The sequence below is a fragment of the Chionomys nivalis genome, chromosome 23, assembly GCF_950005125.1.
Source record: "Chionomys nivalis chromosome 23, mChiNiv1.1, whole genome shotgun sequence".
NCBI lineage: Eukaryota > Metazoa > Chordata > Mammalia > Rodentia > Cricetidae > Chionomys > Chionomys nivalis.
Genome location: NC_080108.1, coordinates 45,692,033 through 45,764,121, shown reverse-complemented (window position 1 = coordinate 45,764,121; position 72,089 = coordinate 45,692,033). Strand labels below are relative to the sequence as shown.

General features: G+C 41.3%; 1 protein-coding gene and 2 pseudogenes across 1 annotated transcript; 1 reads left to right on the top strand and 2 right to left on the bottom strand.

The window, feature by feature from the left end:
* Positions 1-17,164: 17,164 nt before the first annotated feature.
* Positions 17,165-26,661, top strand: LOC130865169 (proteinase-activated receptor 1-like; annotated as a pseudogene).
* A 9,784-nt stretch (positions 26,662-36,445) lies between these two features.
* On the bottom strand, positions 36,446-38,777 carry LOC130865451 (chondroitin sulfate synthase 1-like; annotated as a pseudogene).
* Positions 38,778-51,144: 12,367 nt separating this feature from the next.
* LOC130865356 (ethanolaminephosphotransferase 1-like) lies at positions 51,145-52,659 on the bottom strand. Its single transcript, XM_057756373.1, has one exon. The coding sequence runs from the start codon at positions 52,561-52,563 to the stop codon at positions 51,367-51,369; it is 1,197 nt and encodes a 398-aa protein (XP_057612356.1). The 5' UTR covers positions 52,564-52,659; the 3' UTR covers positions 51,145-51,366.
* Between the last annotated feature and the right edge of the window lie 19,430 nt (positions 52,660-72,089).

Below are 72,089 nucleotides of genomic sequence, written 5' to 3'. Positions count from 1 at the left end.
GACCTAAACCAACACACAGTAGCAAAGATGTCCAAACCTTAGTTGCATAATTGAGGAAAACATTATTCTCTAAGTCAGAAGTTCTCCTACATTTCAAGACATTTATGGGGCAGATGTACCATTTCCCAATAGAAAAATTTGATTAAGAGTTATGATAAAAATGGAATTGTCCAGGAATTTAAAACTAGTTTCTGAGGGAGTTTTTGTCAAGTCTTCTGTGGGGCAAAGATTAGCACTGGTAGAAGTTGTTGAAGAGACGTAAATCTTAGAGCATTGCAATGGCATGGAATTTGCTGAGGACACAGAGGAAGCTCTCTTGATTCTCCATTGAAGAAGGGCCCAGGGTAACAATGTCAGCCTCTTGATCAGAATAGGTTACCAATATAACAAACTCAAAATGAGCAAGACCTCAAACAATGTTTGACTGTTCACTTGAAATGGACTCTCTCTTTTTAAAAGTAGAAAACTGTCTTAGCATTTAGAAAATCTAATATGTCATTTACAAAATGTTTTTATTTAAATTATTTGTTGGATTAATTTCCTACATAAGATACAGTCTAACCCCTCACTCCTTCAACTCTCCCATGTGACCCAATTCCCTCTCAAATTCAGGACATCTTCGTTACTGTCACACACATACATGTCAATGAAAAAATTTTTGTTGGTAATCTACCTGTCTATTTCTATATGTACTTGTCTCTCTCTGTGTTTTCATGTATCTGTGTGTATGTGTGTGTCTATTTGTGTGTGTGTGTGTGTGTGTGTGTATTGCTGGCAATTGTGGTTGGATAACCTACTGGGGAGTTTAGAATTTAACCCTGAAGAAAACTGAATTCTTCTTTCATCCCTCATTGATAATAGACAACTCTTCATTTAGCAGAGTTTTGAAGTGTCCCCCATTAGTGTTTGCATGTCAAATGGTGTTTACATTGCACAGATCTTGTTTAAACATCCATATTACTGAGATTTCATAGATTCAATATCTGTTTCGTGTCAGAAGGCACTATTTTGCAAAATCATCCTGGCCACTAGATCTGATAGTTATTTAGAGCCTTCTTTCTTAATGGCACCTGAACCTTAACTGTGGATGTTACATTCTAGATGAACCTCTTATGGTTATGCACCCATGGGGCTTTGTTTTCTGTTTCTTCTCCTGTTGTAGATTTCTGCTATATTCTGTTCTTGCCAAATTTCAATCAGCATTGCACCTAAGTCCAAGCTACTGAGTGTACCGTACAATAGCTAGTGCATAGAGATCAATATAATTAAGGTTTTAGTAATAAGCAAGGCATTGCTTTATTCCTGGGTTATATTTTTCTTAGAAAACAACTTTAAATTAAAATGGACAATAATGTAAAAGTATTTCAATGTTAGATGATTCAGAAATGAAGGCACAATTGCAGTTCCATCAAAAAATGAAGGATTTAAAGAGAATCATGACTTCTATGTAAGTCTTGGATACATACTGAGACCATAGCTAAAAAATAATAATTTTGGTTATCTATCATGGTTTTAGGATTATCATTATCTGTGAAATTAAAACAATATACTATAGTTTACAAAGAGTTTGACACAGGGGGTGTGAAAGCCTTCCACAACTCCACAATTAACAAAGTACCTAGAGCAAGAAAAGGAAAAACTTCCTTTGTATTATTGGGAGTTCCAGAGATTCCTTAAACAATGTAAGGTATTAACACTGCCTTTGGTTTCTCCCAAGCACATAAATGTAAGATCTTATTGCTAAATACAACAAATACTTTGTAGAAAGGATTGGAAAGAGTAAAACTGGAACCAACCCAAGAATTCTTACTAAAGACGAGCTCCCAAAGCATCAGAGGGTGTACTAAAAACTGTGGAGGGAGAAAAAGGATCTTCAGAAATCCTAAATTTCTATCAAAAGCACTAAGAATCAAGACTATTAGATGAAGAGATCCATGGGAGTACACATCACCCCAACAGATGGGTGGTTTCCTGTTGGGGAGCCTCACCTGGAGAGGCCATGGGGTCACTGGCTGTCTGTAATTTTCCTCATGAGCCACTTCATTTCTTCCATAAAAACAGTTTTTTGCATTTTCTCACTGCTTGTGTGTTTCTCATGAAAACAGTCTATCTTTTGGGCACAGATATAGCTGTGTATGGATAGCAATATGATTTCTGCCAAAGCTGAAATTTTGATGAATAGAAATAGGATACTAAGATATTTTGCATTACTCAGATTGACATAAGATTCTCAGGCACGAAGACAGCCTTTTACATAGACAGCTAATTTTAGACTCTCAAACAAATTCAAAACAGGCTGGTTGCCTGTGGAGAAGAATGTCTGGTTTCCTATAGAGATAAATACATAAAGTAATTTTCCCAGGTATTATTTGTTGGTGATTCAAGGGAAGAGTCTGAAGCCACTTTAGTCTGCATAATGCACTTCTTACCACTCAAAATCCAGATAACTAACTGTTATTGTTAAGTCTTGAATTCCAATGTCATTTTCTGTCTGGGAACCATGACCATTTGAGCTATGGCATGTCCAGGCATTACTCACTGGCTGGACATATTGACATCCCAGCCTAAGAGAAGCTAAATGACTTATCCTGTGTTATAAGAATGGGTCAGGCCCTGAAAATGTAACTTCTATTGTCCAGAGTTTGGCTGGGAGAGGAGCAGCGGCACTGTAGAGGAGTGGTGTGTAGAGCTATGAAGGGAGTGACTGTGGAGAGAGAGAAGTGTAAGAGAGGAGTGTGAGAGAGTGAGTGAGAGAGGGAGTGGGTGAGAGAGTGAGTGAGTGAGACAGAGAGAGATAGTGTGAGAGAGCTGCTGCTATGTGGAGGAGCTGTGCCTAGGAACTGTGTAAAGTGCTGTATGGTGAGAGAGCTATGTAAATGAGATGTATAGCTATGGCTCTGGGGAGATTTGTAACTCTGTGGAAGCAAGAAAGAAGAACCTGTATCAAAAAGAGATGTAGAAAAAGAATGTGTGTAAAAGAAAGATGTATAGCCATGTGAAAGAGATGTAGTATCTGAATATAGAAATATTTAACTGTGCAGGAGATAGTGTCTGTATAAAAATAGAAATATGTAGTTGTATATAAAGAGACAGAACTCTGTAGAGAGATTGTCAAGAGAGATTCAGGTGAAGTAAAAGAAAAGCTTACCATCAGAAAGTGTGTGTTTTGTTATTTTTCTCCTCAAATAGAAAAAGCCTAAAACTCAGATAAGAATTGTTCAAGAAACGGTTATGAAAGTAACCTTCAGATCATGTGAGCCTGTTTTTTTTCCTAAAGGCCTTTTGAGGTAGGTAAGAATTTTTCTAAGTTCTTGCTACTCTGAGGTTTTCTTTTTACTACCTGAAGCAGATCTGGGGACTGGTCTCCAGAGTCTGTGTCAGGTACACTGAAACACTTGTCTAGGCAAAGCAGGGGAAATGGGAAATACTGCTCCTGTTTTTTAGTAAATAGAAAGCACTTGGATGCTGGGTCATGAAAGTGCCTCCTACAGGGAACAGTTCCATCAGAGGGGCTCAATAGAGAAAGGATTTGATTACTTAGAGTCAGGATGAAGCCAGGGATTTTAAATTCTCCTGGAGATTTTGTACACACTGGATCTGTGAAAGAAACTTAGGGTATGAATGCTGCAGGAAGGTGAATAGCTAGCAACTACCCCCATACTCCATTATCCGATCTCTCCATCATCACTTTATGTGTTGCTTTCATTGGTTGAGTAAAGAAACTGCCTTGGCCTTTTGATAGGGCAGAATTTAGGTAGGAGGAGTAGACAGTACTGAATGTTGGAAAGAAAGGCAGACAGAGTCACCATGGAGCTTCCAGGTCAGACATGCTGAATCTTTCCCAGTAAGTCATGACCTCGTGGTGACATACAGATTAATAGAAATGGGTTAAATTAAGATGTAAGAATTAGCCAATAAGAAACTAGAGCTAATGGACCAGGCAGTGTTTAAATGAATACAGTTTCTGTGTGATTATTTTGGGTGTAAGCTAGCCGGGCAGCCGAAACAAAGGGACCTACTCCCTTCAACATATGAATGGACTGTGCTTTTCCATGAGCCTTTGGTTTATTCATTAAAAGTCAGCCTTTGTTGCATGCTTACCAAGGGATGTGTGTAAATCAAGTGCTGGTAGGGGATCTACCATGCTTTAGTTGCAAAGCTTCAGCCCATGATAGCAGTCATGATAGCACTTTGAAGGTGAAATATCACCCACCGTCTCAAGCCATTTATATCTTCGAACAACTAGTAACAATTTTTGGTAGTTGTTCAACCTGTGAACATAGATCCTTGCTGGGTGAGATACTGGTATGTAGGCAGTTTGGGGGTACACCTATTCTGAGTTTTTCAAGAGGCCATTGATTCTCACTCTGTGAAGAGATAAAGAGGGTTACAAGTTCCTGATACCATGGACAAAGCTATATCCAGCTGCTGTGTTTCACAGCCAAGAAAAGACTCTATCCTCTGAACCAGAGCAAATCCTTTCTGACTTATGCTACTTCTACATTCCTATTTTAACATTAATGAGAAAAGTGACTACCATGATTTCCCAAATGTAATAATGCCACCATGGTGATTATTTTTAATAGCCAGAGAAAGCAACCAGTGTGACCTAGAAAGAGATTTTCTATTGAAGAATTGTCTACCTCAGTTTAATCCATGGACATGCCTGTGAGAAGTTACCTTGCTGACTAAGTGATGAACAGAGCCCAGGACCTGGTGGGTGGCACCATAGCTGGTTTGGGAAGATGACTGTAAGGTTTTAGGAAGATGGCTGAGTACTAAGCAAACAGGCAGCCTAGGCTCATACATGTCTCCCTCTCTTGAGGACAGACGATGTGGGAACAGCTGTCTCAAGATCCTGCACCTGTGCTTTTCCCAGCAATGTAAAGTACCCTGGAATTGTAAGTCAAATAAACCTTTCAGTCTCTTAGGTATGTTTACAAATATTTCCCATGACTCCATAAAAGAAAGCTAATTTCTCTAATGCTTCTTTCAATAAGTCAACATTTGTTTTTCTTCCCATGTGAAATCATTTTTGAGAGCTCCATTTAGTATTATTGGAACATGCTTTCCTGCTTCTCTCAACTACTTTTCAAATGTACTCCAGTTCTGTACCCCACATCTCCCTTCCTTGTTCCTATAACCCTCCTCTCAGGTCTCTGGGGTCACTCTAGAAGACCAGGGTAAAGTCTGTAAGAGTCTGGAAAACTGCATGACAAAAAAGAAACAGTGTTTCCTGGGTACAAGAGAGTAGACGTTCATATGATGTCATAGTTACTGTGAAAGCATTCACAGGACCTATGGAAGTTCAAGTGACACAAGATTTTATTATGCAAACAGAAATTTATCATGAAGTTCCTCTCTTAGCTGAGGTCTTAGTGGCAATGATAAGTGCAGGGAGGGGATGGTCATTTTCATTTAAAGGTGTGGCCTGAGTGAACAAAACAAGTTCCCCTGGATCATCATACACCCAAGAGAATAGGGGCAGCATAAATATGTCTGAAAGGGTTAAAAAGCAAATAAACAATAACAAACTATCAACATTTAAGTGAACACCACTCAAGTTACTTCAAACCATCAGTCAAGGAGTACTTGACCTCTAAACATGGAAACTGTCCCTGGACACGACACCATGAAAGCACAGTTTTCAGATACTTGGGAATTCACTTTGAAAACTCTTTACCTCTGTAGTTTCCTCAATATTTCCCCCAAATTCAAGAAGACTGCTGACAGTTTCTATGCTGTCTCCATATACTGCGAGATGTATTGCAGTTTGTCCATTGCAGTTCTTAATATTGGGATCTGCTCCGTTATCAAGCAGGACATAAACAATCTCTGTCTCCAAGCTCTGCACAGCCTGTGGATGTTATAACAAGGAAAACATTGTAAATTCAGAATTCAACATAAACTTCCCCCTTCACCATGATTTACATTTAAGAGATATTAAATTTACTCTCATTCTAACTACTTATATGAACTTAGTTTCTGAAACTGAATCTTTGAACTACCTTCATTAGAGGTGTGGAGTTTTCGTCATCCAGGACATTTATTTCACACTCATTGAATAAGAGGAAATAAACCAGATCCAGATGGCCGTAGAAGCAGGCAAAGTGTAGCGCAGTTCTGTGAGAATGAGAGGTGTTTTTAATGAAAACTCTAGGGCACTATGTCAACATACACAGTCTCGCATGTAATTATAAATAGCATGTAACATTTAAGTCCACTGACCCACAATCAAATATTTAACTTCATTCTAAACTTATATTTTTCTTATAATTTGCTATATTAAAAAATGTACTATACAGAACTATTATTGCAGCTTGAATAAAACCCACAGTCATTGCAGCCTCAATAAATGCTCCGTCACTGAGCTATGTAGTCAAGAGCAGACTATTTGAACAAAAGGAATATGACTGTTGGGTTGTACTCCCTTTGATTTTGTATCCTATTCTAGACGCCACTACACCTACTTCTCAGTCTTACTGTGTTGTGATTTCTTGTCCATAAAATGAGTGTGAAGACTACTTTTATTAAATTAAGATACATCAGTTAAAACACTTTGCAATTATTCAGAAAATATTCTGGAACAACAGCTGAACATCTTTTAGAAATTTGTTATTAACAGTAACATTAAAAGAAATGCATTTCAAGTCAATGTTATATCTATTTTATAATTATATTATGGAGTATGTATGTCACAAATTTTAAGACAATCTTTAAAACTTAAGACATATTCTGCTTTAAATTTAAGCTCCTGCTGTCTCAGTGTCCAAGTAGCCTGGATTGTATATATGACACATTACTAAGATTGAGATTTTATGTTACTCACATTTTAATTTACCTAAAATTAAAATGTCATTTGCAATTCATAATGTACAAAAAATATTGCCAACACTTTGAAACACTTCTTGGTACATAAAGTCATCATGCCATCCATGGTATCTATTCTACCATGTGAAATGTGAAAGACATATACATATAAATACACATTCTCAGTCTTTGTACTATATATATATATATAGGATATATATATCCTAGTCTTTTAGTGTGTTTTAAAGATGGTTATGTAAAGTACTATTGCTTAAAATTGAAAAGTATCAACAGCAAAATCTAAATGCCTAGCAAAATTTGCTTTGATTTTTAAGAAACTTCAAGTCAAAAGAACTAAGTATGGAGCTTCAAGTCAAATAAGTAAGTATGGTCCATTTTTTACAATAGTTAAATTCATTGAATGTCTAGAAATTCAATGTTTCTCTGCCTAATGTCAGTATCTAATATGAATTTCACAAGGGAGATTTAGGACACTGTGGTCTACCTAGTTAAGCGAAAACTGGGAAAGCAAGATAGTTTGTTGATTTGTAAATCATGCAATTCTCAGCAAGCTCTAGTCACCTCTATCAGAAATATGTAAAGATGTCAGAAGTAACTCTCTGAGAACTTGGAGCTCATCATCACATTGTGTTATAAAAAAAAAAAGGTGACTGATCAGAATAAAGCTGAATAAGCCTTCAGGAAAACATGAAGTGAAGAGGGAAGAAACTTAAGAGAAATCTGGAAATTCTAGTGAGATGAGAGAGAGAGATTCCCTAGGTAACTAGTGAAAAAAAAATAAAAATAAAAAACAAGAACATGAGCGAGGAGAAGGGGAAGGGAGAGCATATAGCCAACTTTCAAATTTTGAAGTTTTTTTATTCTTCAGTAAGGGATATAAACGTTAGTGCACACTGATAAAAAATACATATCGAATGCTTTTTGGATAATTTTAGGTGGAAGAAAAATTATGAGGAAGATTACTTGAGTTCTGCACTTTCTACCGTTTATCTAAAATTGTGTTATGTATTTAGAAATTAAATCCCATTTCTTTGTTATTTTATTCTATTCCATATTAAATGTTCCTTAAGAAAATGCCCGATGGAGCAGTTATGGGTAGACAATAAACCTGCTGAAGCTTTGGTCTTACATTCCTCCTGCTCCAGAAGAAGATCCGGACACTGGACATGTGTGTGAGCACTGGTGCCAAGGAGCCTGGAGCACAGAAAGCATAGCTGGGCTCGCCCCACCCGTGTTGGCCACAGAGCTAGGAAAGCTAGGGTTCTCCCTTCACCCGATTTCATCAGGCCCCTCCTCCTTAGCCCATGTGTTCTCACCGTTTCCTTGCGTCCTCATCATTTATACGAAAACCCTCCTTCGCAAGGAGATGCAGCGCCTCTTTGAGATGTCCTAAGCACACTGCTTTGTGAAATTCATTCTCTGCCTCATACGGCTGTTGGTATGAAATAGTTCTACATTTACAGCAGAACAAGGTCTTTCTTTCTCTACTTGGGCCATCACAAAACCCCAAGGGGGTTTTCGGCTCCTTATTAAAGCAGAAGAGCTTCCTCAAGGTGGAGAACATTGCTGTGACCACCCTTCTGTCATCTCAACACAAAATAATTTTTACAAAATGAACTTTTAACCACCGACCGCCTATCAACCAGAGTCAAACTCCACGACTCTCCCAACTGCAAGGCTCTGGTTTCACCGGTCAAAGAGAAGCATTCAGTTATGGAACGGCCGTTGCTAAGTAACATTGGTAAACAAAAGCATGCTCGTTCTTCCTCAGGCATAACTGAAGATTCATTGAGCAAATCACTCTCACTGCGCACGTGTACGATAAGTGTTGTGGTCTTCCTTAGCTTTATTATAAGCATATCCTGCAAGGTCTCCATTGATCCCTCAAGGTTGGTAGATTTTTGTTTTTCAACACAATATCTTGCTTGATGCTTCTTTGGGATGGAGGGGTGCAATTATTCATTATAAAATCTTTTCTCTTGAGTTTGTTGCTGTTGTTTATTTTTGCTTCTTTGTTTTTGTTTTCGTTTTTACGAAGAGGTCATTGGTGAGGATTCCACAGTATGGAAAAGAACTTCTCTCTTGAAGTTTCTCTCTGGTGTTTTGGCTCTGTGCTCTTGGAATTTTCAATGTAGTGAAACTTTTCTGAGCTCATGAGTGATGGTACACACTTTTAATCCCAGAGCATGCCAGGAGGCAGAGACATATATGGATTTCTGTAAGCTTGAGATAAGCCTGGTCTACTGAGCCAGAGCTGCATAGTGAGAACGTCCTCAAAAATAGATATAAAAAATTAAATTTAACATTATTACAACTCTATGTGGAGAAATTATTGTCCAGCCGTGGCTGCTGTGATTCTAAATATTTTCTATATAGCTAAATTTATATATTTCTCTAGATATGGGGAGATTTTTGCTATTATTTCAAAGAACATTCTTCCTATGCCCTGAGTATCTCCACACTCTCTGCAACACAGATATTTATATTTGGTATCTGAGGTGTTTTTAATGAGAATTTCCGCCATAGGTTCTGATATTTGAACACTTGGTTTTAGGTTGTGGTGCTATTTGAGAAGATTGTGGAAGGAACATCTGGGAAATGGAGCTTTGAAAAAATGACATCTATCCATGCAAGCAGGTCTTGAATGTTCACAGTCTCTGCCCACTGTTTGCTCTCTGCTTCCTGACTGTGGCTGAGATGGAGTCTCTCAGTTTTCTTTCCCTGGCTCCGTGTACGCCATTTGTTGCTAGGTCTCCCCAACATGGCAGACTCTTGTGTTTCTAGAATTGGAAGCCCAAATACACTTTCTTCTACAAGTTGCTTCTGGTAATTATGTTTTATCACAGAAACAGAAAATTGACAAATACAATCTTTGAATACCAGCATCCCAGAGATCTTGAAAGATGCAGTTATTACTTTTAAGTTATTAGTGTCTTCATGTAATAAACATGTACCTTAGTATCCAATCCTGTCTACTGGATTCTCTTTACTGCTGATACTTTTGACAGAATTTCTATGTTTTGTATATAGAGAAAAGATTTCCATATTAAAAACTGCAAAAATCAAACTCCCAATGGTCTACCACTTGAACAAGTACATAAGAACACAAATTATCCTTGGTGTATTCGGAGGGTTGGCACAAGTGTGGGAGGGTGAACCTAGGAGCTGTGGGAAGTTAGTGTGTTTGGGATGCATTGTGTGAGATTACCAAATTATCTATAAAAATATTATATTGGAAAAATTACAGCAAGTTTTCACATTAGTTCTCCTGCATTTTACATCCAAATTCTGGGTCCTTTTCCTTACATATTCAGCTTTTTTGTGTGTCTTCATTGAAGTAACGCATGTTTCATTTATAATTATTTTAAATTTTATTTTTATAACAGTTATTCTGAAAAATTTAAATTTCTCTCAGTGTGTGTGTTTCTATATGTTAGGGTCTAAAGGTGCTTGGGGTGACTAGAACAAGGGGTTGTGTTCCCTGGAGTTGGAATAATAGGCAGCTCTGACTCACTTAAACTGCATTCTAAGAACTAAACTTTAGTTCTAATCAAGAGTAACACTTTAACCATAGCAAAATATCCCCAGTTCTCAAAATACCGATTTTTAAAATTCTGTTTTATATTTTAATTAACATATAAATTACATCACTTTACCCATTTCTTTCTTTACTTGATCTCGTTCAGTGTTTCCACCATCACAATTGTGCCTTTCCATTATCTCTTAAAGTGATAGCTTCTTTTTGAAAGTGTTACTGTTATGTGCAGAGAGGAGAAAGAGAGAGAGAGAGAGAGAGAGAGAGAGAGAGAGAGAGAGAGAGAGAAAGAGAGGGAGATTAATGAAACCTGTGGTGGCGCAAGGGTATAGATTTTAAGGTCAATTTTGTTATATGTATATGTATTTCTGATCTTGATTAAGGTATTGTGATTGTGTAGTTCATTTAAAAATGTAATGTATAATTAGAAAATATAGGTTGCTAATGGATAATCATAAATAATAGTCAAGCTTGTAGTCATATTAGTTAGATTTTCTAGATATGCATAGATATATTTCAGATAGGCATTCTTCATATCTTTCAAAGGCTACAAAATATGGCATTTAATGTTTTAATAACTTAGGGCTTTTCATGACAATGAGACACTCTGCTCCTGGCAGCACCAGCTACTTCAAGAGGAAGATGGGCATCGAAGAGGCTCCTTATGGAGTTTGAGAGACATTTGGGCAAGAAACTGTTCTTGCCTGGACTGTTGCATAAACTGGACACAAAGAACCCTCAGAGAGAGGACTGCTGAACTTGCCTAAAGGTGAGATGGTCTTTTGGGGTTCCTGACTCATGAAAGAGTCTGTGAGACATTCTGCAGGACACAGCAAAAAGTGACTGAACTGTCTTTGGAATTTCCTGCTTGATGAAAATGTCTGCTGGATACTATGGGCCTGAAGGCCAAAGATGGATGCCCCAACGGTACAAAAGAACTTTGGATGACTGTCCAGGCAATGAGATGTCTCTGTCATTTCTAGAGTTTTGGATCTCTTGTTTACTTAGGTAATATTATATCCTTCTGGAGTCTTTGATGGAGTTAAAAAATGGATAGATAGTTATAGTTTTCCTTAGTTATGATAAAATAGATATAAATATTATAACTGTAATTCTTGCTTGATAACTGTTATATGTAATTTTACTATGTCAAAATGAACGCCTTTCTTTTTTGTTTAAACAGAAAAAGGGAAAATGATGGAGGTGGGTCATCTTTCTATCTGTTGTTTCATTGGTTAAGTAATAAAAAAACTGCCTTGGCCCCTTTAATAGGACAGAAAATTAGGTAGGCGGAGTAGACAGAACAGAATGCTGGGAGAAAGAAGCCGAGTCAGGAGTCGCCATGATTCTCCCACTCCAGACAGACTCAGGTTAAGATCTTTCCTGGTAAGCCAACTCATGGTACTACACAAAATATTAAAAATGGGTTAGATCAATACATAAGAGCTAGCCAATAAGAGGCCGGAACTTATGGGCCAGGCAATGATTAAAAGAATACAGTTTCAGTGTAATTATTTCGGGGCATAAGCTAGCCATGTGGGCGGCTGGCTGCCGGGGACGCAGCCCCGCCGCTCCTATTACAACAGAAACCTACTAAGGTCATTTCATATTGCATTTCTCTGTATGTACCACAGTTTCATCATCCATTCATCAGTTGAACTACATTACGGTTGCTTCCATTTTCTAGCTATTGTGAGAAGAGTAGGAATGAACATGATTGAGAAAGCGTGGATGAGGGAAGGTATGCAAGGGAAAGTCACTGGAAACTGAATGAGCAAGAGCCTTCAGAAGGAGGAGGGATGTCTGTGTGTGCCGAAAGTGTGATTACTTTGTGTTGCACAACCAAATGGGGGACTTATCCCTGGAACAAACTAATTTTTTCTCTTTCAATAGTTGTTAGCTGTCTATCGTTCCTTTAAAAACTACTTTATTTTTCAATGTTTAAAATATTTGTTTCTTCAGAATCATATTATTTTTGTTAATGATTACAATAGTATTGTTTTTCAAAGTTTCATGCAAGATATTTTGATCATGCTTTCCCACCCCCCAACTCATTCCAGATCCTCTCTTCCATGTTATGCATCCAAGTTTAGATTTTATCTTTGCTTTCTGTTTTTCTCAAAAATACCATAAAAACAAATAAGAAAGCATGAAAAAATACAAAATTGTTTCTGACACATCATAAAAAAGCCTTGAATTCATTTTATGTTAGCCAGCTACTCATAAACATTGGATTTTGTATACATAGATTCACTCCATTACAGGAAACAGGTTTTCCCTTTCTGGTAGGTATAAATTACAGATACTGTCTTTGTTTGGGATGGGAACCCATGTCCATTTGCCGAACATTCCTGGAACCTCATGTAGCTTAGACCTGTGTAAGGTTTTTGTAGTCTGGCACATTCTCTGTGAATTCACTTGTGCATCAGTCTCATTGTGACTGGAAGATATCCATTACCATGGTGTGCTTTTATTTTTTTATTTCCAGACAAATCTTTTTATGTTTGACTTAACCATAAATTAATATATTCTCTTTTTGTGCCAAAATGCTTTACTCTCATTTTAGGATGCACAATTCATGAACAAGAAGGATTGTCTATGTGGATTTTCACTCTGTAGAGAAATAGATACCACATTGGATATATGATATAATTACATGATAGAAGAAAAATGAAACACTGTTCTTTTCCAAGACAGAAATTTATGAATGATGCATTCTTCACTATACTGAAGAAATTGTGGTGAAAAGCACACACTTACTATCACATCTTTAAATATAATGACACCATGGAAGCATGTTAGAAATTTTTGAAATTGGGTATGTAAAAGGTTGGAAGACATACCATTTCCATCCAGTAATTAATAATTGAAATGTAGTCTGTGAGACATGATTCACATTGGATGAGTAAATTGTATTTTGTAAGAACATCTTTACTACCATACAATATTAACTTACTTGCAAAGTTATGCAAGATGCATAGAAAACTTTTAAATTATATATCTGGATGAGAAGGTGGCTAACTTTTGAACTTACAATGAAAGTTTTGTGTTATGAATATTTCTTCTACATCATACAAATTCTATCTTATAAACTCATGTTTCCTCTGGATGATTATATGTATGTAAGTGTAATGGACAAGATATTTGGTCCATTTCTGTTATTCCAATATACAGAAGGAAGAAAATAAGAACTATCTGTTTGGTTGAACATATATATATATATATATATATATATATATATATATATATATATATATCAAGAAACTAGACACCAAGAATATCAAAGAATCCATTGAAAAATGAGGTGCATATCTAAACAGAGAATTCTCAACAGAAAAAAATTAAATTTCCAAAAGACATTTAAAGAATTGTTCAACATCCAATCCATTGCCACCAGGGAAATGCAAACAAAAATGACTCTGATATGCCATCTAACACCTGTCAGAATGATTAAGATCAAGAACACTAATGACAGCTTATGCTAGAAAGGATATAGAGTAAAGGGAACACTCATCCAATTGCTGGTGGGTGTGCTAAGTTGTACAGTCACTTTGGAAATTAGTATGGTGGTTTCTCAGAAAACTGGGAATAAATCTACTGCAAGACCTAGTAATACCATTCTTGGGAATATGCCTAAAGGATGTACAACCATACCACAAAGACATTTGCTCAACTATGTTCATAGGCAGCATTATTCATAATAGCCAGAACCTGGAACAACCTAGATGCCCCTCAACCAGAGAATGGAAAAGGAAAATGTAGAACATTTAAACAATGAAATATTATTCAGCAGTAAAAAAAAACAACAACAGTGGCATCTTTAAATTTGCAGGGAAATGGATGGAACTAGAATAAAAACATCCTGAATGAGGTAACTGTTGGCAAAGACTGCTAGTTCATTTCCTGGTTGCGCAGACCCAAATAATCACTCAGAAATTATATTAATTACAACACTGCTTAGCCTATTAGCTTATGAGTGTTTCTAGATAGCTCTATATCTTAAATTAACCCGTTGCTATTAATCTGTGCATTACCACAAGGTCATGGCCTATCAGCATGTTTCCAGCATCTGTCTCCTCTGCCAACTATATGGCCTCTCAGTGACTCTGACTACTTTCTCCTGTATCTCGGCTTGGAATTCCTGCCTTATTCTATTCTTCCTTGTGATAGGTAAAAAGCAGTTTATTAACCAATGGTGTTCACAGAATACAGAAGGGAATTCTACAGCAGGTAACCCTGACCCAGAAAGACACATATGTACTCATCAGTAAGTGGATATTAGATGTACAGCACAGGTTAACCAAGCTACAAACCACAACCCCAGAGAAGCTAGGTTTAAAAGGGGACCCAAAGAGGACATACATGGAGTGACCCAGGAAGGAAAGTAGTTACGATCTTCTGTGTAAACAGGGAGGCAGTAGAAGGGAGTAAATGGGGGATGGGAACATAAGGGATCAAGAAGACTGAGTTGGGGGAGGGGTGAAAGAAAGGTAGAGCAGTAAAAGACGTATCTTGATAGAGGGATCCATTATGGGGTTAGAGAGAATTCTGGTGCTAGCGAAATTCTCAGGAAACCACAAAAATCACACCAGCTAAGACTCCTAGCAACAGTGGAAAGTGTTTTTGAAGGCCAATACCCTTTAAATCAGATTGTGACTACTCTAATTGTCATCATAGAGCCTATATCCAGACACTGATGGAAGCAGATGAAGTGACCCACAGTCAAGCACTGGGAAGAACTCCTCGAGTTCAGCTGAAGAGAGAAAGGAGGGATCATATGGTCAATGAGGAAAACAACAGAGACAACTGACCTGCAGTTGTGGAAGCTCATGGACTATGGAGTGACAGCTGGGGAGCCTACTTTGGACTGAACTAGATGCTCCAAATATGGCTGACAGCTATGTGGCAGCAGGGGGTGGGGGCTGACAGTAGCACCAAGACCTATCCCAGAAACTGTCTTTTTGAATTACCAGGAATGGACCATCACTCTTTCTGCAAGTTTCTCCTTGGTGTCTGAGGGCTCAGCAAAGGATGCCCAGTCCTTAGGTATTCTCAGCCTTACCTTATACATAGTTGATCAAGACTTTTTTAACATTGTGATGGCTGGATAGAATCCTGCTGAAACTTTTGGCAAATTTTCATAATTACCTATGTGACTTATCATTGTTCTGACAGGAGACCTACATTTTTCTGACATCCCCCTATCATCCCATACACTGTTTAATCCTCATGGATCTTCCCTGATATCCTTGTTCACTTCATAGAACAGGTCTTCCTTCCCCATCATCCTGAACTAATTTCTTAGAATTCTTTATTTCTCATCTTATTGATTAGCCACCTTAAGGATGGGAAGAGCTATTCTTGGGTAGTGTTTGGAAAGTAAGTCTTGACTTTCACACAGGATGAACTAGTGAGTTAGACTGAACTCGATTCTAATGAATCATGGAAACCTCTGGATTGAAAGGAAAAGGTGTTGAAGGGCTTCCCCTGTGTCTCACGGAAGGCTCCTGGAAAGGTTGGCTTATGGTGATTTAGGGAAGAACAAGCTATCAGATAGGTGATGATCCTAAAAGCTTCTTGTCTGGACATTCTATTGTACCCTGGAGATCCCTTGGCATCTTCTGTGAGATAACCAGTGTTGTGGCAATGCCAACTGCCCTTGTGGATTTGCCTGACTCAGAGTTATCAGGTGATATAAGTGCTAAGGCCAGGTAGTCCCACTCAGAGCATCACTGCACTCATCTTTTGTGCTCACCTTGGTGACTCTCTGGGATTCCCTGGGGGAGATGAGAAAGCCATCCTGATGTGCTGTCTCCTCCATGGAAATCCTGACTATGAATTCTGAGAATCCTTGGGATAATACGAACACAGAATAAACAATTCCTGTTCTGAAGACAGGAACGATGTCATCACAGATTTTAGGTGGGCCCAGAGCTGTGGCACAGACTCCTGGGATCTTTTTTTTTTTTTTGATTATTTTTATTCTTTTTTATCTTCTTAGAGATCTAGTCTGTCCCTCCGGGCCTACTGAGGGAGATAATCAGAAGGAGATGTCAGATCTGAAGAAATTCCCCAAGGAAAGGAGCTAACTAAGAAGACCAATTTATACCAGTGAGTGTCTGAATGAATGGGACCCCAGAACTTGGGAAGGACAGCTTCTGACCTTTGCCTTTGAACTAAAGTAGTAGCTGTGATTCTAGCCTGTTTATCTCTGAGCATGAAGCCTGTCTTATACTCTTGTGCTTGTGCTTCCCAGACTGATTTCTTCTAAGTGCAAGGAGTCTGAGAGCCCCTCCCAACCTTGTCCTCCTGTCAGCCTCCAGAGCTTCTGGATAGAAAACATGGTTTGCACTAGAAATGGTTTCTGGGACTCTGGCAGGGGCTTACAGACCCTGTTTCTGTGGGACACATAAACGGAATGTATTCCTGTTGTGTTCTCTGTCCACCCTCAGAGCATGTCTGTCCTATATCTGATGATGTTCTTCCAATACCATGAACAGTGAAGCACTTATCTGTGTGTGTTTGGAGCAAAGGTTGTTTTCAGAGGTATATGGATCCATTTTGGTGTCAGGGTCTTCAGAAGTAGTTTGACGTTTTCTGGAATTTGATTGTTCTCTGACTTTGGCCTGCACCTGGGGGATGTTTGTGTAGCTAATTTGGGATCTAGCCTGGGGTTGTCAGAGGACTTGGGACCTTGCAGGAATGGTTGTGTAGTAGGTAGGAGTGGCAGGTAGAGGTTGACTGAAGCTCATCATTTTTGTGATGGTTAAGAACCCTCCAGAGTCAGCTTCTGCGTGAATGGACACAGTTGGAGGAAAAGTAGGCCTGTTAAAAGAGGACAACAGAAAGCTGCAGGAGGAGCAGATTTTCCTGCAAGAGTCCTGTGAGAAGGTGAAGACACTCTCTGAGGAGGCCCAGGAGTGGATCTACGACCTCTGGACAAAGCAGCAGCAGGTAGGCTGAGGCAGGAGGAGCAAGCTGCCCACCTATCTAACCATGCACATACATATATACACAGTCATGTAACCATCCATTCACTTGCCCAGCTGACCACCTACATCCCATCCAATAGTTAATTTCTGTGATCCTTCGCAAGTCCTTCTGTGAAGTTAACCTCTTGGAAGACACAACATGATTGTATCATGCTCTGGTAGAAGCTGCAGTCCATTGAGGGAGATAGGTAAATCCCATACAGTATACCTACATTTCAGTACTGTAGGAAGGGCGCTATGCTGGGAGCCACATAGGGGGTATCACAGAGCTTTGAGTGAGTAAGCTCAAGGGCCTGTTGTTTATTTCCTTGGTAGAACAGAAAATTTCTGTTCTGACCAAGCTGGCTAGCCCAACTCTTGGGATCTCCTTTCTCCTCAGAGGTGGAGCCTTCTGTCTTTTCTGTCTTATCTAATTTCTAAAGGGTTCATTTGGTCAGAAAGAGAAAGGACTTGGTGATTGCTCTTATTTTTTATACATTTTCACTCCTTTGAATTAATATTTTTTGTAATAACAAAAAATCAAACACCAGAGCTATTTTAAAAATAAAAAGTAGACTTCTTCTCTTTCACCAAACAGAGGTAAATTCCTATGAAAGGTCTGGTCTATCTCATTGGCTTCACAACACAGAACCTGGCAGAACATTTCTTTGTTGACATTTTGATGCTCATTCTATCATGTACATGACTATGTCTTAGTACAGACTCCCCTTCATAGTTGTATAGAGTGACCCCTTTCAGAAAAGCACTGTGGGTGACCTCACTAGGCTCCCACTGAGTGATCTGGGCTATTTTCATATTGCTTGCACTCTATTATGGTAGAAAGTTGTTGGGTGATGACCATGGGTCAGTTTCATTCTCTGATTCTGTCAAGGTCCTCTGTGAAGAAGTCTGGGTATGTTTACTTAGGAGACTGTGATGTGTCAACTTGGAATTATCGGGAGGCTTCGTGTCTAGCCCTCTTCCTTTGGATCTTGGTCTTTTGTGCGCAAGCTCAGTTGTGCAGTGGTTGTCACTTACCTGTATGATCAGTGGATTTTGAGATGAAAAACTTCCCGAAGAGCAAAGAAGTGCAGGCCAGGACAGAGTAGCCTGGCTGAATCTAAGGGCCTTGGAGACAGACAGAGGACCCACTACCTCCCCCCTTGCAGCAGAAAAAGTGCTGCAACACTTTAGTCCTCTCCCTTGCCTTCTGGGTTCAGGAAAAGTATGTTGTTGTTGTGGTGGTGGTGTGTGTGCTGTTGTTGTTGCTTTTATGTCTATTTTTGTGGGTTTGAGCCTCTATATGTGTGTTCACGCACTCACGGAACAATGGAACATCTTTAAGGATGATGGAGACCAATGTTAATGAGAAAGAACTGTGCCTGTTCTGGTTAAGATCAATTTGCATCAGTCCTGGAGCACATGGAGCTTCCCATCTTTCTTCATGTCTACACAGCTAACTAGAACAAAGGACCACAAAACTGATGGAAGCCAATTGCTTTCCAGGTGTTTGTGGAGGCATAAATATTCATCTGCAGAGAAATCTTTGGAGAAAACCAAAGTAATCTGGAGCATGAAGGTGAGAAAGAGTCTGCTGAGGCAAACCACGGTGCCTGGGAGGTAGGAAAGGCTGGCTCTGAGGATGTGCGTCCTTCTCTGCTCTGGGTGAATGATGACTGCCCACTGATGACTCCCCCGTGTCCTGTTTTGTTCTTCTTATCATTGACTGTTGCCATTTTTCTTTCACCTTTGTCTAACCTTGGCTCAGGTAAACCTGTCCTTGAATCATGGCAGGCCTGGATTTTATTCTCTGAGAAATTCTGAACCACTAAGGTGCTTGTGGCTGCATCTCAGCCCAGCAGAAATCCCACAGCCACGCTGATGTGTGAGAACAGACTGTGTTACTGCATCCCACTTAGGTTCATCACGGTCTATGACACTCACTCCATGTTGTGTCTGCAACACTCAGAAACTGCTTTTATTCTAAACTTCTTAATAATGAGTTATAATTGGCCTGATGGAGGGTTTAGAGAAATGAGGACCCTCAGATATTGATAGGGGTGTTAAATGGTATAGACCTGTGAGAAACTATATATAATTTTACAAAAAGTTGAATTGCAGTCCCCAGGTGATGCAGTGATCCAAGAATGAGAAGTAAGTGTCCACAGAGAATCTAGGGGACACCAGGATTATACCAGCATCCTTAGAGTGTTCCCAAACCGGAAACTATTCAAATGTCCATCATTGATTAATAAAAACATACAATTGATGTGAGATTTTTCCTCTGTGTGCTCTGATTATCATTAATGAATACAGAAACTGCTTTGGACCTATAGCAGGGCAGAACTTAGGTAAGCAGGGAAGACAGAACTGAATGCTGGAAGAAAGAAGGACCGAATGTAAGAGAAGTCATGGAGCCGCCAGAGACAGACACTGGGAATTTTACCTGGTAAGTCACAGCCTCGTGGAGATACACAGATTAACAGAAATGGGTTAAATTAATATGTAATAGTTAGCCAATAAGAAGCTAGAGCTAATGGGACAAGCAGTGATTTAATAATTCAGTTTCTGTGTGATTATTTCAGGTCTAAGCTAGCCTGGTGACTAGGAACTAACAAGCAGCTCCCTCCTTCAACATACAATGTGGTCAAGCCCTTCCATGCAACATTTTTAAGCATGAAGTAGTGCATGAATTCATTTGGCTGTGAGTTAGTTGGCCTTCTGTTACTTAGAGAAATCCCTGAGATAATAATTCTACTTGAAAGAAAGGTTTATTTTGACTCCTGTTTGTAGAGACTTTAAAGTTTTCTGAGACTTTTGCTTCAGTTCATTGGGCCTAAACTGAGGTAAATTGTGGTCTAGAGAACTCCTTTTGGAGGAAGCTGTCTGCCTTGGAACCAGTGGGAAGCATTAACTGAGAGCAAGGGGCTGGTCCACCATCGTACAGTGGTCCTGTGCTGGGAAGCTATGCCTTTAATGCACAGACTGGAAAACTTGCTATGCAAGCTTGGATAACTGGTCAAGGAAACATTTTGTGTACTGGGTTTACAGGGCAAGCACTACATTGACTGATCTGCCCACTGATTCTTCTCCCAGGTTACCAGGCATATGTGTGGTGCACAGACACACAGGCAGGCAAAACACCTGCACATATAAAGTAGAAATAAAATAAAAATATCAAAACAGAGCAAAAGTACACAATCCTCACCATATCACCACATCCCTGTGCTCAGAGCATCTTGTGTTTTCCTGTCGCTGGGTTGGAATATGGGTAGAGAGGCATGGGCTAATGATAGTTAACTCTCTTCTCTATAATATCGCAGGTAATCTCTTCTTACATTAATGTTAGCTAGAAACTAAACATGTGGATGTAATGCAGTATGCTTGTATGTGTGCATCCATGTACTTGTGTGTGTTCAGGAGTGTGTGTGTTTTTGTGTGTGTGTGCACACACATGCACACATATCTACATTGCTGCATGCAACCCTGTCCTAAAATACAATCTTCTAATGAATAAGAACATCAAAGCCTACAGGAATATCTTCAGTCCCCACTGAAGCAGAAGGAGCTGATTACCCAGCAAAAAGACTTGGCAGTAAAGTTGCGCCATCACTTCACTGTGTCCCAGATGAGGTTGGAGCCCCGGCTGGCAGAAGCAGGTGGAGTCTAGTGGGTCCCCGTACCTGAATCTCTATCCTCTTTGGGATTCTGCTCATTTTTCCAGGCTCACAGCCACAGCAGGGAAAGAATACCTGAGAATATCCATCTGGCTAATCAGGAGCTTCTGCCCAGAAAACATTATGCTTGATCTTTAGTCTTATGGGGATTATGTCCCCTTCTTCTGTTCTGATATCTCTAGTATTGTCTGAGTATCTTATCCCTTAGGTTAGGCCTCCCCACAAATATTGTCATGGAATCCCCAAACCTAGAAGGAGGAGTGTCAATTGTGAAGGGCAGTGTGTCCTCCACCAATTTATTTATTTATTTTTTTAGGAAAATCACCTTTAGAGATAAGTTTCTACTCTTCAGCAGATTTGAATGCAGCACACTCCTGCTGATTACAGGCTCTCTGTAGGGTTCATCAGTTTACTGTGAGAAGATTTACTCTGGCCATAAACAGATTAGAAGTTGACAAATTAACCCAACGCAGAGTCTGAGCTGTAGGATAATCAGAGCCTTTTCTGCAGTGTCATGTGGGCTCCACTAGAGGGCAGACATAGAGATTTACAGGATGTTCATATTCACCTGGTATCTAATCAAAGCCATGAATATCTTCCCTGAACTGTGACTCGGATAGTGACATTTCTCCAAAATAATGTTTTTGGACTGTTGGAAAAATATGCTAGCTTTTTTTTAGTTCAGCACAGTGTATATTTTCCAGTTAGCTTCTACCAGTTTTCAAAAGTTGAGAAAAAAAAATACAACCCAGATTCTCTCTAACCCTTTCCCTTGAGGAAGTAAGTAATGTGTTCAGCTGAAAGGTAATTCTGGATTGTCCAGACGAATAGAGCTGGTGAGGGTTCAAATGCTGGCATGGCAGATCCCTACCAGGCTAGTGTCTCAGCTGCCTTCCTTCTCCAGGTTTGAACATCTCCAGCATGCACTGGAACAGACCACAGCCCAGGAGGAGAGCCTCCTCTGATAGAGCTGCTGCAGCAGGAGCGCTACATGCCAGGCAAGTGAGCCACCACTGAGCCCCATTCCCACCAACCAGGGGATTCATGGTGTGGGTTTTCTTCCTTACGTTTTGTTTACTAGGGGTGAATAGGCCCTGATCTTTTCTTGCCAGTGGACCTGAGAGACTGTTACTAGGTCTGATTTCCATTCCTTCCATGACAGAACCTCTTAAGAGAACTGAGAGAGCTGGAGGAAGCCAGAGACATCTTGAAGGCATGAAATTCTACTCTCCAGGATCAAGGCCCATTCAGAAAAAGCCATATCCTTGCACCTGAGTGACTTGGGCTCCTTACCAGCTAACTCTTACATATAAATCAGCCCATTTCTAATAATCTGTGTTTTGCCATGTACCCTATGACTTACCGGTAAGGCACTGGTATCTTAATCCTCTGGTGTTTTCCTACTCCTTCTTTCTCCCTATATCTCTGTTTGGATTCCTTGTCTATCTATATTCTGTCCTGCCATACACCAAAGCAGCTTCTTTATTAATCAATGGTATTAAAACATTCACAGAATGTAGGGCTGGAGAGATGGCTCAGTGGTGAAGAGCATTGCCTGCTCTTCCAAAGGTCCTGAGTTCAGTTCCCGGCAACCACATGGTGGCTCACAACCATCTGTAGTGGGGTCAGGTGCCCTCTTCTGGCCTGCAGACATACACACAGACAAAATATTGTACACATAATAAATAAATAAATATTAAAAAAAATTCACAGAATGCAGAGGAACATCCCACATAAGAGAAGATTACAGAAAACAAAGCCAAAGCTGGAAGTAAGGTAAGAAGCTTATTTAGCTTATAGTAGTCTAAGGATAAAAAATATGGGGCTGGCATCTGCTTGGTTCTCCTAGGTGTCTTCTGCCTGTATGACAGCATTGCAGATGGAATCATGGTGTGAATGTGTGAGGAGAGGTTACCAGATACTACAGGAAGCTCTGTTCTTGTGGGAGTGAACTGTAGTTCTGTGAGAACTGTGTTCATCTCCACCATTTTTTTATAATTAAAATTTTTCATTTTCGGTTCTTTGAGACAGGGTTTCTCTGTGCAGTTTTGGAGCCTATTCTGGAACTCACTCTGTAGGCTGGTCTCAAACTCAGAGATCCTCCTGATTCTGTCTCCCGACTGCTAAGGTTAAAGGCATAGGACACCACTACCACCACCTGGTGAAACATGTTTTTCATACATTATACTTTGATCATGTTTTTCTGCTCTCTCAATTGTTCCCATATCCCCTCTACTTCTTTTTTTTCTCTTTTTTATTACTTTAAAAATAGTACCAATCAAAATTCCCACTTCCTCCCCTCCTCCCACTTTCCTCTCAGTGCCCCACATACCCTCCCCTACCCCCTTCAGTCCTAAGAGAGGGCAAGGCCCCCTGCCCTGTGGGAAGTCCAAGGCCCTCCCCTCTACATCCAGGCTTTGGAAAGTACGCATCCAAAGAGAATAGGATCCCAAAAAGCCAGTACATGCAGTAGAGACAAATCCCAGGGCCATTTTTATTGACCCCTCAGTCTGCCCCAACTATCAACCACATTTAGAGGGGCCAGTTTGACCCCATGCTCGTTCATTCCCAGTCCAGCTGGAGCTGGTGAGCTCCCATTAGCTCAGGCACACTGTCTCAGTGGGTGGACCCATCATGGTCCTGCCTTCCTTGCCCCTATTCTCCCCCTTCCAATCTTCAACCGGACCTTGGGAGCTCAGTCAAGTTCTCCAATGTGGGTCTCTGTCTCCATCTCCATTCGTCGCTGGACAAAGGTTCTATGGTGATATTCAAGATAGTCATCAGTCTGACTACGGGTCAAGGCCAGTTCAAGCACACTCTCTTCCACTGGCCAGGGTCCTAGCTGGGGTCATCCCCATGGATTCCTGGGAACCCCTCCATAGCCAAGACTCTTGCCAACCCCAAAATGGTTCCCTCAATTAAGATATCTCCTTCCTTGCTTTCATATCCATTCTTTCTCCATCTCAACCATCCCACTCCCTCAAGCTCTCCCCAACCCTCCCACTCTCCCCTTCCTTCTACTCCCTGCCTCCATGCTCCCAACTTTTGCCAGGCAATCTTGTCTGCTTCCAATTTCTAGATGGATGTATGTATGTTTTTCTTTGGGTTCACCTTATTACTTAGCTTCTCTAGGATCGTGAACTATAGGCCCAATGTCTTTTGTTCATGGCTAGAATCCACTAATGGATGAGTATATACCATATTCATATTTTTGGGTCTGGGTTATCTCACTCAGGATAATTTGCATATAAAATTCAAGATGTAATTGTTTTTTACCACTGAGTAGTACTCTAATGTGTAGATGTTCCACACTTTCTTTATCCATTCTTCCATTGAGAAGCATCTAGGTTGTTTCCAGGTTCTGGCTATTACAAATAATGCTGCTATGAACATAGTTGAACAACTGCTTTTGTAGTATGCTTGGGAATCTTTTGGGCAAATTCCCAAGAGTGGTATTGCTGTATCCAGAGGTAGGCTGACTCCGAGTCTTATGAGAAATCAACATACTGATTTCCAAAGTGGTTGCTAAAGTTTTCATTCCCATCAGCAATGGTTGAGTGTTCTCCTTATTCCATATCCTCTCCAGCATAAGCTACCATTGGTGTTTTTTATTTTAGCCATTCTGACAGGTTAAGATGGTATCTCAAAGTTGTTTTGATTTGCATTTACCTGATAGATAAGGAAGTTGAACATGTCCTTAAGTATCTTTTGTTCTCCTGCTGAGAATTCTCTGTTTAGTTCAGTACCCTATTTTTTAATTGGGTTATTCAGAATTTTAATGTCTAGTTTCTTGAGTTCTTTATATATTTTGGAGATCAGTCCTTTGTCTGATGTGGAGTTCTTGAAGATAGTTTCCAAATCAGTAGGTTGCCTTTTTGTCTTATTGACTGTGTCCTTTGCTTTACAGAAGTTTCTCAGTTTCAGGAGATCCCATTTATTCATTGTTGCTCTTATTGTCTGTGCTACTGGGGTTATACGAAGAAGTGGTCTCCTGTGCCCATGCATTGCAAGATACTTCCCACTTTCTCTTCTATCAGGTTCAGTGTGGTTGGGTTTATATTAAGATCTTTAATCCATTTGGACTTGAGTTTTGTGCACGGTGATAGATATGGATGAATTTTATTCTTCTACAGGTTGTCATCCAGTTATGTCAGCACCATTTGTTAAAGATGCTTTCTTTCGGCCTCTGGTCGCCTGTGAGGTCCAAACGCAGTGCTCCGAAGGAAGCCGTTGACCGCGGGCGCCCAGCCGCGCGGGCAGCCTCGGGACAATGGGCTGCGGCGCTTGCTGCTCATTGCCGCTGGCCTCAGCCTGTGCGGTCCCTTGCTGTCTTCCCTCATCCCAGTGAGCCAGCCAGAACCTGAGACGACAGATGTCACTTTGAACCCCCCAGCTCATTTTTTCTCAGGAATCCCAGTGAAAATGCTTTTGAACTGGTCCCCCTGGGGGACGAGGAGGAGAAAAATGAAAGTGCCTCGCCCGAGGGCAGGGCAAACTACCTGAATAAAAGCCGCTCTCCTCCCACAGCACCTGCTCCCTTCATCTCGGACGATGCCTCAGGATATCTGACCAGCCCCTGGCTGACTCTCTTCATCCCCTCGGTTTACACGTTTGTGTTCGTCGTCAGCCTGCCTCTGAACATCCTGGCCATCGCAGTGTTCGTCCTGAAGATGCAGGTCAAGAAGCCGGCCGTGGTATACATGCTGCACCTGGCCATGGCTGATGTGCTGTTCATGTCCGTGCTCCCCTTGAAGATCAGCTACTACTTTTCCGGCAGCGATTGGCAGTTCGGGTCGGGCATGTGTCGCTTCGCCACCGCAGCGTTCTACTGTAACATGTATGCCTCCATCATGCTCATGACGGTCATAAGCATTGACCGCTTCCTAGCGGTCGTGTACCCCATCCAGTCCCTGTCCTGGCTCACCCTGGGCCAAGCTAACTTCACTTGCCTGGTCATCTGGGTGATGGCCATCATGGGGGTGGTGCCTCTCCTCCTCAAGGAGCAGACCACCAAGGTTCCAACATCACCACCTGCCATGACGTCCTCAATGAGACGCTGCTGCAAGGCTTTTACTCCTACTACTTCTCAGCCTTCTCCGCTGTTTTCTTTCTCATGCCACTGATCATTTCCACGGTCTGCTACATGTCCATCATCCAGTGTCTCAGCTCCTCTGCCGTGGCCACTCGGAGCAAGAAGTCGCGGGCTTTGTTCCTGTCCGCCGCTGTGTTCTGCATCTTCATCGTCTGCTTTGGGCCCACCAATATCCTCCTGATCGTGCACTACATGTTCCTCTCTGACAGCCCTGCCACGGAGACGGCCTACTTCGCTTACCTCCTCTGTGTCTGTGTGAGCAGCATGAGCTGCTGCCTCGATCCCTTGATTTACTACTACGCCTCCTCCGAGTGCCAGAGGCACCTCTATGGCATCTTGTGCTGCAAAGACAGCTCCGATGCCAACAGCTACAACAGCACTGGCCAGCTGATGCCAAGCAAAATGGATACCTGCTCTAGCCACCTGAACAACAGCATATACAAAAAACTGCTAGCTTAGGGGAGAAAGAGTGCTGGAAGGTTACACAGAAAGGGCTGGAAAAGTGGACAGCCCGGGGATCCTGTTAGTCTCTGGCAAGCACTGTATTTACTTTACCACCTAGAACAACCATGTCTGATCTGCATGCCTACTTCCTGCAAGTGCTATCAAGCATAGTTACCAGAAAGGTAATGGGGACAAAAGATGTCCAGCCAACTGTCCCTTCTCATATATCTAGGTGACCTGAATATATAGGCGGTATGCACATGCGTATTTGCAATGCAGCATGGAATCGGCGCTTTGACACGTTTCTCGTTTATTTCCTATCAGTTACTATGGAAATAATCTGATTCTCTGACTTACTAAACAAAGTCTGGTTTGGTGGATATTAGCACTGAACAGCTAAAGGTGTCCAGTGATAGGGAAGGAGTTCCTAGTTCAGACTTAATACAGCTTTTACATATATATATATTTCCAATTATTTGATGGTAATGTTTAAGCAATAGAAGGATGAAACAGTATTATCTGTGTAGGGGAAGATCTAGTGCTTCTCATCTTGAATACACCATAGTCAAAGAATTACCAAAGCAGTTGGAAAGTCCATTTTGATATGGGTAGCAATTTACATACTGAATACATGGACCAGGATTGAGCATGAGACCCACCAGGATTATAAGAAACCTTTCAGAGCAGCCAACCCCAGGAACTAGGCACAGCCATCTCCATGAGATCCTCTGGACAGCTGATACCCATTCAGCTGTACCTCCCAGCGAGCAGAGATGGGGACCACAGATGGGGACCACCAGGCCCACTCCTTGCTCAAGGCTTCCCATCAGCTGTGAACTGACTGTATCTGAGCAGCTAGGATAAGACATCGTAGGAGGGAGATAACCACGAGAGTCGCCTGCACATCCGAGGAGCAGAGAAAGGTGTGTTTCTATCCAGTAGCTGTCGTGCAAGGCTGGCTCTTGCACAAACACACCCACGTGCCCTGGGCACTCTGATGGGAACTGGGGCTGCAGATTGACTGACAGCCAGGCGTTATCTGAGTTCTGCCTTTGCTCAAGCAAAGCTTATAGCTGACGTGTGGTCAACGTGATGTAAGCACTGCAGATACACCATTGTACAGAGAAGTGTGTTCAGCCAGACACCACCAAGTGTTTTTCACAAAAGCAAGGCCTAACAGCTAAACAGCTTTGAAGACCTGAGTTTCCGCTTCCAGTAGCTATAGATTAGGGTACAATCACAGCTTACGATGTATATTTTTAAGAAATAAGCCCTTAGCCGGGCGGTGGTGGCGCACGCCTTTAATCCCAGCACTCGGGAGGCAGAGGCAGGCGGATCTCTGTGAGTTCGAGGCCAGCCTGGTCTAGAAGAGCTAGTTCCAGGACAGGAACCAAAAAAAGCTACAGAGACCCACACTGGAGCACCGGACTGAGCTCCCAAGGTTATAATGAGGAGCAGAAGGAGAGAGAACATGAACAAGGAAGTCAGGACCATGAGGGGTGCACCCAACCACTGAGACAGGGGGGCCGATCTATTGGGAGCTCACCAAGGCCAGCTGGACTGCTACTGAAAAAAACATGGGATAAAACGGGACTCTCTTAATGTGGTGGACAATGAGAGCTGACGAGAGGCCAAGGAGAATGGCACAGGAACTTTCATCTGGCGATGGATCGAGAGAGAGACAGAGACCCAATTTGGATCAACCATCTGAGCTCTTAAGGTCCAAATGAGGAGCAGAAGGAGGGAGAACATGAGCAAGGAAATCAGGACCACGAGGGGTGCACCCACCCACTGTGACAGTGGAACTGATCTATTGGGAGCTCTCCAAGGCCAGCTGGACTGGGACTGAATAAGCATGGGTTGAAACTGGACTCTCTGAACAAGGCGGACAATGAAGGCTGATGAGAAGCCAAGGACAATGGCACTAGGTTTCGATCCTAATACATGAACTGGCTTTGTGGGAGCGTAGCCTGTTTGGAAGCTCACCTTCCTGGACCTAGATAGAAGTGGGAGGACCTTGGTCTTCATGTAGAGCAGGGAATTTGGACTGCTCTTCAGTATTGAGAGGGAGGGGGAGTGGACTAGGGGGAGGAGAAGTGGAGTTGGGATAGGGGGAGGGGAGCGGGGGGAGGGGGCAATATGTGGGAGGACGGGGAGGGAAATGGGAAACGGGGAGCAGTTGGAAATTTTAAGTAAAAAAGAATAAAAAAAAAAAAGAAAAAAGAAAAAAAATGTAAAAAGGTAGAATTTGTGCAAAGTTAACAGTCACAACAGAGCATTTACCAGAGTTACAGTGTGTTTGCCACAATAATACTTCTTAGGAATGTTTACGGTTTCTGCCATAGGACTACGGAGGAGGGAGGGGTTGTCTGGAAAAGAAATGTATAAAACCAAAAACTCATTATGAAAGTTTTGTTCACCAGGTATGTTTCAAGTCAGAATTAAGCAGGTGTTACATCATGTTCAACAAGATATGTTCAAAGGCAAACATTGATCACATTTTTATTCAAAAAGCTTAATCTTAAAGGAATCCTGTGTAAGAAAATCACATGGAAAATATATCCTTGTACGGGCTTCAAAAAACTCACCATACAAAAAAAAATTTTTGAAAATTAAATTAGGGTCTTCACTCCCCGGTCATTCCGCAGGGGTTGCTCCCATCCTCTAAGGCCTCTCTCTCCCTAACCAATCCCAGCTTGCACCCAGGAACCTTCTCCCTTCTTCCTCCCTTCCACAGGGCCACAAGATCTGCCAGCTCAGCCTGTTTGGGTGCTGGGACAAGGTGCTGTAGGGCATCGGGGTGGGCGGGAGTTCCTTTGCTTCAATAGCCGGCCTGCAGCAAGGTAGTCCTTTTGTCAGAGAGGTCCCTAGCCAGCAAGGGAACCTGATCCTGTTCCATAAGATCCATAGTTCTAGGCCAGCCTGGTCTACAAGAGCTAGTGCCAGGACAGGCTCCAAAGCTACAGAGAAACCCTGTCTCGAAAAAAAAAAAGAAATCCATCGAATAGTATTTGAAGGAAGAGATGGGCAGGCGCCAAGGCAAGAATTCCCCCACCAATCTGAAAAACAACATGAAAACACCAGAACCCAGTGATCTTACAACAGAACGTCTTGAACACCCTAATCCAGAAGAAGTGGGAAAAAATGGCATTATAAAAGCAATAGAGTCCATTAAACAGCACATAAAAAATGCCCTTATAGAAATGGATGAGAAGTATAACAAAAAGTTTGAAGAAATGAATAAATACATAAATGATACCATGGGAAACCAAGAAAAAAACAATCAAACAGGTAATGGAAACAGTTGAAGAATTGAACACTGCAATGGAGGCAAGGAATAAAACACAAACCGAGGGCCAGCTGGATATGGAAAATCTAGATCAACGAACAGAGACTACAGAAACAAGCATAACCAATAGAACACAAGATAGAAGAATCTCAGATTCTGAAGACACCATAGAAAAAATAAACGCACTGATCAAAGAAAACACCAAAGCAAACAAATTCTAATCACAAAACATTCAGGAAATATGGGACAAAATAAAAAGACCAAACCTAAAAATAATAGGGGTAGAAGAAGGAGAAGAATTACAGCTCAAAGGCCCAGAAAACATATTTAACAAAATTATGGAAGAAAACTTTCCCAACATAAAGAAAGATATTCCTATGAATATTCAAGAAGCATACAGAACACCAAATTGACTGGATCAAAAAAAAATACATCCCCTCACCATATAATAATCAAAACACAAAACATGCAGATTAAAGAAAGAATATTAAGAGCTGAAAAGGAAAAAGGTTAAATAACTTATAAAGGTAAACCTATCAGACTTACACCTGACTTCTCTATAGAAACCATGAAAGCCAGAAGGTCCTGGATAGATGTACTGCAGAAACTAAGAGACCATGGATGCAAGCCCAGACTATTATACCCAGCCAAGCTATCATTCACGATCAATGGAGAAAACAAAATATTCCAGGATAAGAACAAATTTAAACAATACGTAGCCACAAATCTAGCCTTACAAAAAGTGATGGAAGGAAAATCACAACACAAGGAATCCAACATTGCCAACGCTGCCTACAGTAACTCAGACATCTAGCGACCCCTTACCAGCACAACTCAAAGAAAGGAAACACACAAACTCTACCACCAAAAAAATAATAATAACCGGATTCAACAACCACTTGTCATTAATATCACCTAATATCAATGGACTCAATTCACCTATAAAAAGGCACAGCCTAAGAGATTGAATATGAAAACAGGATCCAACATTCTGCTGTTTACAAGAAACACACCTCAACCACAAAGAAAAACATCTACTCAGAGAAAAGGATTGAGAAAAGGTTTTTCAAGCAAATGGACCTAAGAAACAAGCAGGTATGGCCATACTAATTTCAAACAAATCTGACATCAAACTAAAATCAATCAGAAGAGTCGATGGCCATTTTATACTTATAACAGGAACAATTCATCAGGATGAAGTCTCAATCCTGAATATCTATGCCCCTAATATAAAAGCACCCACTTATGTAAAAGACACATTACTAGAACTCAAGGCAGACATCAAACCACACACACTAATGGTAGGAGATTACAACACACCTCTCTCACCAATGGACAGGTCAATCAGACAGAAACCTAATAGAGAAATAAGAGAATAAATGGAGGTAATGAATCAAATGGACTTAACAGACATCTATAGAGCATTCCACCCAAATAGGAAAGAATATACCTTCTTCTCTGCAGCTCATAAAACCTTCTCGAAAATTGACCACATACTTGGTAACAAAGCAAACCTACACAGATACAAAAAAATTTTAGTGACCACCTGAGTCTTATCAGATCACCATGGATTAAAGTTAGAATTCAACAACATTGCTACCCCCAGAAAGCTGAAAAACTCATGGAAACTGAACAGTCAACTACTGAAACACACCTGGGTCAAGGAAGTAATTAAGAAAGAAATTAAAGTCTTCCTTGAATTTAATGAAAATAAAGACACAATATACTCAAACCTATGGGACACGATGAAAGCAGTGCTAAGAGGAAAGTTCATAGCACTAACTGCCCACTTAAAGAAAACAGAGAAAGCACACATTGGAGACTTAACAGCACACCTGAAAGCTCTAGAAAAAAAAAGAAGCAGACTCACCCACGAGGAGTAGAAGACTGGAAATAATCAAGCTGAGGGCTGAAATCAACAAATTAGAAACACAGAAAACAATCGAAAGAATCAATGAAACAAAAAGTTGCTTCTTGGAAAAAATCAACAAGATCAACAAACCCATATCCAAACTAATCAAATGACAGAGAGAGAACACGCAAATTAATAAGATCAGAAATGAAAAGGGGGACATAACCATAGACACAGAGGAAATTCAGAGAATCATTAGATCTTACTATAATATCTTGTATGCCACAAAACTGGAAAATATAAAAGAAATGGACATATTTTTTTAGATAAGTACCATATACCAAAGTTAAACCAAGACCAGGTGAACAATCTAAATAGACCTGTTAGTTGCGAAGAATTAGAAACTATTATCAAAAACCTCCCTTCCAAAAAAAGTCCAGGACCAGATGGTTTCAATGCAGAATTCTACCAGAACTTCCAAGAAGACCTAATACCTATATTCCTTAATGTATTTCACAATATAGAAACAGAAGAGTCATTGCCAAATTCCTTTTATGAAGCTACAGTTACCCTGATAACAAAACCACACAAAGACCCAACCAAGAAAGAGAATTACAGGCCGATCTCACTCATGAACATCAATGCAAAAATTCTCAATAAAATACTGACAAACAAAATCTAAGAACACATTAGAAAAATTATCCATTATGATCAAGTAGGCTTCATCCCAGAGATGCAAGGCTGGTTCAACATACAAAAATCTATCAATACAATCCATCATATAAATAAACTGAAGAAAAAAACCATATGATCATTTCATTAGACGCTAAAAAAAGCATTTGACAAAATTCAACATCCCTTTATGATAAAGGACTTGCAGAGATTAGGGATACAAGAGTCATACCTAAATATAATAAAAGCTATTTACAGCAAGTCGACAGCTAACATCCAATTAAACAGAGAGAAACTCAAAGCCATCCCACTAAAATCAGGAACATGACAAGGCTGTCCACTCTCTCCATACCTCTTCAATATGGTGCTTGAAGTTTTAGCAATAGCAATAAGACAACATGAGGTGATTAAGATTATTTGAATTGGAAAAGAAGAACATAAACTTTCATTATTTGCAGATGATATGATAATATACATAACCGACCCCATAAACTCTATCAAAGAACTCCTACAGCTGATAAATTCCTTTAGTAATGTGGCAGGATACAAGATCAACTCCAAAAAATCAGTTGCCCTCCTATACACTAAGGATAAGGAAGCAGAGAGGGAAATCAGAGAAGCATCACCTTTCACGATAGCCACAAATAGCATAAAATATCTTGGGGTAACTCTGACAAAGGAAGTGAAAGATCTATTTGACAAGAACTTTAAGTCTATGAAGAAAGAAATTGAAGAGGACACCAGAAAATGGAAGGATCTCCCTTGCTCTTGGATTGGATCAACATAGTAAAAGTAAAAATGGCCATTCTCCCGAAAGCAAGCTATAGATTCAATGCAATCCCCATTAAAATCCCATCAAAATTTTTCACAGACCTTGCGAGGACAATAATCAACTCTATATGGAAAAAAAACAGAATAGCCACAATTTTATACAATAAAGGAACTTCTGGAGGCATTACCATCCCTGACCTCAAACTCTACTACAGAGCTACAATATTAAACAGCTTGGTATTGGTATAAAAACAGAGAAGTCAACCAATGCAATCGAATAGAAGACCCGGACTTTAACCCACAAACCTATGAACACCTGATTTTCGATAAAGGAGCTAAAAGTATACAATGGAAGAAAGAAAGCATCTTCAACAAATGGTGCTGGCAGAACTGGATGTCAACCTGTAGAAGAATGAAAATAGATCCATATCCATCACCATTCACAAAACTCAAGTCCAAATGAATCAAAGACCTCAATATCAGTCTGAACACACTGAACCTGATAGAAGAGAAAGTGGGAAGTCCTCTACAATATATGGGCACAGGAGACCACTTCCTAAATATAACCCCAGCCGCACAGACATTAAGGGCAACATTGAATAAATGGGACCTCCTGAAACTGAGAAGCTTCTGTAAAGCAAAGGACACTGTCACTAAGACAAAAAGGTAACCCACTGACTGGGAGAAGATCTTCACCAACCCCGCAACAGACAAAGGTCTGATCTCCAAAATATATAAAGAACTCAAGAAACTAGACTTTAAAATGATAATTAACCCAATTAAAAATGGGGCACTGAACTGAACAGAAAATTCTCAACAGAAGAAGTTCAAATGGCCAAAAGACACTTAAGGTCATGCTCAACCTCCTTAGCAATCAGGGGAAATGCAAATCAAAACAACTCTGAGATACCATCTTACACCTGTCAGAATGGCTAAAATCATAAACACCAATGACAGCCTTTGCTGGAGAGGTTGTGTATAAGAGGTACACTCATCCATTGCTGGTGGGAATGCAAACTTGTGCAACCACTTTGGAAATCAGTGTGGCAGTTTCTCTGCAAATTCGGGATCAACCTACCCCAGGACCCAGTAATACCACTCTTGGGAATATACCCAAGAGATGCCCTCTCATATTACAAAAGCATTTGTTCACCTATGCTCATAGCAGCATTGTTTGTAATAGCCAGAACCTGGAAACAACCTAGATGCCCTTCAATGGAAGATTGGATGAAGAAAATGTGAAATATATACATATTAGAATACTACTCAGCGGTAAAAAACAATGACATCTTGAATTTTGTATGCAAATGGATGGAAATAGAAAACACTGTCCTGAGTGAGGTAACCCAGACCCAAAAAGATGAACACGGGATGTACTCATTCATAATTGGTTTCTAGCCATAAATAAAGGACATTGAGCCTATAATTCGTGATCCTAGAGAAGCTAAATAAGAAGGTGAACCCAAAGAAAAACATATAGTTATCCTCCTGGATATTGGAAGTAGACAAGATTGCTGGGCAAAAATTGGGAACTGGGGTGTGGGATGGGATGGGGGAAAGGGGAGATGGGGAGAGAAAAGTGAGAACAGGAGGATTGGGAGAGCTTGGGGGAATGGGATGGTTGGGATAAAGGAAGGATGGATATGGGAGCAGGGAAGTATATATCTTAATTAAGGGAGCCATTTTAGGGTTGGCAAGAGTCTTGACTCTAGAGGGGTTCCCAGGGGTCCCAGAGAGATGTCCCCAGCTAGTTCCTTGGGCAGCTGAGGAGAGGGAGCCTGAAATGGCCCGATCCTATAGCCATACTCCATAGAACTTTCATCTGGCGATGGATGGAGATAGAGACAGAGACCCACATTGGAGAACTGGACTGAGCTCCCAAGGTCCAAATGAGGAGCAGAAGGAGGGAGAACACGAGCAAGGAAGTCAGGACCACGAGGGGTGTACCCACCCACTGAGACCGTGGGGCTGATCTATTGGGAGCTCACCAAGGCCAGCTGGACTGAGACTGAAAAAGCATGGGATAAAACCGGACTCTCTGAACATGGCGGACAATGAGGTCTGCTGAGAAGCCAAGGACTGTGTTTCGATCCTACTGCATGTACTGGCTTGGTGGGAGGCTAGCCAGTTTGGATGCTCACCTTGGGGCAGGGAACCCTGACTGCTCTTTGGACTGGAGAGGGAAGGGGAGGGGAGGGAGGGTGGGGAGTGGGGGAGGGGAGGGAAAAGGGAGACAGGGAGGAGGCAGAAATTTTTAATTTAAAAAAAAGATTAGGGATCCTTTGAATGTTGAGAATTCTAAACAAATGGTTCTTGGATTTGTCTCAGTAAAAGAGTGAGAGGCTATAAAGGAGAGCATAGGAAGAAAAGAGTTTGTAGTATGAATGTAGCCTTGACTCAGAGTAGAGACAGGCATGGTTAAGGCGGCCTCTACCCACATCCAGACCCATAAACAGCTGCTTGGGAAAGGTTCTTTGAAAGACCCAGGAAAAGGTCTCTGACCCATGGCCCTTGAGGGAGGGTTCAAGAAACTTACCTGAGCATGGACATTCCGAAGGACTGGATAGTTGGCTGCAGCTTCCTGCAGAAACTGCCTCAGTTGTTTCTCTCCCTAGTATGCCCTCTACTGGCCAACTTTGCTCGGTAGAACTTTTTTAGCCGTTTATGTTGGGCCCTGACAGTTTACAATTTTGTCTTAGAGTTGGACTCTGTACTAGAATGCGTCTATCAGATAAATTCAACCGCTGTTAACCTATAGACTTGAATGAAGTATGGAGATGACCAGATAAATACAATGGTTATTACCTGTAGACTTGAATGAGGCATATGGACGGTCCATGTTTGTTTGGGGATAGAGATATTTGCCCTTGTATTAGAGATAAAAGGACCATCCCTCCGGTCTGATGAGGCAGGATGGAAAGTTTCTTGCGTGGGAGCTGAGCATCCCACTGCTGACTGCTAAGAATAGTGTCTTTGCTGGAACACAAAGTAGAGTGACTGGATCTACATGCTGATCTGCTTCAACCATTCACCACGGTAGCTGCTAGGACAGGAGCTTAGCCCCCTCTACTAACCATATGTATCCAAGAAAACATTTGTGGAACTAGATCGCAAGACTTGCTATTCTGAAGAACTTCTAGTTATGTTCTCAACTAATTAAGTTTTCTTTATCTTATTTGAAAATAAGATATTTGTTTATAACTTTACAGAACTGCTTTTCATGAATTACATTGTGTCTCATCTTAGTAGAATACCAATAAACTCATAAATACTTTTAAGAAAAAAAAGAAAAAGAAATTAGGCAATTAAAAACGTCCTTTCCAGTGGGGCTGGAATCAGGCTGTCCTGGCAGAGCCGTTACTACCGCTTTTGCTGTAGCTGGGGTCATTCTTTTCCAGCCACATCTGGGCCAGCTGCTGTGTGGACCCATACGTCGATGCTTTCGACCCCAAGCACATTTTATACTGATTGGGATCCAGACTGGGGTCACAGAGGACAGGGTGGTGGATGTGGACGATGCCAACCTCCTGGCTCCGGATATCTTCAACCCAGCCTGGACAGCCTTGTTAAAGAGGTCCACATCCTCCAGACCCCAGCCTTGGATGGATACGTCAAAGCCTCCCACTCTCACAAGATCTCCCTTATAGATACAAGTAATGCCAAACCCATAGTTTCTCCAGAAGCCAGTTTTCTGAATAAGGGCAAAATGGTTGTCACTGGGAACCTTCCCACTATAAACAATCTTTGGATCGTACTGGCTAAAAATGATTGGGAAATAGATCTGCTGACCCAGCACTGTGTTTGCGCGACACCGTTGTAGGAATTCCACAGTAAATACCAGGTCAACATCACAGAAGAAGATCCTACTTCTAGGGCCAGCGCTCTTGAAAACCCTCCAGACACAGGTAAAACCTGCATGTCAGCTTTAGGGTACTTGACTCGATAATCTCTCATCAGTTCAACCTGTTTGGCCTTGTCAGGGTTGGGGTCAGAATTGAAGAGCAGAACGACGAGCTTGACGTTATGATTTGGAATGAGACATGTCTTCTCAAAGTTTCCTATGAACCTTGCAAACATGTCAAAGCGTCCAGACAAAGGGATCAGAATGTTTATCTTCTTTTCTTTGGGCTCTTTGTGCTCAATCTTGGACCCAGGTAGCTGGAAGGGAACGAGCTTCTTCAGGGAATTGGACAGGAAGGACAGGGACCCGGAGTCCTGGTTGATTCTGACGGCCAGCTCCTGAGCATCCAGCTCCTCGTGCTCCACAAACTGGATCTTACTGAAGGTCTGCTGCAGGTACGCATGCCTCCTCACAGGGGCTGTCATCTTCTTCCCTTTGTGTTTCTTATACAGGAGCAGCAGGTCCAGGATGTACTCGGCCCCGTACATGGGGTTCACGCGCCGGTAGCCGTACTGGATCTCCTTGAAGTCGATGATGCATCCTCGGGTCTTGGCGTTGGCGTTAATCATCTCTATCACCTGCATGACGATGTCGTCCAAGGCCTCCTTCTGTGCCGAGTCCATCCCTCTCCGGGGAGGCTGGCCGTCAGTGGCTGAATATAAGTATTTTCCAGTCAGAAACTCCCACTCCAGGATCTCCTCTCACTGGCGGGCTTGAAAGCGCATAAAGGAGGGGGGGATGCCCAGCTGGAGGTCTTCCTTGTGGACCTCTGTGCTGCTGTACTTGCTCATCAGGACGATTTCCTGGTGCAGCTGGATTGTGCGATGGCGCAGCTCGGCGATCTTGCGGCTGAGCGTGTAATTCTGTAGCCTGTATTGGTAAGGTGGGTTTTTGTTGGGGTGTAAGGTGATTGCTCGGTGAATTTTACTGATATGGAGATCTCTAATGTACCCTTTCTTGTTCTGTTCATAATTCTCGTAAAACGGCTGCTGCATCTCATATGACCAAACACACTGCACGCCTGCAAACCTCCGGACACATCTTCCCACCTCTACATCCTCATGGGTGGTGTACATTTCCCGGAGACACTTGCCAATGTGTGGTGTCCTTCTCCGAAGCACCTCCCGGCTCAGAATCACACCAGGCCCTCCCATGCAGAAGTTCTCTCCGGGCTCAAGGGCCAGCTTCCCCATCTCTTCTGTGGTGCCCAGTCCCGTTTGCCCGAGAAAGAGGGGCTATTCAGACTCCTCAGAAAACTCTCCAGACGATCTCCTTTGATGTAAACGTCATCATCTGCTCTCATAAACCATTCGTATTTGTCCAAGTAGTGGCTATGCATGAACTTGAGCATCATGAAAGACTTCTGGGGCTGATAGGAGTCATCCACACCCCGCAGGGGCACTATCGGAATAGGTATAGTTGTATCTGAGCCCTCGCTAGAGAAGAACTGAACTTTCCCAGGAATTGTCTTGGACCATGTTCTGTAGGCGGCCACTGCGCGGGTCTGCAGGTATCTCTTCCCACGAAGAGAAAGTTCCTGTCACGCGGGACGCCCTCCGCGGCCGAGCTATGCTGCCAGAGCTGCGCCCCGCGCGCATCCTGCGGCGCCGACTGCTCTGGACAGCATCCCTCGGGACTGGGCGTCGCCGCGGGCCCACACACTTCAGCTCCTAGGCGCAGGGCAGGGCGAGCCGCGAGGCCAGCACGAAGCCCAGCACGAGCCCGAGCAGCATGCTGAGCCAGGCGCGCCCACTGCCATGGCCGTGTCCTTCTGCCTGCCCGGCCGCTGTCCCCGCCGCAGGCTCCACGCGTCCTCTGTCCGCCGCCCCCGCCCGCGGACGCCAGCCCGCCCTAGCGCCACCAGGCCCGGCCCGGGCAGCGCCGAGGCAGCGGCGCCCATCGCGGCTCCCCAGCCGCCCGCAGGCCCGGCGCCGGCTCTTTGTTCCAAGCGCCCGCCCGCACCGCTGCGGCCTGCGCCTTTAAGAGGGCTCCTCTGGCTCGCGTCCCCCGGCTGGCTGGGCTCAGCTCGCGCTGCGCCCGCCCTCTCGGTGCCCTGCGCAGCCACTGCAGCTGCACATCCTCCTACTTAGCGCGCCATTACAAAGGAGCCCCTCAACGTCACGCACCGCGCGTTATGAAGCACTAATCAAACTCTTTAGATAATCTTTGGTAAAGAAGTAAAACACTTAGTCATAAAGATATAAATGCATTACACTTATGATTATATTAATATATCATATACATTAATTGAGTTAGATGGAATCCAGTGGAAAACATTCAATGCTAGCTTCTTCCCCTCATTCTAATTATAATTTAACATTTATATTCAAAGACTTTAAAATGTTTGTTTTACTGATTTTATTTTTTTTTTTTTTTTTTTTTTCGAGACAGGGTTTCTCTGTGGTTTTGGAGCCTGTCCTGGAACTAGCTCTGTAGACCAGGCTGGTCTCGAACTCACAGAGATCCACCTGCCTCTGCCTCCCAAGTGCTGGGATTAAAGGCGTGCGCCACCACCGCCCGGCCTTTACTGATTTTATTGAGCTATGCATTTTTCTCTACTCTCCTCCCTTCCTCTCCCCTCCCCATCAACCATCTCCCACGATCCCCATGCTCTCAAGTTACTCAGGAGATCAGCATTGTTTGTCCTATCCAGAACCTGGAAACAACCTAAATGCCCCTCGACGAAAGAATGGGTAAAGAAAATGTGGTACATTTTCACAATGGGGTACTACACAGCAGAAAAAAAGATAATGACATCTTGAAATTTGCAGGCAAATGTATGTATCTAGAAAACATTATATTGAGTGAAATAACTCAGACCCAGAAAAACAAATGCCATATATATTCACTCATAAGTGGCTTTTAGACATAAAGCAAAGAAAACCAGCCTGCAACTCACAATCCCAGAGAACCTAGACAACAATGAGTACCCTACGAGAGACATACATGGATCTAATCTACATGAGAAGTAGAAAAATACTTTAAAATCTTACCCTGATAAAATGATGTACTCAGGCTCATTGCCTAAGACTGAATCAATAGTAAAATGTTATTTCAGTAAATTAGCCTATAAATATAATATTTATACATACAGAAACAATGATACTGGAATATACCAAATACATCAGGAACTATTCATCTCTTTTGGAATCATTGATTAAAGAATAAAGGAAATTATCAGCATTTGATGCCGCAAAGTATGTGACATGTACAGGGACCACGCTCCAATTAACGGAGAAAAGGGCCACTGCCCGAATCACTGCCTATCGTGAAGAAATAAGTAGCAAAGAGACTGATTTTTCTGGAATAATGTTATTATGATCAATTTGAAGACAAAATAAATATTTTGTTATGATGCAACAAGTCTTCCCCAGATAAAAGGGTGCAATTCTTCAAGTAGGGATGAAAAATGTGTCCGAGGGAGCACGAGTCAATGATCATTGTACCTTTAATCTTTCCTAAAATAATGGAAACCTATTGGGACAATGTTTCTCCTAAAGACTTGCACGGTATCAGAAAAGAGAGGTCAGGTGAAATCAGTTCTGCATGTCCTCCCTGATCTCCTCCGGGGTTAGATTGTGAGAAGCTTTTTTAGATCTGGCTATATTTCTCATTCTTACTTACAATACAATGAGGTAAAAATATCAATTGCTATTGTTGTCACCCTTGGACATAGCCACTGGTAGAATCACCTCCTGAAGAACATATCCACTCAGCACATAGCTCATATGCAGAAGTTTAAAAGTATGTACTTGAATGGCTAGAACAAAGACAGTCACTGTGGATGTTGGTTTGTTATAAAACTATAAATGCATATGCAAGCATGCACATAGATATCACCAAATAACTCACTTAAGGTCTTTCTACTGAAATAGAAAACTACTTCTTCATTTCTGAAAGCATCACAATCCCTGAATTCAAACTCTACCAAAGAGCTAGAGTAATGAAAACAGTCTGGTATTAGCATAAAAACAGACAGGAGGACCAATGGAATCAAATCTCAAACCTGGGTATTAATCTACATACCTATGAACACCTGGATTTGACAAAGAAGCTAAAAATATAAAATCGAAAAATGAAAGCATATTCAACTAATGGTGCTGGCATAAGTGGACATCAACATGTAGAAGAATGCAACTAGAACCATATCTATCACCATGCACAAAACTCAAGTCCAAATGAATCAAAGACCTCTACACAAAACCACACTGAACCTCATAGAAGAGAAAGTGGAAAGTTCACTTGAATCCATTGGCACAGGAGTCCACTTCCTGAATAAACCCAAGTAACACAGACATTGAGAGCAACAATTAACAAATGGGATCTCTGAAACAGAATTTCTGTATACCAAAGGACACAATCAACAAGACAAAACGGCAGCATACAGATTGGGAAAAGACCTTGGCCAACCCCACATCAGACAGAGGACTGATCTCCAAAATACACAAAGAACTCAAGAAACTTGACATCAAAGGAACATATAATTCAATAAAAATTGAATTGGGTAGAGAGCCAAACAGAGAACTCTCAAGAAATGAATTGCAAAGGGCTAAAAGACACTTAAGGAATTGTTCAACATCTTAACCATCAAAGAACTGCAAATCAAAACAACTTTGAGATTCCACCTTACACCTCTCATAATGGGAAAGTTCAAAAACAATAATTACAAATTATTCTGGTGAGAATATGGGGTAACAGAAATGCTCCTCCATTGCTGGTGGGAGTGCAAAATTGTACATCTGCTTTGGAAATCAGTATTGCAATTTCTCAGAAAATTAGGAAACAGTCTACCTCAAGACCGAGCAATATCACTGGTATATACCAAAGGATGCTCAATCATACCACAAGGACATGTGCTCAACTATGTTCATAGCAGCATTATTCATAGAAACCAGAACCAGGAAACAACCTAGATGTCCCTCAACTGAAGAATGGATAAATAAAACGTGGTACATTTATGCAATGGAGTACTACACAGAGTTAAAAAATAATGACATCTTGAAATTTTCAGGCAAATGAATGGATCAAGAAAAAACATATTGAGTGAAGTAACCCAGAAGCAGAAGGACAAATATAATATGTACTCATTCATAATTGACTTTCGACATAAAGCAAAGAAATACCAGCCTACTGTCCACACTCCAGAGAACCTAGACAACAAAGAGGACCCTAAGAGAGACATACATGGATCTAAATAGGAAGGAAAAAAGACAAGTTCTCCTGAGTAAATTAAAGTGTGGTGGTCATGGGAGAGGCTATAAGGGAATAGGGGAGGACAGGAGTGGAGTGGAGAAAAATGTTTAGCTCAATAAAAATCATAAAAAAGAGAAAAAACAATTAAAAAGAAAAGAGGAAAACATAAAATAAAATATATGCAGTCACCAAAAAAGGAAAACTAGTTCTCCTTTCATATAAAAAAGAAGGAAAACACATGGGATCCTATTGACATCACCCTTGAGAATATATCTTCCCATGAAAAATGAAGGTGGTAAGTGTGCCTAAGTGGTAGAGCACCTGTCTTATAAAAAGAGATAAAAAATAAAATGTGTTTGTGAAACTATAGTCAAGTATTCTCTGTTGTACAGCTCACTTCATATTTACTGATAAACACCACAGAATATCAGTCACCTACAATGAAACATAATTTTCATCTTTTTTCATAAAAAACAGAGGTTCATTTTTTGTCACCTATAGTATTCACTTTCTAAAGGTTAGTGGACATGAAAAGTTCATGTGAGAGACTTCACTGCAATTTGGAAAAATATAACCTCTGTAGATTTAGTTTTGGTGCTCAAGAGTCTATCTGGCAACACAGAGCAGGACGGCTTTGTTAGAGGTGTGTTGCAAAACATGTTACCATTTTTGTCCACCATTCTTATGAATGAGATATCTAAAATAAGAAGTCTATATCATAGAATTTTTTTTACTTTATCTTTGATGATAAACAAAAAGAAAATAGGGTCATTAGAGTTGCAAATGTACAGAGCCCCTTCCTCTTAAAGCATGAAACTTTGGGTTCAATAACTCACAGATAAAAATGTGAATTTCTAATTATGCATTTAGGAACCCTACCACTACATACAGAAGAGCAAGAGGTAATCACCATGTAAGTAAACATTCCAGTAATAGTATGTGATACATTTGTCTAAATGGAAGTTTGAATACAAAATTACAATTGTTTTAGGTTTTTTGCCACCTTTTTTGATTAAATCTCATGTCCCCTTTCCCCCCAACCAATGCCATCCATGAACTCACAGACTTGCTCCAGATTCAAGATGACAAACCTCTGTGTTTGTGAGTCTCCACTGCTGGGTAAGTCTCTTCTTCCATGTCCCATCCCATTATCCCCTACTTCTATCTTTAACCCCACATGCCTTGCTTTAGACATTCAAGAAGCATGGCCTCCATTTTTCCTAACTACCTTTGCTGACTAGGTTGCTACTTCATTTTCCCTAGTAGCCAACAAGACTGCTCCAGAACAAGGCTGTGAACTCTGTTGGTGTATGGTCTTTGATGGGTAAGACACATCTTCCCCTTTCTGCCTCCCACCTTTTCCCTTTGAGGCCATCACCATACACAAAACTATATTCAGATTAACGGCTGAAATAAATATTATACTGAAACGTCAATGTCCCAATTAGAAATATCAGAGGAAAGCCTACCAATCTAACAAATCAGTAAAAGATAGACTATGAGGATGTAAAGAAAAATTAGAAAATTTAGACAAAATTAGCAAATAATATGAAAAAAGGAGAAAACACACACTAAAGGACCAGGCATAAAATTTGAGACACCATCACAAGATCAAATCCTTGAATTATATATGCATAAATGGGAAAAAGAAATCTACATCAATAGCATAGACCAGATTTATGAAAAGATCACAAAAGAAATTCTTAACCCAAGTAAGGCAATGTGTACACATACTGGAACAAGAATAAAATAAAACCCCAATCAGACAAGATCAGAAAAAAAGACTATAAAGCTTGATAGTAAAGCCACAAAACATACAGGACTAGTAAAAGTATTAAAAGCTACAAGAAAGGGAAGGCAAACAAAACATTTAGAGATGAAAAGAGACCAGACAATAACTGATTTATCAAATGAATCTCTGAAATCCAGAAGGGGATCAAGTAATGAACTTCAAATACTAAAAGACCATGTATGACAGGCAGTAATCACATGCCCAGTAAAACTTTCTGCCATAGCTGAAGGAGAAAGAAAAGCTTTCTATGATACCAGAGGCCTAAGACAGTCATATCAAATAAAATATTCTAAACAGACTACTGAGTCAACACTTCTAACTGAAGAGAGGAATAAGTATAAGAGGAGACTTTTAGAAAGGAAACAAACAAATTGTTAATTTAGGGACATACAATGGACATTTAACACCACAAAACAAAAAGAAAATAAAAAATATCCAATTGAAGCACAGCTTTCAACAATTAATACGAATATTAATGACCTCAACACTCCAATCAAAAACACAGGCTACCAAAATAAGTTAAGAAACAATATCCAAATATCTATTGTCTCCAAAAAAAAGCACATCTTAGTTTGAAAGCCAGGCACTATCTTTCAATCAATTAATGGAAATGCATTATAAATAAATAATATCAAGAAGCAAGCAGGTATTGCTGTCCTAATATCTGAAAATTTGTTTTCAAACTAAAATAAAGCAGGAGAGACAAAGATGTGAACTTCATACTCATTAAAGTGTCAATTAATTAAAAAAAATAGCATACTTATCACACACACACATTAAATTCTGGTGCATCCAACTTTGTATGAAAACCCTAATGGAATTAAAGGCACAGATCAATACAGATCCAATAATAACAGGTGATTTCAAAAACACCAATTTTTCCAATTAATGTGTGTACAGAGAAAATATAAATAAACTAAATGACATCTTCATCATCCAGTGGAGCTAACTCAAATAATATTCCAATTCAACATCAAAGAATATATATTTCACTCATCAGCAGCTCGTAGAGGCTCCTCTTAAATACAGCATAGGCCTAGAGACAAAAGAAACCATTAGAAACATAGAAACTTAAAATAATGCCATGAATCCGATATGACCATTGAATAATAAAAGTTGAAATTTACAGCAAACAAAACTCTAGTATGCATATAAACAAATAAATGCCCTAGTGATTCAACTCAAGAATTTGGAAAAACAAGAACAAACAAAACCCCCAAATGGAATATTGTAAGAAATAATAAAAATTAAATCAGAAATAAATTAAATAGAAACAAAGAAAAGAGTATAAAGAACCAATGAATCTAAAAGCTGTTTTTCTAAGAAGATAAAGATGGTCACAGACCCACTCATGAGAAGTTGCTCTTTATAGCAAACAGACCATCACCAGAATTTACAAGTAGACATAAAACAGAGTTCAACAGAGGGTAGGGCCTTCAGCGTCTAAGGCAAGTGGAAAGATTTGAAGGATCAGGAACTCTGCTGTGGAGCAATCTCTCGCAGAAACGGCTGAATAAACGAGATCTGAACAAAGACAACAACAAGAAACATGTTAAGGAAGAAGTGGGAGAGGAATCTCAGAGAGCCACGCTTCTTGACGAGGGACTGAAGGAAGCTGATGACTGCTGAGAAGGTAGACTGCGTCTCTCCCAAGCATGAACCCCCTAATTGCCTGTCCAGTGAAATTGTAGTCATCACTGAAACGAAACAAATACAAACAATAATACTGAACCCAGTAGGTTATAGGTGTGTGTGTGTGTGTGTGTGTGTGTGTGTGTGCATTGACCAATAACAAGGGAAGAAGAGACTATCAATTTTAACAATCTCAGACTTGAAGGGACATGGAAGAAGCTTGAGCATGGAGAATGCTGGAGGGAAGAAAGGGAAGTGGGAAGTGATGTAATTAAACTTTATTTAAAACACACAGAAAAGAAAACATCCCTTTAAATAACATACTTAGGAAAGGAAGTCATAAAATGATTTAATATTGTGTCTTGTTCTACTCATACGATTCACATTTTCTGTGATAACAGAGCAGTCATGTCCACTTACTGCAATGCATTCACTGATACTGTGAAATAAAAATGTGTTCTTCATAAGAGTATACTGGCTGTGGGTGGCTGAAAAGACTATATGCTGCTTTCCGAGAGGACTTGGCTTCAGCCCAGAATCTATGTGGTATTTTACAGTCGACTGTGACTCCATTTCCACAAAATTCAACACCAACTTTTCACTGCTACAAGCACCAGACACAAACATGCCCGGTATACTTGCAGGCAAACATTCACGCATAAGATAAAATAAATAAATAAAACCAAGAATTTCAATACAGTGTAGTGTAACTATTAAGGAAATATACAATATGTTAGTATCTTTAGAATAAAAACACAAAGTACACTAAAATGTGCTTGTGTTTAATAGGAACAGACTTCTCGTGACAAAATGATAATTTAAAAGTATTTCTACTTATGAGTATATAATTCCAGTGCAAAACTGATAAATATATCATATAACATATTTTCATACAACTCTTTCCTAAATAATTCTGACTTCATTAGACCCAGGTTTTTAAAACTACCTAGGAAGAGCTGGAGGGAAGAAAGAAAAAGAGAAAATGAAGTAATTATATCATAAGTAAAATGCATATGAAAGATAAAATCTGCTTTTCGAAGATGTAGGGTAAGGGGACCACTCATCCACTGGTGATGGAAATATAAACTTTTATAGAGCCATTATGGAAAGCTATTTGGCTGTTATTCAGGAAGCTGTTTAAAGATCTACCTCAAGATACCAACTAAACCACCCTTGGGCATATATAAACAATACCTATTTACAGAGAATTGAAAATTCTGAATCCAAAATTTTTCATCTGAGAAAAGACTACAGAGAAGAAAACTTCAAAAAGACTTACTTACTTTTTGAGCCTAGTAAGTCCACATGGTCCAAAATCAGTTTTTTTCTGTCAAGTACGGAAATGGTCATTAAAAAAGTTAAATTCTGAAAGGAAGGTATTAATCAATACAGTAAATACTCAAGAGTATTTCATAAATTATGAGAGATTCTATCAGGTCATTTGGACATTTACTTCAAATTTATGAGCTCCAAAAGGTTTTTACAAAGTTTCACATTTTTGAAGGAAAGTGCAAAGTGAAATGGTGTTGAGTCAAGAGCATTACAGCACAAACCATCTAGATTATCCTGACAGAATGAAAAGTGCCCTGATATTGGAAAGAGTCCTAAGTCAGCTTTTTCTGGCACAGTGTTTACTTACAGTACAATTTCAGCTTTCAAACCTCAGGATTTTACTACTTTAGTTTACCAGGTGGTTATGAAAATTCTGCCAACTAAAAACAGGCACAGAAATAGTAAAATAGTATCCTATTTACTTATCAGTCTTGAACTAATTAGAATTCTAAATGAAAACCATTGAATAATTCAATAATGAGCCTGTTATCAAATGCTGCTGAATTTAGAAATTGGTATTATTGAACTAAAAAGTAGGTCCAAGGTGAGAACACTAATGAATTCCAAGACATAGCTTGATCTATTGTTGGTCATCCTTTAGCCAAGAAGAGAATCACAGAACTGAGTTTTGTTATAATGATTCTGAATCTCCATGCTTATAGAAGAAGGGAAGAAGAGATGATTTATTTTATCAATTTAGGCCTTGAGGGGACAGGAAAGAAGTTTGAGCATGGAGGGTCCTGGAGGGAAGAAGGGTGTTGGAAGGAGGTGACACTGGTTTGTCCTGGCCACCCAGCTAGCTTAGACCTGAAATAATCACACAGAAATTGTATTAATTAAATCACCGCTTGGATGTTGAACATTTCCTTAAGTTTCTTTCAGCCATTTTAGATCCCTCTATTGAGAGTTTTCTGTTTAGGTCTGAACTCCGTTTTTTATTGGATGATGTGTTCTTTTGGTGTCCAATTTCTTGAGTTCTTGGTATATTTTGGAGATTAGACCTCTGTCTGATGTGGGGTTAGTGAAGATCTTTTCCCATTCTGTAGGCTGTTTTGTCTTGTTGACCATATCCTTTGCTTTACAGAAGCTTTTGAGTTTTAGGAGGTCCCAATTATTAATTGTTTCTCTCAGTGTCTGTGCTGGTGGGGTTATATTTAGGAAGTGGTCTCCTGTGCCAATGTATTCAAGTGTACTTCCCACTTTCTCTTCTGTAAGGTTCAGTGTGGCTGGCTTTATGTTGAGGCCTTTGATCCATTTGGACTTGAGTTTGTGCATGGTGATAGATATGGGTCTATTTTCATTCTTCTACATGTTGATATCTAGTCAATGTTCAACATCCTTAGTTATAAGAGAAATACAAATCAAAACAACTCTGAGATTCTATCTTACATCTGTAAGAATGGCCAAAATCAAAAACACTGATGACAACTTATGCTGGAGAGGTTGTGGGGATGCAAATTGGTATAGCCCCTTTAGATGTCAGTGTGGCGATTTCCCAGAAAATTAGGAAGCAACCTTCCTCAAGACCCAGTAATACCACTTTTGGGTATATATATCCAAAGGATGCTCAATCGTGCCAGAAGGACATGTGCTCAACTATGTTTATAGCAGCATTGTTTGTCATAGCCAGAATCTGGAAACAACCTAAATGTCTCTCAACCGAAGAATGGATAAGGAAAACGTGATACATTTACACAATGGAATACTACACAGCATAAAAAATCTTGAATTTTGTAGAAAAATGTATAGAGCTAGAAAACATTATTTTGGGTGAGGTAACCCAGACACAGAAAGACAATTATCACATGTACTCACTCATAAGTGTCTTTTTTTAAACATAAAGCAAAGAAAACCAGCCTACAAACCACAATCTCAGAGAACTTAGACAACAATGCAGACACTCAGAGAGACTTACATAGATCTAATCTACATGAGAAGTAGAAAAAGACAAGATCTCCTGAGAAAATTGGGAGCATGGGGACCTCGGAGGAGGGTTAAAGGGGGAAGAGGAGAGGCAGGGAGGGGAGCAGAGAAAAATGTGGAGCCCAGTAAATATCAATTAAAAAAATCACTGCTTTGTCCATTAGCTCTAACTTCTTTTTTTAATTAATTAATTTATTTATTAAAAATTTTCACCTCCTCTTCTCCTCCCATTTCCCTTCCACTCCCCCCACTCCCTCTCCCCCTCCCTCTCCAGTCCTAAGAGCAGTCAGGGTTTCCAGCCCTGTGGGAAGTCCAAGGTCCTCCCCCATCCATCCAGGTCTAGGAAGGTGAGGATCCAAACAGACTAGTCTCCCACAAGGCCAGTCCATGCAGTAGAATCAAAACTCAGTGCCATTGTCCTTGGCTTCTCAGTCAACCCTTATTGTCAGCCACATTATGAGAGTCCAGTTTGATCACATGCTCCATCAGTCCCAGTCCAGCTGGCCTTGGTGAGCTCCCATTAGATCAGTACCATTGTCTCAGTGGGTGGGCACACCCCTCATGGTCCGGACTTCCTTGCTCATGTTCTCCATCCTTCTGCTCCTCATTTGGACCTTGGGAGCTCAGTCCAGTGCTCCAATGTGGGTCTCTGTCTCTATCTCCATCCATCGCCAGATGAAGGTTCTATGGTGATATGCAAGATATTCATCAGTGTGGCTGACCCCTCTCCTCTGCTGCCCATGGGAACTAGTTGGGGAAATCCCCTTGGCCACCTGGGAACCCCTCTAGTAGTTCTAACTTCTTAGAATGGGAATTAGGGAAGTGATCTAATTATACTTTAGTTAAAAATGCATAGAAAACATTCCTTTAAATAACATACTTAGGAAGGGAAGTCATAAAATTATTTAATATTGTGTCTTGTTTTACTCATACAAATCACATTTTCACAAGTCACAAGTCACACACAGAAGAGAAAAATCATCTTTAATACTTGCAATAAGTATACTTATGAGCTGTGATGCATTTTAACTATTAAGTAGAGTTAATATAATTTAGATTCAGAGAATTATACTCAGTGTCTACCTTCTGAGGAAGAGTTGTGGCATATCCTGAACTCTTGAGGTACAAACTCAAGGGTTTGTTTTTTTTTTATATTTAAGAATGGTCACATTCGTAGGTACATACAGCTATGACTTTAATTACATATCAACACAGTGGTGCCTATCTTATCCAAGTGCGACCTACCCAGAAAAAAAAGGGGTTTAAGACACACTCTTCATTTAAGCACAAACCTCATTCAATGGAAAAATAAAACTAGCAAGTAAATTTCACTACCACCAAACTAAATAAAGACAAAGTCCAAAGAAAGAGAATGTCCACATTTATAAAATGGTGAGATTTATGAGATAACCACAATACAGCTAAAGGGAATTTTGTGTTGTCAGTAAACCTCAAAAATTACTGAGTCATCTTAAAGAGTAAATACTCAGTAAGGCATATATATCAAAAGTTTTCTTCAAAAGGGGAGGCGGGAGAGTTAGGGGAGAGAGACTGTCTCTCTGCTTTATCTTATCCCCTGTCAGGTTAAAAACCACAGCACCTCACCCCCAGAAGGAGAGAGAATGAAAGAAGCAGACAGGTGGCCAGGCAGTGCCAGGGTGCTAATCGTGGTCATCATGGAGTTCTGGGTTCCTAACTCCAGTCTAAGTTTTCTCTCACAAGGTCCTTTATCTGCAGCCTCATAAGTACCACGAGAATGGGACTGTCTGTCAAACACAGCCTCAAGAATCATGGCTCGCAGGCACCCAATCCCAACAGGAGGAAACGCCACAAATAAACAACGTGCCACAATACTAAGTAACAACGGAACACTTCTCTCTAAAAGAAAATTAAACAATTTATCAGCACTGAGCCACAGGAATAGCCGGGCACCAGACAACCTCTCGAAGCTCCACGGGAGAATAACCAGGATTTGGCAATTGTACAAATCTGTGTTCTGTGTTCGCTGGTATCTCGGACCAGAGAGACTTGTTTGATGTTTCTCTACCGTAGATCTGGGCTGCCAACCATTTCCACAGCTAAAGACCTTTTATAAAGTATCAAATATTAGGACATGTTGTGGCTATGCGAACGTTATTAGTGTTCCTGTATCAATCTGGGAACTTTAAACATAAAAGTAAAGCATCCTTAACTCTGTATGAGTCGGAACATTATGGACTCATGAAGCTAGGAACATTTAGCTGGTTTAATGTACACTGTGCTTAACCAAAATGTCTCATGGTTTTATAAAAAAATAAAGTTGGGAATTAGAAAGCCCACAATTCCACAAGCTCAGACCATGTTCACTCCTGCTGTCCACACGCCACACATTGCGCTCCCACAGCTGTCAGGCAGAGCAGTTGAGTTCAGTGGTGATGGATGGGATATTTACAGGCATTATTTACAGCACTTCCTGGAGATTACAGGCCGACATTCTTCTCTTCCATTCCTAGTCAATCTGAGTTTGGTTTCCTCAATGAAAAGGGGTAAATCTGAAAATGGCTGCTCAGCTGCTTCACCACTTGTACTCCGTAGTGGATGTGAGCAAGAGTGAAGGCTGCCGTGAGCGCGTAGAGGAGAAGACTCTCGAGGTGGGAGGCCACTGCGCCTATGTTCACTGCTGCCACAACCAAGAAGAGAGGAAGCAGCAACCAGTTCAAAGTCGGGCACCGTGTGCTGCTCATTTGGCAAACAATTAGCTGACAGGTGATATTGGCAAAAGCTGTTCCAACCATGAAGTAGAATATTCTAGGGTGAATTTCTAAAATATCTGAAGGAGACCGGAGGACCCACACTGTGGACAAAGTGAAGAGCAGACATGGCGAGAAGAAGGGAACCATGACTTCATAAATGGAGTTGTGTTTCAGAGTGTTGCTTTTATAACTTCTAAAAAAGTTCACTAAACTCATTGGAAGAGTAACACATAATGCACAGCCAATAATCATTGCAGTGAATAGGTCTCTATATAAGAAATTAAACAGGAAAGGTTCATACCAGGCCTCAACTCCCAGCACCGCAGTCACTATGTAGACAAAGGAAATCGTCACTTGGCTAATGTCATATCCCCAGGGCAGGAAAAGAACGCCTGTGTTATACTTTTCCCAGTGAGACAGGATGAAAGAAAACAAAACTACCCAGAGCAGGAGATAAAGAACAAAAACACTGACACCAGTGGGTCCTCGTCCAAAGATGGAGTACACAGTCACAACAAAGTAAACACATGACCAACTATCCAGGCCGTGGTCAAAAAGTTCCCCTAAAGGGGTGCTGGAATTGGTTCTGCATGCTTGTTTCCCATCTACTCCATCTAGAGTGTAGGCTACGAAGTTGAGGATGCCCACAACAATCCAAACCCAGTCAGGCACATGCTTGTGACCTGGTGCTGAAGCATAAAAGACAGGATCGAAGTATGTCAAAAGTAGGAAATTGAACACAACCAGCAGAAATCCAGAAAAGGTTATAAGATTGGGAGCCAGCCAAGCAGGAAATACCTTCACTATAGTGTTCCAAAACGGATGCATGACATACAGAGAGAGCGGGTTGGTATCCAAAGCACTGTACTTGTACTTGTCAAAGCCGGCCAGCTGCTCCGGGCTCATGTATTCGTAGCCAGCCATGACGACCCGAAAACCGAACGCCCACTCCGCAGCGGCAGCGACTCTCCGCGACTGGGAGATGAAACACGAGCAGCGCACGGCACCGTGCAGGGCTGAGAGAGCCTGGGCTGGAAACTCAAGGGTTTTTAAATGTTCCTTGATAGGGAAGAAGCACTTGGTACCAATCACTCCCTTTCACATTCCCTAAGAAAGGAGCTAGAGCTCTGTCAAACACAGATTATGGACAGAGGACCATGTGAAGGCACCCTTGCATATGGACTACTACAAAAGAAAGACTCTGTCTTCTTTCTGCAAGTGTTTGGCTTCATGTGATAGTTAGTGAATCCATAAACCCATTTGATGGCATAGAAACAAAACTTCTCAAAAATACCATGGTGTGATGGTGTTCTAGGATACTGGAAATGTTTTGAATAAATGATAAGGTTCATATGCCTAGCAATGGCTTTGGGGAATCTTAAGAATCTCAGCTTCAAGAGGAGAAAATCTGAATTTACAAATACAAACGGGCATGTGAACTACACAGTTCTCGTGGTTCCGTGATTATTATGATAAAAACTCAGAGATCACAATCAGTAGGTACAACCTGATAGTCAACTTTCAGCAACACCAGGCTGAAGCACAAGCATTTAATACCCATGAATAACTGCTTCCTAAGTTTTCCTCATGTCTGCCACATCCAACTGATATATGTAAGTGTTTTTACTTTCTTGTACTGAGGGACCATGTAGGGTGTTGGGCAACCTCAGCCTTGAGATACTCTCCTGCATCCATTGCTTTTTCTGATCAATCTATCCCTTTGCCTGTTCCATGGAATGTCGAGTTGATTAAAGTGCTTCTATTCCAAAAGTATTAAAATAATGATTTCACACCTGGTTAAAATATGACATTGGTATATATTTCATGCCTACATACAGTGTCAATTAACACTTTAACTCTTTTACTTACACTTTGCGTTTCCCCACAACGGCATACTGCAGTGCACTCCATCTGAATTCATCCCTTAAGGTGTGATCAACACCTCTCTTCAATAAAAGCTCAACAATGCCTGGACAATCCCATTTAACTCCATACATGAGTGTTGTTCTAGAATGACAGAGATGTTTAAATTATTTGAACAGTGACTTTATATATTTTACCAAATCACTATAAGACCTGCATGTGTATAATCAAACATTAACAAAGTATATTTAAGCATCTTAAAAGCAAAGAGTTCAGATTTATAAAGTAAGTCCAACGCTAAAAGGAGAAAAAAAAAAGCATGAAACTTTTCTACCCCCTTTTGGCACTTTATATAGCAGAAGTCATATTTTAAATTGTTTGTGGTGAATAACTATGTGGAGACCATTTACCAGAAGAAAAGAAAGATTCATATAAAGAAGAATGTCATTTCCTTTCCTACTCTAATCCACTGTCAAAAAGGGGATTTTTATTTGGATAAAACAATAGTAATACTATTATCAAATAATTTTAGTAGTCAAAATAATGTGTGTTTTCACATATTGATACTAATATGTGCACATATTACAACTATCATTCATGTGTTGCTTCTTTCTTTGCACACCACCAAAAAGTATTAGGAAATTAAAAGGTGTTCACAAGGTTGTGTAACTGCAAAACGGACAACTTTGGAACTGATGCTATAAATATAAAATCTAATGTAATTTCTATCAACTCATATGAGATCATATGCCAGTCAAAATAGAAATTTAAATAATAAAAGCATCTCATTACAATAGAGAATATAAACTGGACTATATATCATATTTTCCTATAATCATTTATGAAATAGATATTTTTCAGATATGCAACTGATGTTTTATTGACATTTTCTAGTATATTCCCATAATATTTTGAAGTCAATTATTTTTACTATTCTAAACTACTTTAAAACACAAATAGTGTTTTAAAAAATCAAAATACAGTACCTTTGATGACTATCACGTACATGAATATTTGTCCCATGTATGATTAGGTAGTCTGCAATGTGGAGTTTCCTTTCTTGGAGTGCTAGCATCAGAGGGGTAAGCCCATCCTGTAATGATATCAATTAATCATTCACAATACTGCATATTCCAACTCTAAGCTAAAAATTATAATGTAGCCCTGTGAACATAATGTTTACCATAGACTTGACAACAATTGTCTTTTCCTCCTCAACTTTATCCATGTCCTCATGTTCCTCAAGACTGCAATGCTCCAACCCCACCTACAGATGTCACACATCCTCCAGTTCATTCCAAAATTCATTGAAATCCATGAACCTTTAGTTCTTGTCACACAATTTATCATGGTATTTTGGGGTCATGTTACTTTCCCCAGAGTTTATCTGAAGAAACCTAAAGCAATGTACAGTAGCAAAGGTGTTCAATCCTTAGTTGCACAGAGGAGCAAAAACATTCTTCTCCATGTCAGAAGTTCTGCATTTCAAGACACTTATGTGACAAATGGACCATCCCCCCCCCCCGGCGCCAAAAAAAAGCCTTATGATAAAAATTGTCCAGTATTTAAAAACTGATTTCTGAAGTCATTTTTGGCAAATATTCTCTGGGGCAAAGATTACAACACCGAAGTTGTTTAAGAGACACAATTCTCAGAGTATTGTAATGGCATGGAATTTGCTGAGGACAGAGAGGAAGCTCTGTTTGATTCTCCATTGAAGAAGGGCCCAGGGTAATAATGTAAGCCTCTTCATCAGAATGGGTTACCCATGTAACAATTTCAAAATGAGCAAGACCTCAAAGAATGTTTGATTGCTTACTTGAAATGGATTCTCTTCTTTTATAAAGTAGAAAAACGTCTTATAATTTAGAAAATCAAATACATCTTTACAAAATGTTTTATTTAAATTATTTTTGGATTAATTTCCTATGTGAGACATGGTTTCTAAGCCCTCACTCCTTCAGCTCCCCCTGTGGCCCACTTTCCTCTCAAATTCAGGACATCTTCATCACTATCACACACATATGTGTCTACAAACAAACTACTAATTCCATTCTTGTTGGTAGTCAGCCTGTATATTTCTGTTGGCATCTGTCTCTCTTTATCTCTTTACCTCCCCTCTGTCTCTCTCTTTCTGTGTTTGTATGTGCATCTATGTGATCGTATGTGTGTGTCTATTTGTGTGCAGGTGTGTGTGGTGTGTGTGTGTGTGCGCGCATTTATGGCTGGTCATTAGAGTTGGAAAACCTACTGTGGAGTTTAGAATTTATCCCTGGAGAAAACTGAATTCTTCTCTCATCCACCATTGATAGTGGACAAGTCTTCATTTAGGAGCAGAGTTGGGAAGTTTCCCCATCAGTGTTTGCAGGTCAGCTGATGTTTTAATTGTGCAGGTCTTGTTTAAACATCCTTATTATTGAGATTCCATAAGTGAAATATCAGAAGACAGTATTGTGCAAAAGGCATCCTGGTCACTAGACCCCAGAGTTTTTTAGAGCCTTCTTTCTTAATGTCACCTGGCATTAAGTGTGGGTGTTATATTGTAGATGAACCATTATGGTTAAGCACCTATGAGGCTTTGGGGTTTTTTTTGGTTTTGTTTTTTTTGTTTGTTTGTTTTTTTGTTTGTTTGTTTTGTTTTTCGAGACAGGGTTTCTCTGTGGTTTTGGAGCCTGTCCTGGAACTAGCTCTTGTAGACCAGGCTGGTCTCGAACTCACAGAGATCCGCCTGTCTCTGCCTCCCAAGTGCTGGGATTAAAGGCATGTGCCACCACCACCCGGCTTCTATGAGGCTTTGGATTCTGCTTTTTCTCCAGTTGTAGATTTCTGTTATACTCTGCACATGCCAAATTATAACCAGCATTGCATCTAAGCCCAAGCTACTGACTGTACTGTACTGTACTATAGCTAGTTCATGGAGATCGGGATAATTGAGGCTTTAGTGATAAGCAAGGCTTTACTTTATTCCTGATTCACATTTTAATTAGAAAACAACTTTAAATCAAAATGGAGCAATAATTTAAAATTACTTCAATTGTTAGATGATACAGAAATAAAGGTACAATTGCAAATTCATCAAGAGGATGAAGGATTTTGAAGGAAGATCATGACTTCTATGTACATCTGCACTACATACTGAGACCCTAGCTAAAAAATTAATATTGGGGGCTGGAGAGATAGCCCAGAGGTTAAGAGTACTGACTATTCTTCCAGAGGTCCTGAGTTCAATTCCCAGCAACTTCATGGTGGTTAACAACCATCTGTAATGAGGTCTGGTGCCCTCTTCTGATCTGTAGACACACATGCAGACAGAACACTGTATACATAATAATTAAATACATCATTAAAAAACAAGACATTTTTAAAAATTAACATTGGATGTCTATTGTGGTTTTAGGATTATCATTATTTGTAAAATTAAGACAATATAACATAGTTTAGATGGAGTAACACCACAAGGACTGTGAAAACCTTGCCTAACTCCACAATTAACAAAGTACCTGGTGCCAGGCAAGGTAAAACTTCCTTGGAATTATTGGGAGTTCCAGTGATTTCCCCAAAATATAACTTTTGCCTCGCTTTTGGTTTCTCCCAATCACTTAAGTGTACGATCTTGTTACAAAAGACAGTAAAGTCTTTGTAGAAAGGATTGGAAGGAATAAAGCTGGAACTATCCCAAGAATTCTTACCAAAACTACCTCCCATATCATCAAAGGGTTGAACTATCCCAAGAATTCTTATCAAAACTACCTCCCATAGCATCAAAGGGTTTACTGCAAACTGCGAAGGGAGAAAAGATCTCCAGCCATCCTAACTTTCTATCAAAAGCATCAAGAAGCAAGACTATTAGATGCCAAGGCCCATGGGGATATACAGCAGGTAACAATGAGTTTTCAGTAGATCCACCCAATGGGTGGGTATTTTCCTGTTGGGGAGCCCCACCTGGAAAAGCCATGGGATTACTTGCTATAGAAACCAGTTCCTGTCTGGAATTTCTCTCATGAGCCACTTCATTTTGTCCCCAAGAACTTCATTTCTTCCGTAGGAACAGTTTCGTGTTTTTGCCCACTGCTTGTGTGTTTATCTCATGAAAATATTCCATCTTTGAGGCACAAACATAGCTGGGGATGTTCAGCAAGATGATTTCTGCCTAATCTGTATAGTTTAGAGGAATGGAAATACTAGGTTATTTTGCATTACTCAGACTGGCATAGCACAAAGACAGCTAATTTTAGACTCCAGAACAAATTCAAAGCAGGCTAGTTGCCTGTGGAAATGAATATCTAGTTTTCCCTAGAGACAAATACATGAGGTAATTTTCCCAGGTGTTGTTTGTTGCTGGTTCTAACTCAGAGCCTGAAGCAACCCTACTCTGCATAGTCTGCATGTACTTCTTACCACTCAAAATCCAGATAACTAACTGATATCGTTAAGTCTTAAATTCCAATGTCATTTTCTGTCTGGGAACCATAACCATTTGCGCTATGGCATGTCTAGGCATTACTCACTGGCTGGACATATTGACATTCCCAGCCTAAGAGAAGCTACGTGACTTATCTTGTGTTATGAATATGGGTCAGGCCCTGAAAATGTAACTTCTATTGTCCAGAATTTGGCGGGGAGAGGAGCAGTGGCACTGTAGAGGAGTGGTGTGTAGAGCTATGAAGGGGGTGACTGTGGAGAGAGAGAAGTGTAAGAGAGGAGTGTGAGAGAGTGAGTGAGTGAGTGAGTGAGTGAAGAGTGTGCAAATAATAGAGAAGACACCTGTATGTGTGTGTGTGTGTGTGAGAGAGAGAGAGACAGAGACAGAGAGACAGAGAGACAGAGAGAGACAGAGACAGACAGAGAGAGACAGAGACAGAGAGAGAGAGACAGAGGCGTGAAAGGACTGCTGCTATGTGGAGGAGCTGTGCCTAGAACTGTGTAAAGCGCTCTATGGTGAGAGCTTTGTAAATGAGATGTATTACTGTGACTGCGGGGAGATTCGCAACTGTCTGTAAGCAAGGAAGATGAAGCATATAGAAAAGAGATGTAGAAGAAAATGTGCAAAAAAGAAAGATGTTGTAGCCATTGAAAGGAGATGTACATGAATATAGAAATATGTAATTGTGCAAGAGAGATTATGTATGTAAAGAGATAGAACTGAATAGAGAGACTGTCAAGAAAGAGAGATTGTTTAAAGTGAAGTAAAAGAGGAGGTTACCATCAGAAAAGCATGTGTTTTGTTATTTTTCTCCTCAGATAGAAAAAGTCTAAAGCCCAAGTAGATAAGAATTTTTCAAGAATCAATAGTAATTAAAGCTACCTTCAGATTATGTGATTCTATTTTTCCTAAAGGCGTTTTTAGAAAGATTGTTTTAAGTCCTTGCTACACTGAGGTCTTCTTTTTACTGCCCTGGAGCAGATCTGGGGACTGGTCCCCAGGGTCTGTGTCAAGTACACTGAAACACTTGTATGGGCAAAGCACATGAAATGGGTAAGTAATGCTCGCGTTTGTTGTCAAATACAACAGACTTGGATGTTCGATCACGGAAGTGTCTGCTTCAGGGAACCATTTCATCAAAGGGGCTCAAAAAAGAAAGAATTTGATTTCATAAAGTCAGGATTAAACTTCTCCTGTAGATTTTGCATGCACTGGGTTTGTGGAAGAAACTAAGGGTGAATGAACTGTGTTGTTCCATAGCCCTAGGGATAATTTACTAAAATTTAACCTTTGCTGCATCTTACCAAGGGATGTGTGCAAATCAAGTGCTGGTAGGCAAATCTACCATGCTTATTTGCAAAAATTCAGGTCACACTAGTAGTCATGCGAGCAGTTTGAAGGTGAAAGATTAACCACAGTCTTAAGTCATTTATATCCCAGGATAGCTTTAGTAGATGCTGAAACTTTTGGACACAGATCCTTGCTGGATGATATGGGTATGTAGGCAGTATATATTCTGATTTTCTCAAGAGGCTACTGATTCTGGTTCTGTGAAGATATGAAGAGGAAGGGTTACAAGTTCCTGATGCCATGGAAAAAGCTATATCTACCTGCTATGTTTCACCACCAATAAAACTACTATCCTCTGAACCAGAACAAAACTTTTCTGCCTTATGCTACTTCTACCATTGATTTTTAACACTAATGAGCAAAGTGACTACCATGAATTCCCAAATGTAATGAAGTCGTCATTTTGATTATTTTTAATGGTCAGAGAAAGCAACCAGTGTGACCTAGGAAGGGAGTTTCAGTTGAAGAAATGTCTACCTCAGTTTGATCTATGGAGATGGCTGTGGGAAGATATCTTGATGGCTAAGTGATGCACTGAGTCCAGGCCCTGGTGGATGGCACCACAGCCTGGTTTGGGAACATGACTTAAGATTTTAGAAAGATGGTTGAGTAATAATGAAACAGGCAGTCTAGGCTCATACATGTCTCCCTCTCTTGAGGATAGACGATGTGGGAACAGCTGTCTCAAGATCCTGCACCTGTGCTTTTCCCAGCAACATAAAGTAACCTGGAATTTTAAGTCAAATAAACCTTTCAGCCGATTAGATATTTTTACAAATGTTTCCCGTGACTCCATAAAAGAAAGCTAATTTCTCTAATGCTTCTTTCAATAAGTCAACATTTGTTTCTCCTCCCATGTGAAACCATTTTTTTATTGAAAAAAAAATTTTTCCGCCTCCTCCACGCCTCCCATTTCCCTCCCCCTCCTCCCGCCCCTCTCCCCCTCCACCCACTCCTCTTCTCCTCCCTCTCCAGTCCCAAGAGCAGTCAGGGTTCCCTGCCCTGTGGAAAGTCCAAGGTCCTCACCCCTCCATCCAGGTCTAGGAAGGTGAACATCCAATCTGTCTAGGCTCCCAAAAAGCCAGAACATGAAGTAGGATCAAAACCCCGTGCCATTCTCCTTGGCCTCTCGTCAGCTCTCATTGTCCGCCATGTTCAGAGAGTCCGGTTTTATCCCATGCTTTTTCAGTCCCAGTCCAGCTGGCCTTGGTGAGCTCCCAATAGATCAGCCCCACCGTCTCAGTGGGTGGGTACCCCCTCGCGGTCCTGACTTCCTTGTTCATGTTCTCCCTCCTTCTGCTCCTCATTAGGACCTTGGGAGCTCAGTCCGGTGCTCCAGTGTGGGTCTCTGTCTCTATCTCCATCCATCGCTAGATGAAGGTTCTATGGTGATATGCAAGATATTCATCAGTATGGCTATAGGATAGGTTGTTTCAGGTTCCCTATCCTCAGGTGCCCAAGGAACTAACTGGGGACATTGCCCTGGGCACCTGGTAGCCATTCCAAGTTCAAATCTCTTGTCAACCCTTAGGTGGCTCCCTTAACTAAGATATGAGTTTCCCTGCTCCCCTATCCAACCTTCCTTTATCCCCAATCACCCCGATTCCCCCAGTTCCCCTCATCCTCTCCTTCACACTTTTCTCTCCCCATCTCCCCTCACCCCCATCCCACCCCACCCCCAAGATTCCAATTTTTTGCCCGGCAATCTTGTCTATTTCCCATAGCCGGGAGGATAACTATATGTTTTTCCTTGGGTTTACCCTCATGTTTAGCTTCTTTAGGATCACAAATTATAGACTCAGTGGCCCCTATCCATGGCTAGAAACCAATTATGAGTGAGTACATCCCATGATCTTCTTTTTGGATCTGGGTTACCTCACTCAGGATAGTATTTTCTATTTCCATCCATTTGCATGCAAAATTCGAGAAGTCATTGTTTTTTACCGCAGAGTAGTACTCTAATGTGTATATATTCCACACTTTCTTCATCCATTCTTCCATTGAAGGACATCTAGGTTGCTTCCAGGTTCTGGCTATTATCAATAATGCTGCTATGAACATAGTTGAACAAATGCTTTTGTCATATGATAGGGCATCTCTTGGGTATATTCCAAGAGTGCTATTGCTGGGTCCAGGGGTAGGTTGATCCCAATTTTTCTGAGAAACCGCCACACTGATTTCCAGAGTGGTTGCACAAGTTTGCAGTCCCACCAGCAATGGATGAGGGTACCCCTTTCTCCACAACCTCTCCAGCAAAGGCTATCCTTGGTGTTTTTGATTTTAGCCATTCTGACAGGTGTAAGATGATATCTCAAAGTTGTTTTGATTTGCATTTCTCTGATCGCTAAGGAGGTTGAGCATGACCTTAAGTGTCTTTTGGCCATTTGAACTTCTTCTGTTGAGAATTCTCTGTTCAGTTCAGTGCCCCATTTTTTAATTGGGTTAATTATCATTTTAACGTCTAGTTTCTTGAGTTCTTTATATATTTTGGAGATCAGACCTTTGTCTGATGATGGTTGTGGTCAGGTCAAAGGAGCCCAGTCCATGGCAAGACCTAGAAGTTCAAGTTGGGAATTTTCTGGGTTTGATGTGCCACTATGTGCACAAGGATAATCTACTGCCCAATGTCTCACAACGGGAGAACTGTAGAGGGCTTGGCTTGGTTAGGGTTAGGAGGGGTAAAGGTAGGTGCCAGAGCAGGGCAGCTGCTGCATCCCGGCACCAGAGAGGAAGAATGATTCAGTGGGGCTGCTGGAGCAGGTAGTGGGGGGAGGGGAGCTGAAGAGCAAGCAGAGGGAGGTGGAGAGGCAGCAGGAAGTAAAGGAGTGGAAGTATCTGCCTGTTGAGGTTGGGAAGGTGTGAATTCCTGAGCAGGGTCAAGAGCAGTAGCTAAAGGAACTGGTGTAGAAACAGGAGTCAGAGCTAAAGGGACAGGAATAGGAACTGGGTTGAAAAAGAAATGGCAGGGGCTTGATGTAGGTGTCCTTCTGTTTATGTGTTGCTTTCATTGGTTGAATAAAGAAACTGCCTTGGCCTTTTGATAGGACAGAACTTAGGTAGGGGAAAAGACAGAACTGAATACCAAAAAGAAGGGCAGAGTGGAAGACCCCATGGATCTCCTGCCTGAGATGGATGCCACAGACACGTGGCGATACACAGATTAATATAAATGGGTTAAATTAAGATGAAGAATTAGCCAATAAGAAGATAGGCAGTGTTTAAATGAATACAGTTTCTGTGTGATTATTTCAGGTGTAAGCTAGCCAGGCAGCTGGGACAAACAAAGGGCCCCTCTTCATGCAAGAGGGGCTGAAGGGGCAGGAGTAGGAACTGGGGCTGAAGGAGCAGCAGCTGGAGCTAAAGGGACAGGAGTAGAAGCTGGGGCTGAAGGAGCAGAAGTAGGAACTGGGAGGATGGGGGTAGCTGCCTGATGAGGTCCAAAAGGTGGGGGTTTGTTAGCTGGGTCCAGAGAGGAAGTGGAGGGTTCTTCCAGTACAGATGGCATAGCCAGGAACATGTGAGCAGGTGAATAACTTGCAAGGACAGAGAGCTTAGGCTTAGAGCCTAAATAGTAAAGGGTTTGGATGTAAAGAAACTCCTTCCATTTGCCTATGAGCTGACTGTAGTTAGAAAGCTCCTGTAAAATATTGGGATCAAAGGTGCTTTTAGGTGGCCACTTTAGATTGCCATCTAAATTGTATGAGGCCATTTTTTTTGAACAAAGGTGGACAAGTGTGGGAATCTGTAGGTAGGGCATTAAGGCCTGGGGTTTCAGGGCCTCTAAAAGGCATCCAAGGGGGAGGCTGAATTGATGGGTTTGGATCGCTTGCTACCCATACGTGAAACTGTGAAAACCTGTGAAACAGAAATACCACAATGCTCACAGTAAGACATCTCTTGACTGTGAGCAGGGTGTGAATCAGTGCATCACAAGACCCATAGGAAGACATCCCCAGCCATGAGTGGGACAGTAAGGCCTGAATGGATTCAGTCGGGGTGACTCGGAACCCAGAGAGGCCAGAGGCCACTCCGAGCAGCCTCTCACAGTGAGAGAGAAAAAAAGAAAAGAAATAAAATGAAAAAGGGAGAGAAAGAAGAATCTGAGGAACCCTGGGCCCCCAGTCGCAGGTGGATTGGCCCCAGGCTGTTCCAAACACAATTTCAGCTAAGGGAAGCAATCCAGAGATGAATGTCAGTGAAGGGCACAACTGTAACCTTGAATGCCATGGTTGGGGGGCAGTGCCCCCATTTCTGGGAACACCAGAAAATTGCCAGAGCTAAACAGTCAATTCCTCGGGTTCAGAGAAACAGTTAAGCTGGTCAGAATGGTGACCTTTCAGGTGGTCTTGGTCCATTAAACCATATTATTCTGGAAGGATTTTACAGGTTATCTTCCTCTGTGGAAACAAAAGAAGAACCTCTTTTCCAAAGCAACATATTCTTAGACCCAAATTTTAAAGACAAGATACCTTTAAAGTATATTTGTTGGTTACTTGGCTTCTTCACAGTCAAAAAATTCAAAGAAAACATAATAATATACATATCCAGACTTTCTGTGTATTTTCCATCTTTACGTGGCTTACTATTTTATTTTACTCTATTACTTTTTAATATTTATTTTATTAACTTTACTCCTTTAATCTATGACTGTCTGTCTCTTTAAAAACTTTGTTTTATATTTTTTCCTAACCATTTACTTCCTTTTATGACTCTACACTCTTTATCTTCTTTCTCCCAAGCTTACATACATTTTTTAAACAAACTGTGTCTCATTTAGAGGTCTTTTATGTCTGAATCTGTTTTTATTGCATATCTGTAATACTTTTCTGATCAGGACAACTTTTTAAAATGTTAAGTGCTTCTTAAAAACCTAAATGGCAGCATTACTAGGGCAAACACAGCTCTGCCTGCTTGCTCCGCCCAGTTCAATATGGTGGAAGTACGTTACTTCTGAGACTGTTGGGTGGGAGCTGTCCTCACCACTTCAACTCTGATAACCAGCTGGCCCATGGTGCCACCCAGTAACTTGCAGCACACTGCCCAAAAACTCCATTTAAATGCTCAGCCTCCTGAAAGAACCAGAGTTCAAGCTGGTAGTATGTCCAGAAAACCGCCATTTCAAAACCACACAGCTTTTTTTCTGCTATGGCTGAATCGGAAAATCCTCTCTTAAAAGCCATGCTTAACTCTTTTTTTTTTTTCTTTTCCTAGAATTCCTTCCCAAACTCTCAGGTTTTAAGTGTATTTTAGTTGACCATGTTGGCATGCCAATTTGTTGTATGAGAGGGCGCTTGTTTGTTTACCAGCTACCTAGACTCCTGAAATAACCACTCAAAAACTATATTAATTAAATCATAGCTTGGCCCATTAGCTCTAGATTCTTATTGGCTAGCTCTTACATATTAATTTAACCCATTTCTATTAATCTGTGTATCGCCACGTGGCTGTGACTTATTGGGTAAAGTTCTGGCATCTGTCCCAGGGGGGCTACATGACTTCTCTAAACTCTGCCTTCCTGCTCCCAGCATTCAGTTTAGTTTTCCCCACCTAACTCTATTTTTTTGCCCTATCACAGGCCAAGACAGTTCTTTATTAACCAATGGTGTTCACAGCATACAGAGGGGAATCCCACAGCAAAGGAGTCTCATATAGACTGTCCCAGTCCATGTGAGAAAGGTAGCTGAAGCAGCCAGAAGCACACCAGTAAGCACCAGCCCACCATGGTCTCTGCCTCCAGGTTCCCATCTTAGCTTTTGGATGAACTCCACCACACCACAACCACCAACTTGCTTTTGGTCATTGTGCAACAGCTATCACTGCAACAGATAAGCACACTAAGACATCATCCCTGGAGAAATGTAAACAAGCATCTTAACCATATCCTAACTCCCAACCATGGCCTTATAAGGCTCCAGGGGCAAACCAAAGTACCATTATACCAAAGTCAAATTTGGGAGACCAAGGAATTTATTGGATTAATTTACAGGGCACAGGGAGGGGGATACTTACAGGAGTATGGGTGATCCAAAGTATCTGTACCAGGGGGAATCTCACCCCAGCAGTCTTGACAAGTTCTCCAAAGCTGCAGGGATGGGGGGGGGGTCTTTCTTCCCTTCAGCTAACTTCCTATGCCTAGCTACATTCAATTAGGGCAGAATTACATACAATTTGATAGAAAGTGTGTGAGAGACTTGCTGGAATCTCAGATAAAGGTCCAGTGACCTTCCCCACCTCCTCTTATTTTTCCTTGCTTTGAGACAATCTCACTATGTATCCTTGGTCTGAAACTATGTAGCCTATTAGATCTGTCTGCCTCTGCCTCCCAAGTGCTGGGATTAAAAGCATGTGTCACCTTGCCTATGTACCTCCTCTTTTCATAAGGGAACATCATTAGTCAACGAAACCAATCCTGGATCTTTCTTAAAGCTGCTATGATGATGATGATGATGATGATGATGAAGATGATGATGATGATGATGTAGATGATGATGATGACAGCTGTTATACTAAAAAATAATGCTATTTGACAAAAGCCCTGTGCTGGGTGATTGTAGTATTTTGAATATAATTGGTCCCCACAAACTCTTAGGGAATGGCATTATTAGGAGGTATGGACTTGTTGGAGTAGCTGTGGTCTTGTTGGAGGAAATGTGTCACTGTGGAGGCGGACTTTGAGATTTCATATATAGCTCAAGATTCTACCCAGTGTCTCAGTCCACTTCCTGTTGCCTTTTGATCAAGATGTAGCCAGTACCATGTCTGCCTGAGCACTGCCATGCTCCCCACCATGATAATGGACTAAACCTCTAAACTATAAGCTGCAACATCAATTAAATGTTTTCCTTTATAAAAGTTGCTGTGGTCATGGTGTTTCTTCATAACATTAGAACCCTAACTCAAACAGTGATGCAGGAGGCCCAGAAGTGAGCAGCAAAATCCTGTTCTCAAAGGACTTTCAGGTGGCAAGGGTCACCTAAGACTTGTCTAGTAACCAGAAGTGTGACAACAGAGATCCCAGAGACAAGAGACCAAAATGAATGACTTGGAGAACACTCCCCATATAAGAAGACAAGCTGGCTCATAAAGGATAAATAGCAGTTCACTTAGAAAGAACATTAGTCTATACTCACCTTTCCATGATTAAGAGCACTGATGGCTCTTTCAGAAGACCCAGGTTCAGTTCCTAGTACCCATATAGCAGCTCACAACCATCTGTAACTCCAGTTCCACAGGGATCTGTTACTCTCTTCTGGATTCTACAGGCACTGCATGCATGTGGTACACTTACATGACACAGACAAAGCACTCCTCATACATATTTTTCAAAAGATATTGGACCTGAAAATGAATGAGTATTAAACCCCACACTCCTCAGAAAACTGTTAACCTGACTGGCAACAGTTATGATCCAGGACAGACAGCAGTAGCGGAAGATCACTGAGCTATAGAAGATACTAGGAGCTACGTGGTAGTTGTGGAAGACCACCCAGATGAGTTCAAGTGGTCTGGGATCTATCTATATCAAATGCTGAAGATGTGAGAGCGTGCCCTCATCTTCAGACAATGCTGAGATGGTGATACACTTTGACTACAGTCCTTGCCCTATACCAACAGAGTTTACCCAGCTATAAGCCAGGTCACTAGATTAGCAAAGTCAAAGCTAGAGCTGGAGATGTAACCCAGTAGGTAGAGTGTCAACCCAGCACATATGAAGCCTTTTATTCTACCCACCCCAGCACCATATAAACCAAACCAGGTATGATAAGGCACACCTGTAATCCCAATACTTGAGGATTAGAAATTCAAGATCATCTCTATACAGACGTCAAAGCTGCTTACCAGAAGAGCGGCACAGAAGGTGTCACAGTTGAGAGACCAAACTTGAAGAGGCTGGGCACAGGACCAAGGCAGCCACCACCGGAGCATGTGGCATGGCATCTGGTGGTCTAGGGCCATCCTCTCAGTCTGACGTTCCCTGTGGTGCGTTCAAGGCCAGTTAGAAGGCTGGATGGAGCAGACTGGACTGAGCCCTATAGAATTCTATGAAGCGTGATCTCAACTGTGAAACTACCTTTGAACTGTATCTTCAAGGATAGGTTTCTCATTCCACCACGCTAATGAGGTTTTCTAGGTAGGGCTATGGTCCGCCTAGCAAATGGAGGAATAGAATACCACTTGCTGGGGTGATGTGCACCCCAGGGAAATCTGTCCAATGGGGACAAGCTACAGTGTGGATTTCTGGGGTGCATGCAAGATACCCACAATCCCTACACCTATGATATGACATATTTCCCTCACACATCTGTGGCTAATACAGGTCCCAATCCTAAAAAATGACAAACTGGGCTCAGCCCAGGCAGGCTTTGGACCTGGTAAACACTCAGCATTCCTCAAAAACCTTATAGAGTGGATTTCTATTGGCCAGAAAAAGACATTACTTTTTTAGCCGCTTCTACAGCACCGCTTCCCCGAATCTCCAGAGAGGACATGTAGTTCTCTATTAACAGGTTTCCACACTAATTGCTAGACTGTTCCAGTCAACCTGCCCTCCTCCTTCAACAAAACACCTTACAGGACTCTTCCGCTAGTTTTGCTATCTTCTCTGCTCCTCTCTGTCCCCGATGATAATGGAGCGGACATACTGGCAGTTTCTTTATTACACCTCTTGCATACACAAAAAGAAAGAAGCTCTTGGAGGTTACCAAAGCCTTGTTTTCCCATACCATTAAGGGTTTTAGAGCATGGTTCCTGGGGTGAATCAAGAAACAGACATGGGGAAAGCCCTTACAAGCATAGAAAAACAAACACAACCCTTCAAACCTTCTCTCTTGTAAGTGGGAATGAATGGGGTGAATTTCAAAGGAAGGGTTGAAGAACTGCTTGACAAAGGAGAAGTGGCAAGAGAGTGTTACAGTGGTCTGAGGACAGACATGTCAGAGTCTAATGAGAGAAGGTACTATCCTAAGGTTATGGGAAGAGGTCAGTAGGGTAAACACAGCAAGGCTGCCAAGAGGTGAAGGGTCAGGGCATCCAAGGGTCAGCAGTAAATAATCCTTGGTGTAAAGCCTGGAAAGAAGCAGTGTCTGCAAGGGTGGATTAGAACTGCAGGGATGTGGGAGAGCTGCAGTGCTGCAGGTCTAGAGACTAATCACCTTATCTCGGGGTAGGCTGTTTATAAGTTCATTAGTTCATAGTTGGCTTGCCTGTATGTATGCCCGGCACCATGTGCATGCAACAGTCAGAAAAGGGTGTCAGATCCTTGCAGCTGCAATTAAAATGCCCATGAGCTGCCATATGAGTGCTGGAAGCTGGACCTGGTCCACTGGAACAGCCAGTGTTCTTAACAGATGCACCATACTCCAGTCCATCTCAGGCTAGCATTAGCTGCTGGAACCACCATCTTTCCTCACCTCTGTCAGAACTAATAGCCGGTGCCTAATAAAACCTTTGGGACCTACTGATTTAGCAGACCACTCGCTCCCATCAACCCCAAAGCTAAGAATGGCATCAGATGGCATGAGACCTACAGGAGAGCCTCCTCCATCTTGCTGTGACCACCTTTCTGATGACGTATTTTGAAATTGCCTTAATAATGATCTTCTTTGCTCTGTAAAACAATAAAACTTCATGAAGCTTGTCTCCACAGTGAAACAAGAAATTTGGGGTAACCTAAATCTGTGTTCCTGAGTCACGGTCACACAAATAGGGCTCTAGAATAAACGATCTCTTTATTCCCTTTAAGGTGAGAGATGTGGTTTTTCACATCAACACTGGAGATTCCAGCAGGGCGTCATCTGAATCCCTCATTTCCAATTCTGCTTCTCCAGGTGTCCCACAAGAGCTATCTTGGAGGGGTGTTTGTCTGCACCCCATTTGGCAACAGGTCAGTTTCCCTCGGGCTGAGACCATGCCATTACTAGGATTTGGGGCATCTGGGTGCTGAGGAGTGGCTTTTTTGTTTTGTTTGTTTGCTTGTTTGGGGTGTGTGTGTGTGTGTGTGTGTGTGTGTGTGTGTGTGTGTGTGACAGGGTTTCTCTGTAGCTTTGGATCCTGTCCTGGAGCGAGGCTCTTGTAGACCAGGCTGGCTTCGAACTCACAAAGCTCCGCCTACCTCTGCCTCCCAAGTGCTGCAATTAAAAGTGTGTGCTTTTTAATCAAATCACATGACATTCTCTGTCACGGTGTTCACTGACGGTGACCAAGTCAAAGGAGCAGCAGATGACAATTGAGTTTCAAGAGTTCAGCTCACCAGAATGCAAAGCACTGAAGGGTTCCTCTCCGATAGGCACGGTCCCCAGGGCTTCAGGTCCATGTCTCTTGCTACTGCTGTGCCTTCACATATTTGCCGCTGTTATTTTTCTCTGGTATCTGGCATGGTGTAAATAGATGTGGGGGACCCCCACTGCCTTTTCGTATTGTGATTCTCACGGAAATACCCCCCTCTACTGGGCATTTTTACTTGTGGATTATTATGAAGATGATTTCCTCTTAAGCTGTATGGCTTGACTAGGGTAATGATTTTATACAATAGTTTTAGATTAAATAGAATTTTGATGATTGAAGGTTTTAAACAAATGTAATAAGGGATTATTAGTTTATTGGGAAAATTAATATAGGCAAAGGCAGGATACAGTATTGCCCCTGCTCCTGATAAAGCAGGGACTGAAGAGGATAGAAAATAGGAACAAGGAAGTGTCACACAGCTAAAATTTTCGCTTGGCTTGAATGGTATAGACTATGGTTTAGGTTAATGATTAAAAAAACAATCCAGTCCCAGGAGTCAGGCTAACTCAAATTCTTTTTGATGTTGGGAAATATAAAACAAAGGTCTAAATAATTGCCTTCATGTGATGAAAAAAACAAAGAATTGGATGGTTAGTTAATTAGACAGGACTCTAAAATATAAAAAACAAAACAAGTAACTTGCTTTTCTGGCAACTACAAAAACTACTGCCTAGGTAAACAGCTAGAACTGGAAGGCTCCCGATCTGTGAGAAGTCTCAAAGAAGAATGCTTAACTGAGCGTGGCTTTGTAAGAAAATGCATAAGGACGCAGTAAGAAATATAATGGGGTTGGCCTGTTCCAAAAAAAATGTTTTTATGGTGATTACGTAGTAACTATGTAACTTCTGGTTATGAGGAAACCCTCCTCTTGTAATGGACTTGGTGTGGGGAATATAAAAAGAGTGTTTGAAAAATAGAGGGGAGGAGATCCATCTGGAGGGGTGTGTGCCCGCCTGGCTGGCCAGATGTCCCAGGACAGAGTACAGGCCCCCTCCAATTCCCTAAACAGCGGGGTGTCCCCCGCCCCCCCCATTACTGGCTCTCTTTATTTACCCCATCCCATTTTACCCCCAAGCTCTCCTTTCCATCTGTGTGGTCCTTAGATCCACCACCACAGCCTGCTTCAGGGAGGGCGGGGGCTGGGAGTGGCAGTATAAGATCTCCTGAGTAAATTGGGTGCATGGGAACTTTAAGGGAGGGTGGAGGGTTGAAGGGAGGAGGAGAAAGGCAGGGAGGGGAGCAGAGAAAAATGTAGAGCTCAATAAATATCAATAAAATAAAATTTTAAAAAAGGAAGGTAGGAAGGAAGGAAGGAAGGAAGGAAGGAAGGAAGGAAGGAAGGAAGGAAGGAAGGAAGGAAGGAAGGAAAAAACCTAAATTCAAGTGGGGGTGTGTGGGAGTGGCAGCATACACCCTTAATCTCAGCACTTGGGAGGCAGAGGCAGAGGCAGGCGGGTCTCTGTGAGTTTGAGGCCAGCCTGGTCTACAGGAGTTCCAGGACAAGACACCAAAGCTACAGAGAAACCTTGTCTCGAAAAAAAACACCCCCCCCCAAAAAAAAAACCTAAAATCTAAATTCAATTCGCAAATCCCACTTTAAAAAATCAGTTACAGATGAAGGTTCTAAGGTGATATGTAAGATACTCATCAGTATAGGATAGGGTCATTTCAGGTTCCCTCTCCTCAGTTGCCCAAGGTACCAGCTGGGGACATCTCCCTGGACACCTGCGAACCCCTCTAAAGTCTCTTGCCAACCCTAAGATGGCTCCCTTAGTTAGGATATATACTTCGCTGCTCCCGTATCCACCCTTCCTGTATCCCAACCATCCCAATCCCCTGAGCTCCTCCCATCCTCCCCCTCTCATGTTTCTCATCCCATTTCCCCTTTGCCCCATGCCACCTCCCCAAGTTCCCAGTTTTTGCCCTGCCATCTTGTCTACTTCCCCTCACCTTAGAACCTTCATCTGGCGATGGATCGAGGTAGAGACAGAGACTCAATTTGGAGCAACGATCTGAGCTCTTAACGTCCAAATGAGGAGCAGAAGGAGGGAGAACATGAGCAAGGAAGTCAGGACCAAGAGGGGTGCACCCACCCACTGTGACAGTGGAACTGATCTATTGGGAGCCCACCAAGGCCAGCTGGTCTGGGACTGAATAAGCATGGGTTGAAACTGGACTCTCTGAGCATGGCGGACAATGAAGGCTGATGAGAAGCCAAGGACAATGGCACTAAGTTTCGATCCTAATACATGAACTGGCTTTGTGGGGGCTTAGCCTGTTTAGACGCTCACCTTCCTGGACCTAGATAGAAGACCTTCGTCTTCCCACAGGGCAGAGAATTTGGACTTCTTTTCAGTATCGAGAGGGAGAGGGAATGGTGTGGGGGGAGGAGAAGAGGAGTAGGGATAGGGGGAGGGGAGTGGGGGGAGGGGGCAATATTTGGGAGGAGGGGAGGGAAATGGGAAATGGGGAGCAGGTGGAAATTTTAATTAAAAAAGAATTTAAAAAAATCAGATACAGTGTGGTACAT